Consider the following 72,089-nt stretch of genomic DNA (forward strand, 5'->3'; position numbering starts at 1 on the left):
GTGTGTGTAAATGTGTGTGGGTGAGAGAGGTGGAGTTGTTTTAAAAAGGAGGACAAGAGCATCAGCGGAATAATTTGTACACCAATGAGGGGTGTCGGCCTGGAGGGGGTGAGGCGGGGGCCGTAACTTATTAATGGCCATGGGGGCGTGATGCTGGGATGCTATGCTACTATGACGCAGCATGGGATACTATGATGCTGTGCTTGGGCCAACCTGATCACACAATTATCCATGTACAGTGCCTAGTGAAAGTCTGCACACCCCATTCAGTCTTTAAATTTTGCCTTAAATGTCAATCTGAAAATGATTCATGTTTTTCCTACAGATCGACAAAGCATAGTCAATATTTTCAAAGTGAAAGAAAATTATGGAAAACTTTCAAAATGAAAGAATAAAAAAATAAAAAGCTGTACGTCTTCACACCCCAGAGTAAATAATTGGTGGCAGCACCTGAATAAGATTCTACCAACTTTGCACAACTCTTAGGGCAACATACACTGTGTGTACAAAGCATTAGGAAAATCATCCTAATATTGAGTTGCACCTCCTTTTGTCCTCAGAACAGCCTCATCAGGGCATGGACTCTACAAGGTGTCAAAAGCGTTCCACAGTGACCATGTTGACTCCAATGCTTCCCACAGTTGTGTCAAGTTGGCTGGATGACCTTTGGGTGGTGGACCAATCTTGATAAACACAGGAAAATGTTGAGTGGGAAAATGCAGTTCTTGACACACTCAAACCGGTGTGCCTGGCACCTAGTACCATTCCCCGTTCAAATGCAATGAAATATTTTGTCTTGCCCATTTACCCTCTGAATGGCACACATACTCAATCCATGTCTCAATTGTCTCAAGGCTTAAAAATCCTTCTTTAACCTGTCTCCTCCCCTACACTGATTGAAGTGGATTTAACAGGTGACATCAATAAGGGATCATAGCTTTCACCTGGATAGTCTATCTCACGGAAAGAGCAGGTGTTCCTAGTGTTTTGTACACTCACTTTTTGTCAAAATTGCTCATGCTCTGTAAATATGGTTGGGAATCATTGATAGACAGCAATATTCAAACCTTATCTCTGATGTTCAAGTAAATTTATGTCAGAATTGAGACTAGACCACTCAATAACCCCTCTTAGAAAGCCATTCTGGTGTGTCGTTGGCATTAACATTTCTGTAACATTGTGTTAACATTGTGTTTTGGGTGTGTATACTTCTACTAGGCACTGTACAAGAAGGACTTCGCTCAGTTATCAACTCTCTGGGTACTAAAGGTACTGTATTGCCTGGCTGTCTGAACAGGTGAGACTACTCCAAAATGTGTCAAAACCCAGAGATGAAACCCTTCAAATAAAGTGATAACACTCTTCAAAGGTCCCTGGAACATTAGTTTCCAGCACAAATACATGGAATTCCCCATCAGCAATACAGTACCTCCTATCCACAAACACCTGAATCTCCATCATTTGAAAACATGAAGGGCTAAAAGTACTAGAATTATTCACCCATTCTGCTCTGCTTTGTGTACTCTGTTCAGACCTGTTTGCCTGATCCAGTATAAACCCCATCTTCTACCTGTGTGGGAAAACTATAGTAGCTACGCATTTGATTCTTTCCTGCACACAGCCCCTAGCTACAACATCTGAACTGCCACTTAATTATATATGTTAATTTATCCTGCTCATACATAATCATAACTCCTGAGGAAGCTGGTGCGATATTGCAGTTTTTTTTTTTTTTTTTTTTACAGCATGGTCGTGGGTCCAACTGGCCTGCTTTTTATCATCTAGAATGAAAAGGACTGGAATGCACTGAACAGCTCTACGGGAATACCCATGGTGCAATGCAACTGGACTCCCGGGGGGGGGGGGGGGGGGGCATGCTTCTGGCTGCCCCAGAGATGCAAATAAGATAACTTATACAATCACACATTCCATTTAGCGGGAAGTTAGCCAACATAGTCACTTAGACAGCCATCTCTTGATTTAACTTAGCACAAAGTCCCATAGCTTTACCCCAGTCTTTTCTTAGCACATGCCCTCATTCTGTTTTGAATGGACTTCAAAATGTTGAATTCTAATGCTATTTATGACAGACTTTTAGTGTTTACAGACTGAAGATTCATCCTTGTTGGCACGTTTTCAAAACTGGATCACTGCTACTACATTAAGACCATTGATTGTTAAAAACCATCAACTATTTAACAAGAGGAGCAAGAGCATCTCTCTCTCATAGTTTGTGACCCATTAATGACCGTAACTAAATGAAGCACTATGCTATGCTTTGTCAAAGCAAAGCATTCATATTCTGAATAGGAAAACCTGAAATCCTAGGGAACTGTAACCAGTGTCTGGGTCTGTGGCTGGAGGTAGATATGTAACCAGTTATCCTCTGAGAATGAAAGAAACAAGACCACTGACTGAAGGTGGAAGTGTGTGATGTGAGAGATTCCCTATGGCACTACAATACTGTCATCTCATTCAACTGCCATGCAAACCATGGCCCAGCTCCTTAGCTCCAACAAACAATTTAGCTCAGAATGAATAGTAACATAAGAAACGTCAGGTCCTTATTGCTAGTTTTACAGTTCATTACTACTGTAGCTACGCCTCCCTGAGTGTACTTTACTACCTATTAATGGTACCTAATCCATAATAGTGGTAGAATAGAAACCCATATATCAGCCAGATAAGGTGCAAACACTTGCCCTCTGCTGGTGAGATTAGCCGACATAGACACTGATGGCACACGGCTCCTCTCCATCCATCCACCAGAGAGCCTGTTGCTGTGAAGGTCCATCCACAAGCCCAGCCTTGTCAACAGGTCTCACCTGAGGGCAAGGACCTTTCATTGTGACATAACTCATTCAATAACACCTGTTGACTATGAGCTTGAACAACACCTAATGGAAATCTATACCTACTCCTTTGGGAGATCTGTGTTCAGCAAGTGTTCTGTTTATGGTTTTGGTTGGATTTAGTTCAATCTCATTGATTGTGCAAGTCCTCTCTCAGCTGGTCTTATAAGACATACCCCTTTGTTTGCTCATCACAGGCAACATAATGAACACTATCCTTTGTGGAATCTGGAAGCCACTGCATGATCATGTAGTTGCTAAATTATTGAGATGTAATAACAATGTAATAAACATTGTTGCCATTGTACGCAACACTGTTTACTAATTTGTTACCATAACACATTCATTCAAGTATTGCATGTATGATCCATGTATGATCATGTACCTGCCACGAGCTGGATGGAATCTCAGCGAATTTCCCGAGTCCTCCGAAGGTGTAGCATCTGTACATATGGTCCAGGGACTCCGAGCAGTGCCAAAGTAAGCCGAAGCTCACCGAGTCCTTGTTTTTCAGATGGTCCTTGACAATCCACGCAGATGATATAAAGCTGAAACTACAAATAGCGACCAGAGCGGAGGACAGGAAGACCCAAAAGCAGCCCACACAGCTGAACATCCTCGCAGCTTGGGGCAACGAGTAGCTCAGAGACAGATCGATCCCAACCCCGGCTTCTTTCTTCTTCCGATCCAGCAATGAATGCATTTGGAGCACACACCCAGAAGAGAGATCAACTGAAGCTCTCCCCAACAAATGTTACACCAGCAGCCTCCTGCAGCAAAAGAACTAGTTAACAATTTGTTATCCGTGATGATTTAAAGGGATATTCCAGTGACCCAAACATCGGCTCGTGATTTCATAAAAGAGTCAAACATGAGCACTTCTAGGTAAACAAGCTGCCACCTCAACAAGAAGTAATGTCTCCTTTAAATAGGCTATCCGCGACTATACTTGAGAATCTAGAAATATGAGTCACGGCAGGACACAAATGCTGTTTGTCACACCCGAAACGGATGGAAATATGGAACTATCAAATGATCGTAATCGAATTTATTTTACTCACGAGACGCAAAATAAAACATATGTTAGTGTTGCAGTTGCTGTCTATAGGTCCGGGGATTTGAGTCGCCGCGCTTTGTTCAGCAGGAGAAGCCGTGGTTTTGGTTACGCGGGGTAACCAGTGGGCAACACAACAAAGGTGTCCACGTTGGCGCGCGCGTCATTGCGCGCAGGGAATACTCAAGTGGGCGTATCCCCATCAAGAGAAATGTTGAACACCTTCACTTGTGTCCTCATGTTACTTACGGTAGGTAAATACATGTTTAGAGCAAAGTGATACTAAACCACAAAGATTGCCCATTTGTCTAAACATTTGCTAAAGTGCCCATGTTTTACTACAATTGTCTGTGGGAAACAAGATGAACTAATATTTACAGTGAAATAACCTAGTCCTAATTATTACTATTGGACAAAACACTATTTTTGTCATTTAAACGAACATCCAAATCACTGAATATTATATACTTATTGCTAATCATTTGTAGTTAGACATTTATCTCTCATGTATGTTTCAATACAGTCCACATTGCCCCCCACTGGTTAAATGGCATTGCAACAAGAAAAATCAGATTTTGCTATTTGATAACGTTGCCTACTTTAGCTACTATACAGGCAGAAAAGTTTTATTACATGAATGCCATAAAATACTTACAATAATGTATATCATACTGTACAACATAAAATGAGGATAAAACTAATTGGATGAGCAAAACTGCAGCAACAACACCAATAGAGTTTATGCAAAAGCTAACCACACACTTGAAACTGCACTGGGATGAGCATTCATTTGCTGAATTACAGGTTGCATTACCATCTGGCAATACTAGAGGTTAAATACCCAAGTGCAATTAACAACGTGATGGCCACAAACTATGACCAGCCAACAAGCTAATGACGACTGAAATAGATCCAAATCCATCCCTGTTTGGCAGCAGACAAGATTTCATACATAATCAGTGCAAAGAGAAAGAAGTCTGTCATTTTCCATCATTGGTAGCATTTCTGTCCCTTCTGTATAAAAAAACAAAATAGACAAACACAAGGCAAACATTTCAATAATATATATATATATATTTAAATCAAACACAATTTAAATATATTATAGATTAAGAACACATAGGTCAGAGAAACAATATTAGCGGTACATAGTACCAAAATAGTATTTTCTGGTTCTTTTCCACACATCTCAATGAGGTTCAAGCAAAGTCATAATAATATTAACATTACATTCACTGAGTACCTTTCAATGAGATTTGCTTAAACATTGCTTCGACAGTACATACAAAAAACAATCACCATAAAAAATAACTAACATTAATATATGCGGGTAAACCAGAAATGTACATATTTATAACAATACATGGAGTAGCCTGGAGTTCTTCTTTCATTGCAACTGTAGCACATCTTCTTCAGGCCATAATACCACGTATCTATTCATTAGCCTATGCTCTCTAATGATATGGACAAGGTGCCAGGGGTCGCCAGAGCTACAGGTAGATGGCAAGACCAGGAAATCAAGAAGGTCCATTCCAGTTTGACTGTAACTTGTCTGACCTGCTCTAGAAAGTACATTTGGGCACAGTCAGGAGGGTAGGAAAGGAAAACTCTGACTCACCATCTCATCATAGTAACCCACCCCACTGACAAAATACACCAGGACTGCCAAGGAATATAAGCAGGATACGCATCTGCCGCAAAATAAAACTGCACAAAGCCCCTACTTCCAGATGGAATTTTTGGGGGGCATTGGTCTGACCACTTTCAAATGGATTTAATCTAAAAACAAAGAATGAGGAATGGGCAAAGGCTGTAGTGGTGGTTGGGTTACGGAGAGAAGATGGCGAGCACAACCTAGTCTTCTTAGTGATTGATAAGTGAAGGATGCTTCAGGCCCCTGCAGGCTCCCTCTTAGATGGCATGGTAACAGAAGTAACCACGGCAGCACCATTGCTTTCTGAAGTGCTGCTCTTTCTGACAGCTCCCGTTCAGCACCATTTTGCGTCCTTGTTTGTCATCCCTCCTTTTTGTTCTGGAAGGAAGGAAGTCGGGTGCTCTTTGTGCAACCGCCTTGTTGGCTTTTCTTTTCTTTTCCCACTTCATTTGTTCAGAGATACCTTCATAGTGTTACGACGATATACTTCAAGTCTTTCGCTCACGCACATATATTCACACACAAACCAGTACAAGTTGATGCAGGAGATGATGGAATGCTTTTGTTCTTCTACCTTCATTGATGTGTTTCACCATAAGGTGAATCCAGTGTGCAGTTCATCACTGGACCAGGTGACATCTGTCTGTCACGGTCTGTCTCTATAGGATGAAGGGAGTGACAATCTTTTGGTTCTCCACTGGAGGGTCATAACTAGGGAGAGAGATGGACAATGAAACATGGACAATCATCATACAACAGTAAACTTGTCATGACTGAAGTCATTTTATTTGATATAGTTGACTACTGTATTAGACAAATGCATTAGCTTGGGGCATACAGATATCCGGAACAATTTGACATACTTTGGTGGATTTGTCAGGACTGTTGTGGTGCGCCTGGTGTACTACGTCATTGACGATCATCTTAGCGATCTTCCAGGCCATTTCCTCCTGGGCCTAAACACACATAGACAAGTTACAATTTAATATGTTCATCATTCCTATTATTCATTAGTTCAAACAGATTGAACACAAGAGGAGCTTGTTCTGTTGGTGTACACACCTCATCTGAGTTGCCTTGAACAAGTTTCTTCATGGCTAGAGAAAGCATGGAACCTGTGAGGAAAGAGAGAACAGTGAGTGAAGAAGATGTAAATATTCAGAGGACAAGCCTTTCATCTATTGTTCCTCTGAAACAGGTATTCCCAAACTGGGGTAAGCAATGCCATTGGGGGTACAGCAAATAAAAATGTGATTCACATAAAAAGTTAATAATAACATTATCAAACAGTCCATTTATATTTTCCAACGAGGCTATACATTTGGGTGAGATTTTTTTCTCACCCGAGTAGCCTCGTTTCACTGCCAAAAATAAAATTAAACCATCTAGTGTTTAACGAAACAACAACACAATGTCAAATACAGGTAGCCTAGTCAAATAATTAATATCCAATCACATTAACCGTTACTCTCTCGTGGGTATTCCAGTATGTAGCCAAACGTAGCTGCTGCTCATTCCGTTTGCTCGAAAATCTGTTGCAGCTGAAGCGCTACTGCCCCCTTACCCAGGAAAGCACCGAACAACAAACAGGGACATTGGACCATCGAAGAGGCGCAAATATGATGAGATCTACATTGACTTGGGGTTCACTTAGATTGGGAGTAGTGCCTTTCCTCAGCCACAGTGTGTTATATGTGCAAAAGTACTATCTCACAACTTGATGAATCCTTCACTCTTGTGCAGACATTTAGAAACAAAACATGCCAATATGAAAAATAAGCCACAAGTGTTTGGAGCGAGAATTAAGACGACTTTAGAGTCGTAAGACATGTATAAAAGCAACAGATATCATTAATAAGAAGGGGCTAGAAGCATCTTATATGGTGAGCTTCCGATTGGCTAGGACAGGCTAGCCCCATACTGACTTAATTCTTCCTGCTGCCGCAGATATGGCTGGGGCAATGCTGGGGGTAAAGGCCCAAAACAACTATACAGAAAACGCCTTCATCAAACAACACTGTTTCACGACAAATCGGTGACATGGCAGGAGATGTTTTGAAACAATTACTGCTTTGCATACAAGCCAGTAAATTCTATGCATTACAGCTGGATGAGTCAACAGACGTGGCAGGCCTGGCACAGCTCCTGGTATATGTCCGTTACCTTTATGGGGGGGGTCAATTAAGGAAGACATCCTCTTCTGCAAACCACTGGAAACCAGGACAACCGGAAATTAAATGTTTAAAGTTCGGGACAGCTTTGTGACATCAAATGGGCTTTGGTGGTCAAGATGTGTTGGTATCTGTACTGATGGCGCAAAAGCCATGACAGGGAGACATAGTGGAATGCAGTTGTCCCCGACGCCACTTGGGTACACTGCAGCATCCACCGAGAGGCTCAAGCTGCCAAGGGAATGCCTGACAGTTTGAAATACACACATGTATTTTCTGCACTATGCAATGATATGGGCAGCCACCATGTACAGCTTTTACAACATACAGAAATGACTTGATTATCAAAGGGGCAAAGTATTAACACGTTTTTCATTTTTTTTATTATTGGGAGACGAGCTTAAAGTTCTTTACTGACCATCATTTTCACTTGTCTGACCACGTGCATGATTTCTCACACGACTGGCCTATCTGGGTGATGTTTTTTCCTCACCTGAATAATCTGAATCTAGGATTACAGGGACTCTCCTCAACTACATTCAATGTGCAGGACAAAACTGAGGCTATGATTAAGAAGTTGGAGCTCTTCTCTGTCTGCATTAACAAGGACAACACACAGGTCTTTCCATCATTGTATAATTTTTGTGTGTACAAATTAACTCAGGCTTATGGACAATGTAAAATGTGACATAGCGAAGCACCTGAGTGGGTTGGGTGCACAATTACGCAGGTACTTTGCCTAAAACGGATGACACTAACAACTGGATTCGTTATCCCTTTCATTCCCTGCCTCCAGTCCACTTGAACAAGAGAGCCTCATCAAAATTGCAACAAGCGGTTCTGTGAAAATCTTATTTAAAATCGGAAGCCACTGCCAGATTTCTGGATTGGGCTGCGCTCAGAGTATCCTGCCTTGGCAAATCACACTGTTAAGACACTGATGCCCTATGCATCCACATACAGTGGGGCAAAAAAGTATTTAGTCAGCCACCAATTGTGCAAGATCTCCCACTTAAAAAGATGAGAGAGGCCTGTAATTTTCAAGTGGGAGAACTTGCAAAATTGGTGCCTATGTGAGAGTGGATTATCAGCCCTCACTAGCATGAAAATGATGGAAAATGATTTGACTGAGACTCTCTCCAATACAACCCAACATTGCAGAGTTATGTGCATCCTTTCAAGCACACCCTTCTCAACCTGTGGTGAGTTATTCACAATTTTCAATGAACAAATACAGTTTTATATGTAAGATGGCTAAATAAAAGGGCTAAATGATTGATTATTATTATATTATTATTTGTTCCCTGGTCCTATAAGAGCTCTTTGTCACTTCCCACGAGCCAGGTTGGGACAAAAACTCACACTCATTCTTGTTATTATTATAATTTTTTAAAATTACCCCTTTTTCTCCCCAATTTCGTGGTATCCAATTAGTAGTTACAGTCTTGTGCCATCACTGCAACTACCGTACAGACTCAAGAGAGGCAAAGGTCGAGAGCCGTGCGTCCTCCGAAACACAACCCAACCAAGCCGCACTGCTTCTTGACACAATGCCCACTTAACCCGGAAGCCAGCCGCACCAATGTGTCGGAGGAAACACCGTACACCTGGCAACCGTGTCAGCGTGCACTGGGCCCGGCCCGCCACAAGAGCCGCTAGACCGTGATGGGACAAGGACATCCCTGCCGGCCAAACCCTCCCCTAACCAATATGATTCTGGGAAAATTGTGCGCCGCCCCATGGGTCTCCCGGTCGCGGCCGGCTGCGACAGAGCCTGGACTCAAACCCAGAAACTCTAGTGGCACAGCTAGCACTGCGATGCAATGCCTTAGATCACTGCGCCACTCAGGACGCTCCACTCATTCTTATGTTTAAGAAATGTATCGTATAGTGTGTGTGTGTGTGTGTGTGTGTGGCAGGCTTACGATTGCAAAAAAACAAACATTTGAGAGTGCGCTGACCCTGGTGCTAGAGGGGGTACGCAGCTGGAGGTTGAATGTTTGAAGGGGTACGGGACTATAAAAGTTTGGGAACCACTGCTCTGAAAGATACTAGGCATACGAGGTACATTTATCACAGCACAGAATTCTCTTGGAATGCGATCGATGCATTTGGAAGAAACTGAGGGCTGGAAAAGTTGGTTTATGATTAGAGCCATGAAATCTACTACGAAAATGCATTCAACATATACAGGTTTAGTCCAGGACTTTTATATGGATTTCTTCTGTTCTCAGAGAACATTCTCTTCTAAGAAGTCCTAAATATTATATTCATGTTATACTGTATAGTCTTTTATAAGAACTAAAAGCGCCTTGCGTTGTATTTGGGGTGCCCCACATATTTAAACCTACTTTCTGTTTGCGGTTAGGATTAGAATAGAAGACAATACCCACACCATGCATGCTTGAGAGACATGACACAAATTATACAGGCAACAATGAACAGTAGAGAGAGAAAAAAAGGAGAGAGAAGAGAGAGGGAAAAGAGAGAAAATAAGAGAAAAGAGAAGTAGAGAAAGAAAGGTATAGATTGTCAGTGTAAATTACCTTTGGATTTCTTCACATCAGGCTCTGGTTCGGCCTCCCTGATGAACTGGCCCAGCTCGTTCACTTTCCCAAACGTCATTCTTCTGAATAGAGAGGGGACATAGCCAATGATGTCATAGATACCAGATATCTATGGAGACAGCACCCTGTTACTAGACTGGTCCCACATTAGTTTGTGCTGTACAGCCAACTCCTATCGTCGTTGTCATTTGGTCCCAGCACAAACAGATCTGGGACCAGGCTAATCTCTTACTGCAACTAGGACACTGCTGGGGCTGCACTATATCAGCCTGTGTGTTTGGCCTATTAGACTGCTATAAGGTAAATGGGGATAACCTACAAATCTGCGGTCACACTGAGGACCGCATGGTGGAGTCTTTGAAAATATGCTTTTTAACATCATATATTAATTCATAACATGTTTGTATTTAGAGTGGTTTAGGTCACACATCAGTGGCCATTACACTGGCTTACTTAGCTTGCATCAAAAGAACCCTTTTGGGAATATTACATTAGTAAAATCAGGCTAGTTCAGGGGTAGAAATGGGGGAAATTTAGCACCATTATTTGACTATTTTCTAAAATATCATCCAGTAGAGAAACATATGGGGGAAAAAACACCAGATCAAATAGTTGAAATAATAAATGTTGTTTACAGACGACAGTACTTAGAGAATGCTGAAAATGTATATCTGAGAAGGCCAGAGGAGGTTATGCAGATTTACCCAGCGTAGGGGCGCTGGTACAGGGACTCTGGATCCAAACTGGCTATGTCCACCGTTATCGCCTCGTCAAAATTTTTCAGGATTTTCACTGCTGCCACCTTTTTGGTAGCTTGCTGTAATGAGAAGAAATATAATACTTTGCACAGTTAGAGAAGAACTAGAGGGAATAATATTCCACGTACGAAGCTATTTACTCAAAGTTCATTATCTCCTAAACGGTTCAGGAGGGAAAATGACTAACAGACAAAGGTACGAGTGCTACTGCTGTTGAACATTCATTCATTCGAGTGCACCTAGACAAACTTTTCAAAATGTCTCATGAAATTAGGAAAATGTCAGGGTGTGAGCAGGTCAAGTGTGGGGTTATCTACCTGGGTTTGAGAACCCTCGGTAGCATTGGTGCTGCGGTCACCATCTGGGGCCACGCCTTGACCGGGAGCGCTGGCCAGGACAAACTCATCCGCTCGGACAGAGTTGATAAGGTCACTCAGATACTTGTAGTAAAGGTTACTCGACAGGAAGCCTGGCATGTAGACCTGAGGGAAGAAAAATTACATGAACTTCAAATTAGCAAAGTTGAACTTGAAAATGCAAGAGGGACATGCCTTTCAGTCATAAAGGTCTTCCATTTTCTTCAGAGAATGGCAAAGTGTTTCAGCATCATCCCTAGCCTTTGGCAACAACATAGTAACTCAAAGCCAAATCTTTGTACAGTTGAAGTCGGAAGTTTACATACACGTAGTTTGGAGTCATTAAAACTCGTTTTTCAACCCCTCCACAAATTTCTTGTTGACTATAGTTTTGGCAAGTTGGTTAGAACATCTACTTTGTGCAAGACACAAGTCATTTTTCCAACAATTGTTTACAGACAGATGATTTCACTTATAATTCACTGTTTCACAATTCCAGTGGGTCAGAAGTTACCATACACTAAGTTGACTGTGCCTTTAAAACAGCTTGGAAAATTCCAGAAAATGACGTCATGCCTTTAGAAGCTTCTGATTGACTCAAATTATGTCAATCGGAGGTGGACCTGTGGATGTATTTCAAGGCCTACCTTCAAACTCAGTGCCTCTTTGCTTGACATCATGGGAAAATCAAAAGAAATCAGCCAAGACCTCAGAAAAAAATAGACCTCGACAAGTCTGGTTATCCTTGGGAGCAATTTCCAAATGCCTGAAGGTACCACGTTCATCTGTTCAAACAATAGTACGCAAGTATAAACACCATAGGACCACGCAGCCGTCATACCGCTCAGGAAGGAGACGCGTTCTGTTTCCTAGAGATGAACAAACTTTGGTGCGAAAAGTGAAATCAATCCCAGAACAGCAGCAAAGGACCTTGTGAAGATGCTGGAGGACACAGGTACAAAAGTATCTATATCCACAGTAAAACAAGTCCTATATCATCATAACCTGAAAGGCCGCTCAGCAAGGAAGAAGCCACTGCTCCAAAACTGCCATAAAAAAGCCAGACTACGGTTTGCAACTGCACATGGGGACAAAGATCGTACTTTTTGTAGAAATGTCCTCTGGTCTGATGAAACGAAAATTGAACTGTTTGGCTATAATGACAATTGGGGGAGGCTTGCAAGCCGAAAAACACCATCCCAACCGTGAAGCACGGGGGTGGCAGCATCATGTCGTGTGGGTGCTTTGTTGCAGGAGGGACTGGTGTACTTCACAAAATAGATTGTATCATGAGAAAGGAAAATGGTGTGGATATATTTAAGCAACATCTCAAGACATCATCAGGAAGTTCAAGCTTGGTCACAAATGGTTCTTCCAAATGGACAATGACCCCAAGCATGCTTCCAAAGTTGTGGCAAAATGGCTTAAAGACAACAAAGTCAAGGCATACAAACCTGACGCACTTACACCAGCTCTGTCAGGAGGAATGGGCCAAAATTCACCCAACTCATTGTGGGAAGCTTGTGGAAGGCTACACAAAACGTTTGACCCAAGTTAAACAATTTAAAGGCAATGCTAACAAATACTAATTGAGTGCATGTAAACTTCTGACCCACTGGGAATGTGATAAAAGAAATAAAAGCTGAAATAAATCATTCTCTCTACTATTATTGTGACATTTCACATTCTTAAAATAAAGTGGTGATCCTAACTGGCCTAAGACAGAATTTTTACTAGGATTAAATGTCAGGAATTGTGAAAATCTGAGTTTAAATGTATTTGGCTAAGGTCTATGTAAACTTCCGACTTCAACTGTATATTTATTGCTCTGGTACCACTACCTTCAATAACCCCAAAGGCCAATAACCCCATAACCCCTGGTAATCTCAACCTTATGGTTCAATCTAATAATGTTGTTTTTTAATCTAATTTCCTAGTGATTTTACAGTTGAGAGTTTGCAGAGTGACCCCTGTGTGTCCCGTATCAACAAATGTATTTGACCCAGGTTAAGAGAGTTGGGCCAGTAACCGGAAGGTCGCTGGTTTGAATCCCCGAGCCAACTAGGTGAAACATCTGTCTGTGCCCTTGAGCAAGGCACTTACCTCTAATTGCTCCTGTAAGTCACTCTGAATATGAGTGTCTGCTAAATGACAATTCATTTTTGTTTTTAAGTCAAATGTTACTGTGTGACTTTCAACCCCTCACCTTTTCCATGGTGGTCCAGGCCTGTCTGAGAGGAGTGGTGAAGCAGTCTGGTAGAGGCCCTCCTTCCCGGCATATATTAGACTCTATCTCCATCCGCACAGAGTCATCGAAACCCAGCGGTTTGGTGGCTTGGAGTGAGAAATACCTGGGGAGGGAACAGATCCCACCACTATTAAACTGGTGTCCTAATAAACAAGCCAGACTGAGTAATGCTGTGGTGTTTAGGCAACAATATAGTGATGGCAAATATATAGTAAAGGCAAATATATAGTAAAGACAAATACAGTGTAAAGACAAATACAGTGTAAAGACAAATACAGTGTAAAGACAATGGTGGTGTGAAACCAAAGATATTAAGCAAATACACTCAGTGGCTAGTTTATTAGGTACACCCATCTAGTACCGGCTCGGACCCACTTTTCCTCCAAAACAGCCCGAATTCTCTGGGGAATGGATTCTACAAGGTGTCGGAAATGTTCCACAGGGATGTTTGTCCATGCTGACGCAATGGCATCATGCAGTTGCTGCAGATTGGAAGGCAGTACATTCATGTTGTGAACAGCCCCGTTCCATCTCATCCCAAAGATGCTCTATTGCAGTGGTCACCAACCTTTTGAGTCAAGATCACTTTGAGTCAAAATGCAAGCCAAGATTTACTACTCAGATTTTTTTTTCCAAACAGGACTTAAAAAATATATAAACCCATGCAACATTAACCAATTAAAAACAGTTCTGTAGCAATAAGGTTTGTGCAGTAGGCTATAGGCCCAATAAATTATCACTGTATTTTGGCTCTGCTTCAATTGCCCTGCCCAATGTTGTTCTTCTCAGACCATTTTGAAATTATATTTTAACATTTTAGGTATATGATCACACTGGTAATAGATCCACAGCTGAGTAAGCTCAATCTTTTTATTTTTTACAGGACTTTCTCCGCTGAGAAAAGGGGACAGTCTTCCAGCTGATGGCAAAACTTAAGTCGCACTGCATTATTTCTGCCTTATGCACCAATTCATGTTGTTACTCCTATGATCAGAGAAAGTTAAATATTCTTTGATATTCGAAAAGACAAGCCGCTAATAATAACAATGTTAGCTTATCGGAAAACGTTGCTATATTCATTCATTGCAGCTGTTGCAGTGCTGTTTGCAGCGTGAATGGAAGTAGGGAAAACACACATTTTATGGCTTATAAGTGTTACTCATAAAAACAGCAGCTCTTTGCTGTATTCGTTGAGTCTCTCTAGTCATGGTTTTAAACTAAATCTCACAGTATGACATTTGCTATGCGTTCGAGGCTTCTTTTTACAGTCTACGGCTCGAGGAAACTTTGCAGTCACAGTGATCTGACCTCTCAATGGCCAGTGATAGTCCTATAGTTGCACTTGATTTGCTCTCTGAGCCTGCTGGGTAGGCAGAGTTCTACCTTCAGACACATGAAATGATTCAAAATGGGAACACTTTGCCTTCCTGGCGATAGGGCTACTAAATCAAATGCACCTACCAACAAAAGTGCAAAATATATAAAAATAGGAACACAAGGCTTTATTATTTTTTTTTTAACCAAAATGTTTGGTGATTGACTAGGAATGCCTTGGAGACCACTGCTCCAATGGGTTTGGTCAGCAGCAATGTTCAGATACACTGTGGTGTTCAATCATTGCTCAATTGGTCTCAAGGGACCTAACATGTGCCAGGAAAACATTCCTCACACCATTACACCCCCGCCACCAGCCTGTACCATTGACACCAGGCAGGATGGGGCCATGGACTCATGCTGCTTCTGCCAAATTCTGACTGACTCATCAGACTAGGGAATGTTTTTCTCAATTGTTAAGTGTTGGTGATTGCGTGACCACTGAAGCCGCTTCTTCTTGTTTTTAGCTGATAGAAGTGGAACACGATGTGATCGTCTGCTGCAATAGCCCATCCGTGACAGGGAGTTGTGCGTTCTGAGATTCCGTTCTGCACACCGTTGTACTGTGCCGTAATTGGTCTGTTTGTGGCCCGCCTGTTAGCTTGCAAGATTCTTGCCATTCTTCTTCGACCTCTCTCATCAACGAGTTGTTTTCACCCACAACACTGCCACTGACTGGATGTTTTTGCTTATCACACCATTCTCAGTAAACCCTAGACAGTGTCGTGCGTGAAAAGCCCAGGAGGACGGACGTTTCTGAGATACTGAATCCGGCACGCCTGGCACCGACAACCATACCACACTCAAAGTCGCTTAGTTTTGCCAATTCTAATGTTCAATCGAACAGTAACTGAATGCATCGATGCCTGTCTGCCTTCTTTATATAGCAAGCCATTGCCACGTGACTCACTGTCTGTAGGAGCAAACCATTTTCATGAACGGGGTGGTATAACCTAATAAACTGGCCACAGTTTATATATAAAGAAACGGATGGCTTACTTGTCATAGAGGATCATGGCGTCATTCTGGGCCTCCTGGCCGTCGTATTGGCCCGCCATTGCAGCCAGCTGGTCCTGGAAGTTATCTGCTGCCAGCCAGAACTGCAGGATATTCACAGCGTCCTCCTTCTCCATGTACTGGGGAGACACACAGACAGACACCATGTTAGCTTCATTACCAATGACTCTCCTATTAACACCTACCATATGACACTAATGTCAAATAGAATAGAGAAGAATAGAAACAAATAGATTAGAAACACCAGTAGCACTAACAGCAATAACACCAATGAATAAAACAGCAATTAATATGAATGAATTTGATAACATACTGTGCTTGTGTTTAAACAACATCAATTGTGGGGTCCAGTTGTTGTGCTCACCTCAGAGAAGTAGAATAGGGCCGACTCACAGAACAAGATGTCTGCCAGAAACACTGAGCCACTGGTCAACACTTCCATCTGGTACTTACAGAAATGATGGCTGCGCAAGAATTCACTAAAGTGCCTGGGAAATATAAATGATATGTGATCACATTTACGATATAAGAGTGGATATACGAGTGGTTATACGAGTGGATAGGTGTATAAGAGAACATTGGTTACACTTTAATCATACGAGACAAATCATCAACCATACAGAAAAACACTGGCATTCAACATGAACTCATATGAGAAATTGTCAATCTTTCAATGGATACTAGAACATGAAGACTGGAGAATCTAAAACGTACTGTTGCTCCATGATGGAGAAGACGACTGACTGTGCAATGACAAAGCAGTTTGGGTCCACCATTCCATCCTCGCCACAGATTTTACCTGGCAAAGTGGAGAAAGGGACTAAAACAGTCACAATCACACAACGGATTATCAATTCCTCCACAAAATAGTTATCCTGAAACTTTGTTAAATGTACTTCACAGACGAGAGAGGATTAGGGCAGATTTGATCTTTAACTAGGTCTAACCTTCATAGGAATGCATACAGTACTCATACAGTTCTGATAAAATACTCATACAGTACACACACACACAGACTGCACTGTCTTACAGTCAAAGTCAATACTAATGGCAAACAGGTGGCGGTACTAATTTCTTACCGACTATGTCGTTTCTAATCTGTTCTGTGATGGGGATGGGCCTAGCAGCGTCTGGAGAGATGTACTTGGTGAAGATGTTCACTGCATCGCTCTCTATACCTACAACACAAAGGTGAAAATGGTTAACAGTCTGTCACAGGTGTCAAAATGTGTACAACTCAGATATTGTTACCTTCAACGTGCAATTAAAATAAATGAAACTTATTCTCACAGCCAGTTGTTTCACATGGTGGAGATTAGAACAAATATAGCTAATACACTACCCTTACCTAGTCAGAGTGTTATGCAGTCATAACAGTAAGGTAGGAATATAGAGAAATTATGGTACAGACATTATGGCCCAACACAAACATGAATAAAAACACAAATTATAGCCCAACTCATAAAAAAGGATTGTGAGAACAGCCATAGCGTCTCTCTGTAACATTCACCACCAGCCGGCTCAGACAGACTCCAGGCTACTTACTTAATCATTATTTGTACAGGTAAATTAAGAACAGATTTTGATTTACATATTTATTTATGAAGACCAGTCAAACATACTCTTCATGAGCTTGTCTGAGAGCTCCTTGAGGGCGTGGGTGGACTGCAGCTTGAAGGGGGTCCCTGTCCTGGAATTCTGCCTGGGGGGTATCTTCCCTGCTGGGGGTGCCTGGCCTCTGGTCCACTAAGGAGCTAAAGGAATCCCTGTGGACGAGCTGCGCAGTGGGGCATTCACTACTGTTACTGTTTATCTCCTGGGGGCTGGGGGTAAAGGGGTGAGATGAGGGGGGCCTGGGGACGGAGGGTAGGTCCATGTCTGGGGGGGAGGAGGGGTCGGGGGAGACAGGGGTGGAGGCAGGCTCGGCAAGGGAGCTGTGTTTGATGGAGTTGAGACTGTTGGCCCGGACCCGGCACCAGCTGGTTGAGCGGAAGCTCTCTGCCTCCAGCCAAAAGCGGACCAAGTGGTCGGACCCACGGGCCTCCTGGAACTGGATGTAGTAGGGCATGGCCACATTGTCCCGCAGGATCTGGTCCACTGTCTTAGACAGGCGTGAACGCGTCTCAGAGGCCAGGTAGTTCACACTAGAGTGCCCTGAAAAGACACCATAATACTGAATAAAACCACTGTACAGTATGATCACACTGGACCGTTCTGAAACACACAATGAACCAATCAAAACATCAATCAAACGTCTTTATAAAGCCCTTTCTACATAATCCATTCTTACAAAGTCTAATCCAGTCTAAACAGACACAGCGGACCACAGCATACTGAATGAAACCACACACGATCATCCATAATAAAATTAAAAAAACATATCTAAAACCTATTCAACTATGGCACAGTTCCCAGGTCATATGATCAGGGAGGCCATGTGAATGTATGACTGAAGCCTGGCTGGAGGCCTCCATTACATAATGGACTAGAGTAGAAGCACTAAACAGTGATCTGGTGTTTTGTGATGAGTGTTGTGTGCTCCTAGTATCAGCTCCAGAGAGTGGGCAGGCTGCCACGTATGACTGATAACCGGCAGCTCAGCCCCCTTTCCCACCCCTTCACTCCTCTCTCCCTCCACCCCTCCCTTTCTCTCTCTCTCTCGCTCCTGTACAAGAGTTCACACCCTCAGAGCACTGTCTGGGGTCTAGTCACTGTAGCACAGTATAGTCACGCTACCCTACTGCATTTCAAGGCACCCCCCAACACCGGTAAGTAAAGACCTGTCCCAGCACTATCATAAACATTACTGGTGTAGCTGGCTGCTGTGGCACTATAAATCTAGTGCCTGATATCTACCTATTTATGAAATGGTTAATTTAAATAGCCTACATCAGAGAAAATAAGATTTAGGGAGTTCTTATGTATCATAATCAAATAAAGTATTTGTCACATGCGCTGAATACAACAAGTGTTGTAGTAACTTTACCATGAAATGCTTACTTACAAGCCCTTTCCCAACAATGCAGTTAAAAGTTAAGAAAATTTGACAAATGGATAAAAATAAAATAGTAACACAATATAATAACACAAAATAACAATGATGAGGCTATACAAAGGCTATATACAAGAAGTACCGGTAACGAGTCAGTTTACTGGGATACGAGGTAGTTGGGGTGATCGATTGAGGTAATATGTACATGTATGTTTTGTTAGGTTAGTTGATTGATTCAAGTACTATGTACAGGTCGCCATTTAATTAACCCAGAAAACTTCAGTACAGGTTTTTTTCTGGATAAAAAAGGGGCTTAGGTGGTGGGCATGGCAGAGGACATGGCAATGAGCACGGTCAGTCCGTCAGGGTGGATACATTTTAGAAAAAATATTTGAGGCCCCCATCTTGGCGGTGTTGAGAAATATTAGCATTTTTAAACAATACTTTGAGATTTTGGCAATGAGGCCCTTCATCTACTTCCCAAAATTCAGATGAACTAGTGGATACCATTTGTAGGTCTCTGTGTCCAGTATGAAGAAAGTTAGATGTAGTTTTGCGAGCCAATGGTAACTAGCATTAGCACAATGACTGGAAATCTATGGGTATTTGCTAGAATAGACTTCCAGTCATTGCACTAATTTTAAAAATGTGTAGTGGATCATTTATTTTTCAGTTTTAAATAGTTTCCTGCAATTCTATGCATTTCCCATGGCTTATTTTGCTCTAAAATAAAATAAAAAAATACACAAAACAATGAATTTAGTAGTATTCATTTGATAAGTTATCCCTGACTGTCTAGCTTTTATTTTGGTTATTGTTAGTTCTTAAAGATTATATTATTTAAAAAAATATATAGGTCCATTACATTTTCTACATACTTAAAATTTGGTCTTAGTTGTTTAAGTTTACACTTAGGGTTTTTACAATGTATTATTTACACTGTTTGGAAAAATGCTTAGGCGGCCAACCCAATGATTACAACGGCAGCAGAAAAATACCTGCAGTATGATGCATGAGATATAAGGAGTTTTCCTGATCAGGTCCCTCAGGAAAAACTCTGGGCCCTAGTTATGAGTCATACTAAAAATATTTGCTGGTAGTGTGCTGGTTGGTCAAAAGGCTAACTCATGCAGGAGTGCGTTGCAGGATTAGCCTTGAACCAATCGCTTGTGGAAAGGCCAGGCCCGTTGGTATTTAAACCAATTCCACCAGCACCATATCCACCACCTACTATTATCACATTGTATCAACTCGCTGAAGCATTGGCACACACGGTCCAGTCAGAAGGAAAAAAAGAGAAAAGAGAAAGATCATCCATTAAAATCACTCTAAATAAAAAATAAAAAATTCTAGATCTAGGATGAGTTTAGCCTTTTATTTATTTTAATTAAAAATGTACCCCCTTTTCTCCCCAATTTCGTGGTATCCAATTGTTAGTAGTTACTATCTTGTCTCATCGCTACAACTCCCGTACGGGCTCGGGAGAGACAAAGGTCGAAAGCCATGCGTCCTCCGAAACACAACCAAACCAAGCCCCACTGCTTCTTAACACAGCGCGCATCCAATCCGGAAGCCAGCTGCACCAATGTGTCAGAGGAAACACAGTGCACCTGGCGACCTGGTTAGCGCGCACTGCGCCCGGCCCGCCACGGGAGTCACTAGTGCGCGATGAGACAAGTATATCCCTACCGGCCAAACCCTCCCTAACCCGGACGACGCTAGGCCAATTGTGCGTCACCCCATGGACCTCCCGTTCGCAGCTGGCTGCGACAGAGCCTGAGCTCGAACCCGGAGTCTCTGGTGGCACAGCTAGCACTACGGTGCAGTGCCCTAGAGAGTATAGCCTTTTAAATTATAATAAATAAGAGTGGTCACTTAATCCTAGATCAGCACTTCTTCTCTGAAACGCTTGTGAATACGTTTCCTGAAAACTATGAGACAAATCAGAAGAATACTGGAGGCACATACCCAGATCCCCAAAGTGTGCAGCCTCCATGTGGCTGGGCTGTTTCTTGAGGATGGCCGTGCGTCCGTGGGCAAAGGAGTCCATGTTTGCAGAGATGGCGTTGATGGCCACGTGGCTGGGCCCCGCCACCTCCAGGATGGCATGGTGGTTACGGAGGCTATGGGAGGGGGAGTGGGGGCTTGCTGGAGCTACCAGGGCTGGGGTTACAGGGGAGGAGGAGGGTGGAAACATAGGTATCTTATATCCTTTGATCAATACAGAATGTAGGCTTAGCATTCTAGAGAGAAACCCAAAACACCAACAAAGTATGTTATATGTACGAGGTTATGGGTTCTGAAAAAGGCCTACTTCTTTAACTGAATGGTGTAGTGATCTAGTACATAACTATGCCCAGTTAGAGCTCAGTGGGTGCTGGGACACTTTTCCTCTTTAACTGAATGGTGTAGTGATCTAGTACATAAATGTGGCCAGTTAGAGCTCAGTGGGTGCTGGGACACTTTTCTTCTTTAACTGAATGGTGTAGTGATCTAGTATATAACTGTGCCCAGTTAGAGCTCAGTGGGTGCTGGGACACTTTTCTTCTTTAACTGAATGGTGTAGTGATCTAGTACATAACTGTGCCCAGTTAGAGCTCAGTGGGTGCTGGGACACTTTTCTTCTTTAACTGAATGGTGTAGTGATCTAGTACATAACTGTGCCCAGTTAGAGCTCAGTGGGTGCTGGGACACTTTTCTTCTTTAACTGAATGGTGTAGTGATCTAGTACATAACTATGCCCGGTTAGAGCTCAGTGGGTGCTGGGACACTTTTCTTCTTTAACTGAATGGTGTAGTGATCTAGTACATAACTGTGCCCAGTTAGAGCTCAGTGGGTGCTGGGACACTTTTCTTCTTTAACGCTGGGGTGTGGGGATTGCGAGACAGTGTGCTCTGTGTAAATGTTAACTTCGCCCTTTGAGCCTGTCTAAGAATATAAAATACTTCACTGGCATCTCTCTAAAAACTCTTAAACCCAATCATTTAAAGTCTGAACTTTGGACATAAATTGGGCCTAGTAGCTGATATATGTGTGTTATTACCTAAATCAATACATTCTCTCTCAGTACATTTACAAAGACAAATATAAACACCTACAAAAAGAGAAAGCTCAGAGGGAAATACCGCTACCTTCAAAAAAATGAGTGAACATAACACTTCAACTAAAGAGACACTTGACTGCTTTCAAAGAACTTCACACAAGGACCTTATTTCCTCTCTATTTTCAGGGCTGCTAAAAAATGAAACATCAGATGGCAGCAGCACAGTATTATAATTCATCATTTCAAAGAAGTAGTAGTTCGGTACCCACCTCTATTGACTTTTGCATCAACTGGTTGCTCGGGTTCCTTGCCTTTTGCTATGGGTCAAAAAGGAATTACATAGCATTGTAATTAGAGCAGGCTCTAACATTTGATTCACAATGCAGGGTGAGATCAGTGACCGGAATACTGTGCCTGAGTTTCATTGTAGGGTAAAGCCATATGGATGATGATGATGCAGTGTCACTGAAAACTTAAAGGGATCATTTGGGATTTTGGCAACACGGTCCTGAACTCGTAGATGTCATTTTTATGTCTCTGCGTGCTGTTTGAAGGAAGATGCTAACTAGCAGATACCCATAGACCTCCAGTCATTGTAGCAGATACCCATAGACCTCCAGTCATTGTGCTAATGCTAGTTAGCATTGGCTTGCCAAATTAACTTTAACTTCCTTCATACCGGGCAGAGACCTAAACATGGTATCCACAAGTTTGTCTGACTCTGTGGAAATAGATAAAGGGCCTCAGTCAAAATCCCGAAGTACCTTTAACTATACAGTTACATAATGGCCTAGGCCTGGTCGGGAAACAGATATGCCTGTGACAGTGGGATAACCTTGACTGTTAAGCAAACAAATAATTATAACTATTTCCCTCACTGTCATGCACAGATAAGACAAGGAGAGAGGATCAAACTACTTGTGTGAGGCTCCTAATTGGAATAGAACAGAGTTATTCTTCACATTGAAGCATGGCTGCTATCTTACAAGGTGTGTTTATTGACTAGAGTGGCCTTGGTCTATCAGCTCGATGTCACTTCATTGTCATGTTGTTACTGCAAAGAACCCTCATCATCACCATAAAGAACAGTCTGGAACCAAAGTCCTGTTTTTCTACACATTTCAGTCCTCCTCCATTACATAAAGTAACAGAATATGCCTGGTTACAATTGTGTGGTGAAAGTGAACCTTTTGCGCATGACATAGTTTTCCTGAGGCGCTTTCAGTGTTCAGTAGAGAAGTGGGGGAAAGATGGAAGGCTCTTTTTCATTTAGAGGCATCAGATGGTTAGCTCATGGTTATGTCTACCCACCTCAAAGAGCTTTATCATTTCAATCTGTATATAAATAGGTCTCTGCATATGACTGATTGTTATCACCATCATTTCATATTATCCATGGTTTGCACTGTTGGCCAAATACTTTACAGTAGCTGTCAAGACAAATGTGTGTTGTGTGTGTGTGTGTGTGTTTTACTAGCCCCAGGAATGGAGGTCTATAGTTTGGGCTAGTGATTTACATGCAATCATTTTTGCTTTTATGTCTTCGGACCACAATTCCAAGGTAAATACTGAGATAGCCTGGAGCAGTGGTCAGCAACCTTTTCTGAGTCAAAATCATTTTCTGAGTCAAAATCCCTTTCTGAATCAAAATGTCAAAATGCAAGACGAGATCTACCGCTCAGATTGAAAAATCATGACTTAAAAGCACAAGCCTATGCAACACTAACCAATCAAAAACAGTTATGTAACAATGAGGTTTGTGCAGTAGGCTATTGGCCTAATACATTATCACTGCATATTGGCTATGCTTGAATTTCCCAGCCAATGTTGTTCTTCTCAAACCATTTTGAAGTTGTATTTCAACATTTTTGGTATATGATCACTGGTAAAATACTATTTATTTTATTACTTGTGAGGCACAGCTGAATTTTCTATTTTTTTTACTGGACTGACAGCCTGCATCTTATGGTCAGTCTGAGGGGAGGGAGGGAGCAGAGGTTCTATGATCTCCTTACTCCTATGATCAGAGAAAGTGCATTATTCCTCGATATTAAAAAAGATAAAAGCGCAAATAATAACAAAGATAGATTATCATAACATGCGCATTGTATGGCTTATAGACAGTGCTGCATAACAACTTAAACATGAATTTAATCATAAAAACTGCAGTTCTTTGCTGTATTCGTTGGTTTTAAAAGTTTTTAAATCTCACATTATCAACTTTGGTGTGCGTTTGAGGTTTCTTTTTACAGTCCTAGTGTGCGAAGAAACTGTGCAGACACCGTGATCTGAGCTATCTGATTGGCCAGCGGTGGAAATACAGTTGCACTTAATTTGCTCCTCAAGGCCTGCCGGGTAGGCGGAGTTCTACCTCCAGACACATGAAACGGTTAAAAAAAAGGAACACTTTGACTTGCCGGCGCTAGGGCAGCTGAATCAAGTGCACCTACACTCAACAGCGCGAAACGAATAAAAATAAGAATGCGAAGGCTTGATTTGTATCGTTGTTTTTTTACATACATGTTTGATGATCGACTAGGAATGTCTTGGAGATCGACCGGTTGGTGACAACTAACCAAGAGCCATTAAACTAAACGCCACCAGAATTTCCAACATGCCAATGAAGAATGCCTAGCCCTAAACCTACTTATAACGTTACTTGCATGGGAGGCTATCATCCAACCACCATGGCATAGTTGACTGGCATGGAAGACAGCCAGTGACCTAAACTAAAGAAACATTACCGTGCAATTATTAGGAAATCACCAAATGTATGGCTTTTAGGTTAATTAGTATATAGGTAATAACCAACATAATCTACATTCTCCCAATAATTAATTGCTATCGATCATGGTCAGGCATACTAGTAGCTAGCTGAGTATTAGCACCACAGCATCAGCTAGCTAACGTTAGCTACTTAACGTTAGCAGTAGCAAAAACTATTGAGAAGGAAAGCTGCATTAGCTAGGTCGTGTGGCTGCCAGTTTTAGCTCTTCAGATTTGAAACACATAACTACAGAAACAAATTGGTATTTGCTATATTATCCAGCGGATATTTTGTCGGCGTGGACTTGACACAGACCTGTCAAGCGCATTCTCATCTGTCATTACTAGCCATCGCGCATTCCTCAACCTCTCCCGCGAGCCTCTTTACGCCCTTTGGCTCGCGCTAGCCGGCTATCACACTTCCTTACCTTTCCTTCTGAAAAACGACATGACGATTTTCACGCTGTGAATGTATCCTCAGCTCAATGACAACATCCCGTGGATTCCCGAGTCCCTTCATTCATATACGTCGATTCTTGACGATGGTAATGGGTTTATTTGCGATCGAGGAGAATGGGCTGTCAAATCCAAAACTTCCCCCTTCTGCGACCAGTGGCCATATTGTCAATATTGTCTCACTTCCGGACATGATGATGCGGCAGCGTTGTGGGAAACTTGCATTATTTGTTAGTTGACAGTAGAGGGCAGGATCCACAGTGGGGCTATTTTACTGTATAACACTATACTAGGGGTGTAATCATTAGTCCAAACCCTAGTCATGGTCCCAAAACGAGAGTTTCTATTGGACAAATTCAGGTATGTCCCGCTCAGTTTCGTTTGTTTTGCGCCCCATGGGTGTAATCGTTACTCTAAACAGTTAACAAAAACTAGCGTTTCAATTGGACAGGTTCAGCAACAGGACGGGTGCTTATTGTGCTTGGTTAAAGGGGCAATCAGCAGTTGCTACATTAATTTTTGGAATTATAATATGTAGGCTACCCATTGCTTCTTGAAGAATCTAACCTAAAAATGCATCATGAGTTTAGTTCAACTGTAGTACCCCATCAGAACCAAAAAAAAGAGATCAAATCACATTTTATTTGTCACATGTTTTGTAAGTAACAGGTGAAGACTAACAGTGAAATGATACTTACAGGCCCTTCCCAACAAGGCAGAGAGAAAAAATACAAATAATAGAAACAATAACACAATGAGTCGCAATAACTTGGCTATATACCCGGGGTACCAGTACAGAGTCCATGTGCATGGGTACAAGGTAATTTCGATAGATTATGTACATGTATGCAAGGGTAAAGTGACTAGGCAACAGTATAGATAATAAACAGTAGCAGCAGTGTATGTGATGAGTCAAGAGTTAGTGCAGACGGGCACCTTGCAGTCGGATGCCAAGCAGTTGCCATACCAAGCAGGGATGCAGCCGGTCAAGATGCTCTCAATGGTACAGTTGTAGAACTTTCTGAGGATCTGGGGACCCATGCCAAATATTTTCAACCTCCTGAGAGGGAAGAGGTATTGTCGTGCCTTCTTCACGGCTGTGTTGGTGTGTGTGGACCATGATAATTCCTTAGGGATGGGGTCACAGAGGAACTTCAAGCTCTCGACCCGCTCCACTACACCTTGTTTTACTGCAATGTTTGTAAACAAACTGAAACATGGTTAAAACTACAGTGCATTCGGAAAGTATTCAGACCTCTTGACTTTTTCCACAGTGTTGCATTACAGTCTTAGTCTAAAATTGATTAAATAAAACATGTTCCTGATCAATCTACACACAATACCCGATAATAACAAAGTGAAAACAGGTTTTTAGATTTTTTTTGCAAATGTATTAAAACTCAAAAACAGAAATACTTTATTTACGTAAGAATTCAGACCCTTTGCTATGAGACTCGAAATTGAGCTCAGGTGGATCCTGTTTCCATTGATCATCCTTGAGATGTTTTTACAACTTGATTGGAGTCCACCTGTGGTAAATTCAATTGATTGGACATGATTTGGAAAGGCACACATCTGTCTATATAAGGTGCCACAGTTGACAGTGCCTGTCAGATGCGTTGGGAAGAAAGCCGAGGAAGATGGCGGAAGTGGATGCTGAGTTTGAATTAAGCAGCGCGTTGAGTAAATTTGGTGAAGACGAATGTTCTGAATGGATAACAGTAATATCAAAAACTGGAACAAAAAGGAAATTGTCTAAAATTGGAGTGAAGGATACGTGTGTAAATGATAATAAATCGCTTCTTGTTGGGATGCATTTGTTGAGTAAGGATGCGTATGTGGGAAACCTGTTTGAGGTGTCAAAAATGGTAAAGTATGCGCTTGGAAAAGTGGAGTCTATCAAAGTGACCAGGAGTGGTCTTATTCTGATTGTCAAAGGAGTCATCTCAGGGGTGACGACGGATGTTCCGGTTGAATAACTGAAGATAATTCCTGGTGTGGTTGGTTCCCGGTGTCTGACACGTTGGGTGAATGGAGAGAAAGAAGAAAGTCTGTCGGTCCTGTTGTTTTTTGATAAAGAGCAAATACCTATGCATGTAAAGCTTGATTATGTAAGATATGCCATAAGAGCTTTTGTACCCAAACCACTGCAGTGTAAGAATTGTAAAGGATTTGGCCATGTTTCAAGTGAGTGCAGACAAACAGAGTATACTGAAGAAAGTTGTGTAGAAAGACGACGGTGTTGCAATTGTGGTGGGGATCATGATCCTGAGTTTCTGGAGTGCCCTGTAAGGGTGAAGGAAATTGAGGTGGAAAAAGTTAGGGCAGTCAATCGAATCTCATATGCTGAGGTGATATAAAGAATTGAGAAAACAGTGATGCTTGTGAAGAGATGGAAGTGGACGCACCACAGCCTGTAGTAAATGTTTTCTGCCAGACAAAAGATACCCTGTGTGTTAAAAAGGTGGATTTTGTTGTGTTCATTGCCAAAGTTATAAACTGTACAGTACAAGTCTAAAAAAAAGTAGAAGAAACTAGACTAGATTATTGTGGCTGCAGCAGAAACGTTTTTGGGACTCAAGGATTTTACATTGAAAGACTTGCAAGGGGTACTGGTGCCGTAAGACCCGCCCTCCCAGGCTCCCCTTGAGCCTGTGTAGGGATCAGATCTGTTAAGGAATTGTTTTAATAGAAGTTGTTTGATTTATTTTTTGGCAGTATTTTGGTAGTTCAGGTTTTGGGGAATCCTCTTTCCATCCCGCATAGCAGATGGCGGGTGCACATTAAATTGTGTGATCGCCAATATACCATAAAAGAAGAAGAAGTGCCTGCCAGAGAAAAAACCCCAAGACTGGAATCCCCAAGACTTACAGAATAAGGCTGTAACTTAATAAAATATGGAAAAAGTCAATGGGGTCTGAATACTTTCTGAATGCACTGAACAAAAATATAAACAACAATTTCAAAGAATTTACTGAGTTACAGTTCATATAAGGAAATCATTACATTTAAATAAATTAGGCCCTAATCTATGAATTTCACATGTCTGGGCAGGGTGTGATCATAACAACATACAGGAACTCAAGTCCTTCTGTTCACCTGACTTAGAATTCCTCACAATCAAATGTCGACCGCATTATCTACCAAGAGAATTCTCCGATTATAATCACAGCCGCATATATTCCCCCCCAAGCAGACACATCGATGGCCCTGAACAAACTTTATTTAACTCTATGTAAACTCTAAACCACATATCCTGAGGCTGCATTCATTGTGGCTGGGGATTTTAACAAGGCTAATCTGAAAACAAGACTCCCTAAATTCTATCAGCATATTGATTGTGCTACCAGGGCTGGTAAAACCCTGGATCATTGTTATTCTAACTTCCGCGACGCATATAAGGCCCTCCCCCGCCCTCCTTTTGGAAAAGCTGACCACGACTACCTTTTGTTGCTTCCAGCCTACAGACAGAGACTAAAACAGGAAGCACCCGCACTCAGGTCTGTTCAACGCTGGTCCGACCATTCTGATTCCACGCTTCAAGATTGCTTCAATCGCGTGGATTGGGATATGTTCCGCACTGCGTCAAACAACAACATTGACGAATACGCTGATTCGGTGAGCGAGTTTATTAGCAAGTGCATCAGCGATGTAGTACCCACAGCAACTATTAAAACATTCCCAAACCAGAAACCGTGGATTCGCAGCTTTCGCGCGAAACTGAAAGTGCGAACCACTGCTTTTAACCAGGGCAAGGTGACCGGAAACATAACTAAATACAAACTGTGTAGCTATTCCCTCCGCAAGGCAATCAAACAAGCTAAGCGTCAGTATAGAGACAAAGTAGAGTTGCAATTCAGCAGCTCAGACACAAGAGGTATGTGGCAGGGTCTACAGTCAATCACAGATTACAAAAGGAAAACCAGCCCCGTCGCGGACCAGGATGTCTTGCTCCCAGACAGACTAAACAACTTCTTTGCTCGCTTTGAGGACAATACAGTGCCACTGACACGGCCCGCTACCAAAACCTGTGGACTCTCCTTCAGTGCAGCCGACGTGAGTAAAACAATTAAACATGTTAACCCTCGTAAGGCTGCATGCCCAGACAGCATCCCCAGCCTCGTCCTCAGAGCATGGCAGACCAGCTGGCTGGTGTGTTTACAGACATATTCAATCAATCCTTATCCCAGTCTGCTGTTCCCATATGCTTCAAGAGGGCCACCATTGTTCCTGTTTCCAAGAAAGCTAAGGTAACTGAGCTAAACGACTACCGCCCCGTAGCACTCACTTCCGTCATCATGAAGTGCTTTGAGAGACTAGTCAAGGACCATATCACCTCCACCCTACCTGACACCCTAGACCCACTCCAATTTGCTTACCGCCCCAATAGGTCCACAGATGACGCAATCGCAACCACACTGCCCTAACCCATCTTGACAAGAGGAATACCTATGTGAGAATGCTGTTCATCGACTACAGCTCAGCATTTAACGCCATAGTACCCTCCAAACTCATCATCAAGAGACCCTGGGTCTCGACCCCACCCTGTGCAACTGGGTACTGGACTTCCTGACGGGCTGCCCCCAGGTGGTGAGGGTAGGTAATGTAGTGGCCAATCAGTTCAAAAAAATGACACGACCAGAGAACTTTTGAATTCAATGATAGACTTTTAATACACCCTCGTATCAGAAAGCCGGAGAGCTCCGCAGGACCCAAAGGGACCCACAGAACACACCCTTTTCCAGAGCCCTCGCACCAGTATTTATCCACATTGTATATGAGCCCATCCCACATGTCAAATAAGTTTACATTCCAATCCGTGCATCGTGCTTGTTCAGCTCAATAATGCTCATACCTGCTTTCCGTCAGATTATAAATGATGACAAGACCTTTGCTTTGTTCCTGCACTTAACTAAATGCATTATTTTGTTTGTGTATTATCTAAGATCAGCAGACTATGTGTCTCCTCAGTTTCTAGCGTGTCCAGCTATACTAAAAATACTATACATTCCTCTTATTTTACAACCCTATGCTTTGGCTCTGTAATTAACTCTATGTGTCCCTCTGCATGTGTGTCTTTACCTCAGAGCAACAGACTATGTGTCTTCTCTGTCATTCCTTCTGCATCTCTACGTCCTAAAAATATGCAAACTATGTCTATTGGTCATCAGTTAGTCATTTGACTGACCCCCTCCTTTGTTATATCCCTCTGGCCTTGGTATGTCCAGCTATCCTGGCAGCTATGTCACCTCTCCTTCATGTAGTCTGTTTTTAGTGTTCAACTATTCCATATATCTTATGCATTTGTCTATGTGTTACATCTGCAACCACAGTAACAACTCCACCCCGCTGATCCTCAACACTGGGGCCCCACAAGGGTGCGTTCTGAGCCCTCTCCTGTACTCCCTGTTCACCCACGACTGCGTGGCCATGCAAGCCTTCAACTCAATCATCAAGTTTGCGACACTACAGTGGTAGGCTTGATTACCAACAACGAGACGGCCTACAGGGAGGTGGTGAGGGCCCTTGGAGTGTGGTGTCAGGAAAATAACCTCACACTCAACGTCAACAAAATAAAGGAGATGAACATGGACTTCAGGAAACAGCAGAGGGAGCACCCCCCTATCTACATCGACGGGACAGTAGTGGAGAGGGTAGTAAGTTTTAAGTTCTTCAGCGTACACATCACGGACAAACTGAATTGGTCCACCCACACAGACAGCATGGTGAAAAAGGCGCAGGAGCGCCTCTTCAACCACAGGAGGCTGAAGAAATTCGGCTTGTCACCAAAAGCACTCAAACTTTTACAGATGCACAATCGAGAGCATCCTGTTGGGCTGTATCACCGCCTGGTACGGCAACTGCTCCGCCCACAACCGTAAAGCTCTCCAGATGATAGTGAGGTCTGCACTACGCATCACCGGGGGCAAACTACCTGCCCTCCAGGACACCTACACCACCCGATGTCACAGAAAGGCCATAAAGATCATCAAGGACAACAACCACCCGAGCCACTGCCTGTTCACCCCGCTATCATCCAGAAGGCGAGGTCAGTACAGGTGCATCAAAGCAGGGACCGAGAGACTGAAAAACAGCTTCTATCTCAAGGCCATCAGACTGTTAAACAGCCACCACTCCAGCCACTTTAATAATGTAAAAATTGATGTAAAAATGTATCACTAGCCACTTTAAACCATGCCACTTAATATAATGTTTACATACCCTACATTACTTATCTCATATGTATATACTGTACCCTATACCATCTACTGCATCTTGCCATCTTTATGTAATACATGTATCACTAGCCATTTTAAACAATGCCACTTTATATAATGTTTACATACCCTACATTACTCATCTCATATGTATATACTGTACTCTATACCATCTACTGCATATGCCATTCTGTACCATCCCTCATTCATATATTTTTATGTACATATTCTTCATCCCTTTGCACTTGTGTGTATAAGGTAGTTGTTGTGGAATTGTTAGGTTAGATTACTCGTTGGTTATTACTGCATTGTAGGAACTCGGAAGCACAAGCATTTCGCTACACTCACATTAACATCTGCTAACCATGTGTGACAAATAAAAATGTATTTGATTTTTGCAGCCATGGGTGGGCCTTGGAGGGCACAGGCCTACCCACTTGGTAGCCAGGTCCAGCCAATCAGAATGAGTTTTTCCCCACAAAAGTGCTTTATTACAGACAGAAATGCACCTCAGCTCATGAAACATGTGACCAACACTTTAAATGTTGCTTTTATATTTTTGTTCAGTATATCATTTTGGTATCTTGGATGGTCAGTCCTGGCTTGCACCCATAGCCCTGTCTATTAATTTTAGAATGGTTGCGTTTCCCCAGCCCTATCCCTCAGCTTTTTGCTGAAACAATGGCGGGGAGGACGCTTTCTTATGTTTTCAACTGCTGATTGGACCTTTAAATCAGTTGCAGAAATCTGACCATTTCTTTTTGGCATAGACTAATCAATTGATTGTGATTGGACCCTGAGACCATTTTTAAATGTATTAAAGCCTCATTATTTTGCGGGCTCTCAATGTCATTAGCTAGCACCTGTAGAGGCTCTCCATGCTGCCTGCGTCTATTACGCAGTTCGGAGCGCAGTAGCCCGGGCTGTACACACTGTCCATAGCGCCTCCTCAGTGCTCCCACTAAAGCACCATAATCATGTCTGTCCTCGGGGCTAATCAATATCAAACAGGCCAGAGCTTCATCCGTGAGGCATAAAGCCAACTGCAGTGCCCGTTCTTCATCCGACCGCCCCCTAAAATGAGCTAACAGTTCAAACTGAGCATGAAAAGCTTCCCAATTCGCCTTACCGGAATACTTCGGGTTCTTAACAGATACGGACGCAGCCGGGAACTGGGCGCTGCCACGTTTTTACTTCTGACACCAATGTAATGAGCTGACTAGATCATAAAGGAACAATTGTCCAGACAGAGGATTGAGTTTACGAATTGACTGTTTATTAACCCAACTTTACACAGGCTACTGTTTGGCCGTAGCCCAATAAACGAAAGATACCCGGGGGCGGCAGGGTAGCCTAGTGGTTAGAGCGTTGGACTAGTAACCGAAAGGTTGCAAGTTCGAATCTCCGAGCTGACAAGGTACAAATCTGTCGTTCTGCCCCTGAACAGGCAGTTAACCCACTGTTCCTAGGCCGTCATTGAAAATAAGAATTTGTTCTTAACTGACTTGCCTAGTAAAATAAAGGTAAAAAAAAAAAAAAATACCCCACAAGCCAACCATGACCTTCTCTTGTGAAGCCCAGACGTAAGAGTGAGAACAAATGCTAAACCTGGTCTTATAAACTTCCAATGCTCCATCCCCCTGCCCAACCCCCCTCAACACCAGTATGCCCGGCATCAGAACGTTCCAGGCATTTCCGTGATTGGCAGATAGCAGGTTGATTGGCATACGGGTAAGTACAACACAACCACCTACTAGCCTAACACATAACACACAGCTGTCTGTGCGGGTCGCTACAATATTAGTGGCTAATATGTGTACCTTAAAATAAAGTGTTTACTGAAATGCAAAACGATACAATTGTGCAAGAAGTTGCAACCTGTTACCCTTGATGGGAACTTAAAACAGGTCTTGAGTGAGGTCTGTCAGCAAAATTGTTCATCAGCCCTCGCTGCAACACTGCAGTGGCAAGAGGAGGAAATTAAGATTTGAATCAGACAGACAGTTCAATATCATTTAAAACCAAGTGTTCGGCAAATCCATGCATACACTAAATCGCAATTTCCTAAATATGTTTTTACCGTCACACAATTCCTTCAATTTCGGGACATGTAACAGTAACTGTTCAGTCTTGCTGAGTCTGCTATTCTGTATCATGTATCATCTTCAAGCCTCGAGCGACTGAAGATCACAGATTGGTCATCGCGTTTGTGATCTGCATAAAACATTTGGAAATGCTGATTTTTTTTACCGCCTACCACGCCTAGTTCGCGCCGGCCAACGGACCCCCGCCCACTCTCTTTTTCTCACCGCTTTCACAAGCCTCGATAATGAATGTGAAGTGGTGTTTCGCCGCGCGGCACCGCGTGCTAGAGTACACGAGCCGAGCACCGCGAGTCAATGAAGAACTCATAGAAAAACCTTGGTTGGCCCACACATTTTCTCTGACGTTATATAACGACGTCTGCTCGCCTCACTTCCTGGTTGACTGTGTGAATTTGTCCAAACATGACCGCGTGTGCTGTGTACAGGTAGAATATATAAAAGGTATACCATTTTTTTGTACCTCATGGCTTCTGTCAGTGACCTGCAAGCTCGACGAGTTGAAAATAATAATACACGCACTCTGTTGAACTCAGAAGGCGTTTATGAAGCAGCAGAAGATGATTCATCCCAGATCATTCTGGAGAACCCCGATCCTGATATCGTTAAAACAATCTCACATTATTTCGATGTTGCTCTCAGTGGGCAGAAATATGTGTTATCCCATCCCGTCACAGACCATGGCGCTGAGTCTTCAGCAGACAGGTAAGCACACATGGAAAGATGAACCAGGTACATTGGTTAAAAGTCAGTGCTGTGCCCTCAGCACTGCTTCTCCATAAATGTGTGAAGCATTCAGAATAGATTACTATAGCTAGCTTATTACAACAATGTCAAGAAAAATGTATTTGAATTAACATTACAATTAACACAACCAAAAGTGTGAACATTGCAATGCTTGTCTTTCCCTTTTCTCACACATATATCAGTAGGGATTCAGGGGACAGCCTGTTCATAACTCAAGTGCCAGTGTCTGAGGTGGTGAGGTCTGTGAGAAGATGCCACTCAAAGGAGAGGTCAGAGTTCACATGTACCATAGAGTCAGAGGAGGAGAGTGGGGACGAAGATGGACATGCCATTCCCCAAAGGAAGCAGCAGGTCTCACAGGCAATGAAACATCACAAGAGGAAAGCAGAGAAGCATGGCCTGAAAAAGTACTCCTTTCCCTTTCTGGGGAGCATTTACAGAAGTAAACCCCTATCTAGTCGAGAGTGGGCTTACAGAAACACACACCTACCACTATTAAATAGTGTGACCTTCTCGGTAAGTAGGCAGCACTTCTTGTGTCAAATTGGTATTGTAAAAAAAAGATCCTTCATAAAATAAAACAAAGTGCAGCTTCTGATACTTATCATTTGGATCATATATAGGCCTAATGTATTTGTGGGTAACTAATGTGTCATATGCTTCTAAATGTCTTCTCAGTCTCACTGACATTAAATCCCTTTTGTTTCCAATAGAGTAAGGCAATTGGAGGCTTTTTTAGATGTGTCAAAACACTGAAGAAGTTCTCGAAAGGAAAAGCGACTTTAGCTTCAGCTTTACCAAACAGATATCTGGATAAGGAAGGTGAACTGTCTCCACTGTCAGAGTAAGGTTTCTACAGCTCTACATTTTGAAATAAGAAAAGGTTGTAATTGCTGGAGATGGTCAGTGCTCTTAAGGTAGATTTGAGCTATGAAACGGGGCAGAACACATTTCTTCCTTTGAGCTTCTTTATAATGATTGTATATTTCTGAGGTGTATAATGCTGTATTTTGTTCTATGGACCTACAGACAGGAGGTGGAATCTGAAGGTAGTGATGATGACATCAGAGTGGTGGTGAGTATGATCAAATAATCTTACATTTTATCTAGGCTCTTTTTCTCATTGCATCATGAGTCAAATGATTTGCTATTTCATTTGATCAACATTTCTTTGTTACAGGAAAATACACTTTTAATGCCATTCCTGAAAAAGAAAAATAGTCAAACTTGGTGTAATCCATCATCTGAAGCTGAAAAGCAATGCAGAAAGTTTTCATCTGTAAGAAAAGACTCCACCGCCAAGACAAAGAAACGGAGCACAAAGAAAACACGACACCTCCCTCAGGTTAAACAAACTCTTTCCTTGGTTTCCAAAATGATTGAAGACACACCATCAAAGCAGAGTTTTGCTGGGTCACGGCGAATCGTACCTGAGAAATGTAACATGGCAGAAGAAGAGACTAACCCAGAGTCAGTCAGTTGCGTTAGGAGATGTTCATCTGGTAGGAGTTTAGTCCGCAATAAAACAGAAGAACCTGGTATACATTTAGCTGACGATACAGACGGACAGGAAGAGAACGACAACATGGACATTTCATTGACAGAATGGAAGACAATGCTGAATATCGGATTTGTCAGTGAGGAAGTAGAGGGGAGTAGAATAGACCAGGCAGTGGACATAACGAGTTCACCAATTAATGAAGTGCAGGAAAGTGAAGGAAGCTGTTTGGAGAGGACCCAAGGCAGAGCCATGACCCCCAGTGTGACTGGGCAGCGCCCTGATCGTGACCATCAGAACCAGACAAGAGAAACAGAGGCTGATCCTGGAATTAAAGGTCACAACCCCCCTTCAACAGATCCAGCGCTCACGAATGACTGTACAAATGTTGATGCTGGGGGAGACTATGAACAGAAGGGAAAGAAGAGGAAGAAAAATAACAGGAAAAGAGAGGGAGGAGATGATGAAAGTATAGAGGACCGAGTTGGGCAGCCTCCATGCCAAGAAGCTCCAGATTATCAGGAACTAGTCACCTGTGTGAGTACAAGCATCATACAGGGAGGAGAGGCTACTGAGATAACCCAGGATAACAAGGCAGAGCATTCTGTGTCCGTGTCTGTTGAAATGATTATGCCACAGAAAAATAAGAGAAAAAAGGAGAGGAGGAGGGATTCACCATGCCATGTTGATACAGATATATGCCTAAGACAGGAAGAGAACCCCAAGCTATCATCCCATGCTGGAGGTGGTGCTATAGTTCAGACCGAAGAAATAGAACTGAAGAAAATGAAGAAAAAGTATAAGAATTCCACAGCACATGCCATCCTGGAGGAAGGACCAGAAAAAGGAAATTTTCTGAATTTGAGTTTGGAAACACAGTTAGATGAGGTAATAGGACCCCAAAAGGGAACAAACATTTCAACCCTCCCTGAAGATACTGTCATAAACCTACATGTAAATGCTACTGATATAAGACCGAAAACAATTGAGTGCTCTATAGTCCAACATACTAAATTGGTAGCCCAGAGAAAGAAGCATAAAACCATGGCACCAATAGACAATTCTTTGGCACAGAGTGACGGCACAATTTATTTTAGGAAAAAGAAAAAGGCAAAGAAAGATGGGGATTCCTGCAGCAATGAAATGGTGGGAAATTATACTGAAATTCCTCTGACTACAAGTACTTCATCTCAATCTGGTGAAATCGATACACCGGAGAAGAAAAAACGCAAACGAGATAAGAAACAGAATTCTGACATTCATGAAGATTCTTTGGCCAGACCCAAAGAGAATGTTGTGACCCATGAGAGGTCTGAAGACAAGGTTACGGAGAAGAAGCGGAAGAAGAGGAGGAAATCTTCAACTGAAGATGGCGCCGTTGTTCAACAACAACACGATAATATTCAAAAATTCCATATCACCCTCAAGAGTTCTGTTTCTGAATCCATTGACACTGCGCCACCAAAAAAAAGGGGAAGAAAGATGGGGATGTAGTAACTCCTTTGAGCACAGAGGAGAGACGTCAAAAGGACAGCATACCACCTGAAACAGATGAGATCACTAGCCCAAGAAAGAAGAAGAAAAAGCGAGATGGGTCTAAAGACACTTGTTCTGTCATACACCAGGATACAGCAGCTCCACTGGAAAAAGAGAGTATTGGCATATCTTTGGAGGGGTGTGAGAGTTCTGCTTTGACTCCAGATGACACAGTTTCTCAGGGAAAAAATAAGAAAAATAAGAATTCCCTCACCAAACATGATCCTGGGGGAAGACTGAACAATTATGCAACTAAAATATCTCAGAGGATGAACGCAACTGTAAAAAATTCTAGACCAGAAGAGAAAAAAGAGATAGATACAGCTGAAGTGAGACTTGAAGCTGAAAGTGCCTTTATATCCTCAGAGAGAAAGAGGAAAAAGACAAAGAGGAGGAAATCCACTGATTACGAAGTACCAGCGGTAGGACATCAAGATAATGATAACACTGCAATACTAATTGAAACGACCCAGAGTTCTATGACCCACTACACAGAAACAGAGTCGAAGAAGAAGAAGAAGAAGAAGAAAATAAATGATAACACTGCAATGCTAATTGAAATGACCCAGAGTTCTATGACCCACTACACAGAAACCGAGTCACAGAAGAAGAAGAAGAAGAAGAAGAAGAAAATAAATGATAACACTGCAATGCTAATTGAAACGACCCAGAGTTCTATGACCCAATACACAGAAACAGAGTCACAGAAGAGGAAGAAGAAGAAGTAGAAAAACGAACAAGGAATCAGTTGCCCCGAAGCGCACAGATGGAAGACAGACCGGGGAGATGTCAGAGGCGACGTCAGGCTGTCTGCCTTTACCACAGATTAATCCTGATCCTGTATCAATCTCCCATGAACTGGTTTCATCAGCAGAGAAGAAAAAGAAGCATGGAAAAGACAAGAGGATGATGTATGTATGATGCATATCAGGATTACCTCGCAACCGAACACATTGACACAGTGGTGATGTCATGAAGCATTTCATCTGAATAAAACAACCCATAGCTTGGAGAGGATTTTTGATGGGTGACCTTTGGTTATAAGTGAACAGATTTTTAAATGAGTAGATTCATTGTACACCACCTCTATGATGGTTGTTCTTGTATGCGCATTCAGATGATCAATGAACATATTCAGATGATAAATGTGCATGCATAGGCTAGTCAGATAAACAGTGAACGTTTTCAGTGTTAAGTTACCACTAAATGGTGTTTTGTGAAGAATATTTTTTATCCTACCCTGTCACCTAGTGGACAACTTAAGACAACACACTGGTTTTACTCAAACTGGTTTTATTGCAGTATAAGTGACATGTTTATAACTTGGATTCTACTGTCATGATGTTTCATTAGTCCTCCATATAATGTATGCCAGTGACGCATGAGAAAGTGGTTGTGTACATTTGATAAGATTTGTTTCTTGTTCAGTTTTGAAATAGATTACATTTCTAATGTAATTCCCTTCAGTAAGGGACATTGATGCAATATCCTTTGTGTGCAGTGCATCATATGAAAGTCTAAACATTGTCTCCACAACCATTATAGTTATAGTAATAATTTTTATATTGGCTCCATACAAGTGTAGTTGTAAGTATGACTGTCTATTGAAGGATGCACAATAAATGTACAGTTTATCAATGTTTTATTGTAAGACTAATGTGTTCGTGATTAGCAGCACTGTATTCATAGAATTAGATCAGTTCAGGCAAATATTGTCTAGAAAGATATATAGACCTATAAAACATAACGTTCATATATAATTATGTAATATTAATTGATAATCTGGTTGCAACAGAATAATTAATAATGTGGTTGCAACTTTAAGATTAACTGTGAAAATCATATTTATAAAATTGTAAAACCATATCACAACCAATCCATAATGGGGATAGCCTAGTATGTGTAGGCTCTTGTGGGAGGATCTTAACCCAACCTTCTCAAGTAATGTACAACACGACGGAGTTATGTTCGGTGGTGAGTGGTCACAGTAGTCCAGCGGCGATATTATGTAAGTGTACTACCCGAACAGCATTCATATCACAATTGGTTAAGAAACGTCAACCGTGGTTTTTATTGCCTGGCAACTTTCAGCGGCTGCTCTCCGAGTCCTCAAGCTCGTGCTTTCATCTGAGGGCTTGTAATCAACTGTTCAATATTCCAGCCTTCACTACCGCTATGACTTCAAGTACCAATGTCTCTTGTTTTCACGAGGCTCGAAGAGTTGCTATTTTTGGAGGCACGCACGGAAATGAAATGTCAGGCGTAACGCTTGTAAATCTGTGGATACAGAATGGAAAAGAAATCCATAGAAAGGGAGTTGAGACGAAACCCTTCATAACGAACCCAAGAGCCGTGGAGAAATGCACTAGATATGTGGACACAGATCTTAACAGAGCGTTCACGACCGAGAATCTCAGGTAAACAGCGGGGACCTTTGACGTTGAGTCATGTTTATCTGTCTGTCCAGTGTTATTTAGTTCACACTACCCAAATACACTTAAAGTCTATATTGTCTGGAGACAACTCTGGAATTGCCATATTATAGATGTTCTTATTTTATATATATATATATATTGTGGACCCATGGTGCTAAGGATGTATGTTTATTATGGCTTATTATAAGCAATTGCCGAACAGCTTATTATGGAAATCCTGAAGTTTGTGATTTTCTGAGAAAAAAAAAGAAAAAAAAGTTGAACTGCCCCAATTACAGCAAAGTTACTGTATTCATGTTCACACAGACTCACAGCAAAGTTACTGTATTCATGCTCACACAGACTCACAGCAAAGTTACTGTATTCATGCTCACACAGACTCACAGCAAAGTTACTGTATTCATGCTCACACAGACTCACAGCAAAGTTACTGTATTCATGCTCACACAGACTCACAGCAAAGTTACTGTATTCATGCTCACACAGACTCACAGCAAAGTTACTGTATTCATGCTCACACAGACTCACAGCAAAGTTACTGTATTCATGCTCACACAGACTCACAGCAAAGTTACTGTATTCATGCTCACACAGACTCACAGCAAAGTTACTGTATTCATGCTCACACAGACTCACAGCTGATTTTCAGCCAGCCTCTGGGCAAAACCTGAGCAGAATGTGACTGAGTTACAAATGAGCTTGGAGTTGGTCCAAGTGCATGACAGCAGAAGGATTGGACTGACAGAAGTTCATGTTTTATAATACAGTAGCCTATTCATTAAATGACATGTGTAATGATTTATTTAGCTTCTAACTTGGCATTATGCCCCAATGGCCAAATAGGCCTAGTTTGAAAACTTCAGTGTGTATGCTTGGGAAGCAAGCACCTTCCATCTCCTTGCTAATCATGATATAGGTAGGCTTGAATCCACGTTTTGAACATTCAACATATAGTCTAAATGTAGAAATAATGCTTCTCTTCAGTGTCTGTAGATGTAGTCAAATAGATTATAAACTCATTTTTCACTTGAGTATTGCATCTACTCAGCAGACTCCTCTCTAGTCACACTACCATGTTGTTGACACATCATTTAGGCAGGCTAAGCTGATTACCTCCTTGAAGACATATTCTAATTATAGCATTTCTATTTATATCAGGCCGATGGACTGCACTCTTGATTCCAAGATACATTCCTGTAATGTTTTTGTGGTTTCATACTGGCATTTTGGTGTTTGGTGTAAGCTGGTTGGTAGGCCTATAGTTGTCTTTTAACCAATCAACCACACATTTTTCATAATCTATCTGGCATAGTTTTTCTTTTATAGCCTACTGAGGGTGGAGAATAACTGCATTTGACAGACCTACCTGTCTCTATTGTGCTACATGATAGTCCTAACTATCCGGACATTGCTAGATATGCAGTCAAAAGGGAGAGAAAGAGACAAAAAATGGGTAGCACAGGTGCCATTATGCTATTGGGGCAGCTTGGAGAACATGCTGGTTCAGCATTAGAGCATTTGTTGTTTTAGAATTGTTAAAAAAAGGCATAGGAGAGGAAGGAAACATTTCAGCTATCCAATGGTATTGTGAATCAATTTTGTGAGCATAGGTTGCAGCATGATACGAATCACTGAAGATTAGCTTAGTCATTAGTTCATAAGAGGGTTAGGGTTAGAAATGTTGTAATAATTGCTCAGAAATGCTTGCCAGTTGAGACTTCCTCTGCTCTATGTTCGCTACATACTTCAGTCTGAGACTGTCATCATTGAAGGAGTTTGGTGACAACAAAATGAGGTATGTTGTACAAAACAACGTCATCAGCGATTGGATCATCGATAACCAATCAGAGTATCAATGCCAATGATACATTTTCCAAATGCCACTTTACCCACATGTGTTCCTGGCTCTGACCCAACACATCAGTTTCTGGGACCAATCAGAACAGTTAGAATGTGTTTGCGTTCTAGACATCGTTGGGGGGTAATCAGATCCAGACTCACTGCGGAGAAGAAACTAACGTCCATGGCTGTGGTGTAGTGTTTGGCTGGAGCAAGGAGTTTGGGTAGCCAGGCAACAGAACTGCAAGGCTGTGAGAATATGGTCCAAATAAATGTGCTGCTTTTGAGGGTCAGAAAAAGAACATGCTTTGTGATATTGTTGTTCTCCAAAATGTTAGCTTTTTCCGACTCCCCAACAACAGGATGTTCCGGTTTTCAGGGGAAATAGAAAGAGAGCCTGTGACACTACTGCTTTTGGACGTTAACAAGGCGACACTCCATCTTATCTCTTCCCCCACATTTACTGGATTGGTTCAACAGTGCAGAAGAGAACTTCCCCCCCCAATTTTTTTTTTCTTCTCGTCAAGACCAGTATGTAGGGGATCTAGTTTCAGGCGTTTTACGCCTGCTACATTAGTTAACCAACATGTAGAAACTTACCCTTTGAATGTGAGCGTGAATATGCATGAGCCTGATCATATTTCTGTACTCTTAAAGGGATAGCGCAGTTAAAAACGTGATTTTTCTGTCAAATAAAAAAATATATTTCCACATTATGAGGTCGAAATAACACTCTGAAATTGTGAAAATTATTATAATGCCCTTATGTATGTAACAAATGCTTTCCCATCCTGCCTGTAGCAGAGTAGGCGTTTTCAATATTTGTGGGCTACAATTTACCGCTGTCTGGTGAAAGTTTTGTTGGTCTTCTTACATTAGGGTTAAAGTGTAAGTCTTATATCACCATTTGTTTATTGTAACGGACTCCACTGTCAATCATTAACAGCCTCATTTATTGTAAGGCATGTGCTGTGTTCTGAATCACATATTTACTAGGGATAATCGGTAGCTTATAAATGGCTGTTTAGTATAATGGCCTAGTATGTGGGGTATATAAGACCACTGTTTACTAGACAGAAGTTGAACAGTACTGTACACTGAACAAAAATATAAACGCAAGATGTAAACTGTTGGTCCCATGTTTCATGAGCTGAAATAAAAAATCTCAGACATTTTCCACACGCACAAAAAGCTTATTCATCTCAAATTTTGTGCACAAATTTGTTTACGTCCCTGTTACTGAGTATTTCTCCTTTGCCAAGATAATCCATCCACCTGACAGGTGTGGCATATCAAGAAGCTGATTAAATGATCATTACACATGTGTACCTTGTGCTGGGACAATAAAAGGCCTCTTTAAAATGTGCAGTTTTGTCACACAACACAATGCCACAGATTGATCAAGTTTTAAGGGAGCTTGCAATTGGCATGCTGACTGCAGGAATGACCACCAGAGCTGTTGCCAGAGAACTGAATGTTCATGACTACCATAAGTTGACTCCAACCGGCCTTACAACCGCAGACCACGTGTAGCCACGCCAGCCCAGGACCTCCACATCCGGCTTCTTTACCTGTGGGATTGTCTGAGGGGGCCTTTTATTGTCCCCAGCACCTGTCAGGTGGATGAGGAGAATTTCTGTCTGTAATAAAGCCCCTTTCTGGGGAAAAACTAATTATGATTGGCTGGCTCCCCAGTGATGCACTCCTACCCAGTCATGTGAAATCCTAGGGGCCTAATGAATTTATTTCAATTGACTGATTTCCTTATATGAACTGTAACTCAGTAAACTCTTTGAAATTGTTGCATGTTGCATTTATATTTTTGTTCAGTATAGTTTATCAGTGTAGGGGCGGCAGGGTAGCCTAGTGGTTAGAGCGTTGGACTAGTAACCGCAAGGTTGTAAGTTCAAACCCCTGAGCTGACAAGGTACAAATCTGTCGTTCTGCCCCTGAACAGGCAGTTAACCCACTGTTCCTAGGCCGTCATTGAAAATAAGAATTTGTTCTTAACTGACTTGCCTAGTTAAATAAAGGTAAAAATAAAAATAAAAGTTATTACACATTTCACATTGTTAATACAATGTTGCTCCTATAGTAATTACACTGTTACTACACAGGTGTTAGAACTACTAAAAGTAAAGTGCTCCTGAACTACCTGGTAATTACCAGGCCTAGCGGTTAGCGCGTTAGGCCAGTAACCGAAAGGTCGCTGGTTCAAATATCCGAGTAGACAATCTGTCGATGTGCCCTTGAACAAGGTGCTAAACCCTCATTTTCTCCAGGGGCACCATACTATGCCTGACCCTGTAAAACAACACATTTCACTGCACCTATCTGGTGTGTGTGACAATAAAACAAGTGGTTAACCTGTCAGTGGTGTATCCACAGCGCCCCTAATGGAGATGACCTGCCCTACGAGGTCCAGAGGGCCCAGCAGATCAATGGGATATTTGGACCTAAAGGAAGCCCTGAGGCCTACGATGTCATCTTCGACCTCCACAACACTACCTCCAACATGGGTTGTACGCTCATACTGGAGAGCTCCAAGGATCACTTCAACCTCCAGATGATGCATTACATCAAGGTGAACTTAGAAAGTGTTTTCTCCCTCTCACTTTCTCAAATAAAACATACTTTTTGGGCTCAGTTAGAATTTCAGGCAGTCAATTCAGGAAATAAACAAAAATTACAATTCAGTAACTGAAAAAATTGCATTTATTTTCTATAACTTCTCAATAAACTGAAAAGTAGAAGCTATTTATTTCAGAAGTTTTAACATGTCTGAAGTTTAAATTCAAATCACTTCTTGAATTGATAGCCGTCAATTCGAATTGAGCCCAACCCTGGTCCAGGAAACCACCGTTCTGTGTTTCCTCTTAGTTCACTTTGCATAACCTTTCTCACTCACTAACCCATTATGGGTTAGTTGTATGAATAATTAATAATTTCATTGATTGAATCACAAGGTTACCTATTTGTGCTCTTTAATGGTACATGTCAGTTAACTATAGGGAACCTATAGGAAGTTAGCTATTGTATAAAGAGGAGGGTTAAAACCACTTATTAAACACTGGTTTGACTATGGTCTTTTAAGTGAAAATTGGTCTTTTATTGTTATATTTCTGACTAATGTGTTATTAGCGACCATATTGTCATGGAAATAATGTTTTCTGTGTTGAGGTTGTGTGTTTGTTCACATGCTGAGACATCTTTAATTATGTCATGCAGAAAGCCATAGCTCCTGACAGTTGTCCAGTTCTGCTGACCGAACACCCGCTACTCAAGTATTCAACTTCACGCTCTGTGGCCAAGCACCCCATCGGTGAGTGCAAATTCCAGCCTTACAGCCTATGATGAATTTGAGATGTTGTAGTACGTTGGGGGCATTTATTCACTTTTTAAAAACTTTATAATGTAATAGTAATTATTAAACAAGTCAAAAATAAGCCAAGTTTAAATAGATTCAAATTGAATTTGTCCCTAAAGAAGACATATTTAAAGGATATATTTAAAGGTTTTGAATGTGTTTATTTCAGGTCTAGAGGTTGGCCCACAACCTCAGGGGGTTTTGAGGAGCAACATCTTTGAGTCTATGAGGGTGGTACTGAAACATGCCCTGGACTTCATTGAGCTCTTCAACGAAGGTGTGTAACATTTGTGTAAAATGTATAAAAGATAAGCATTCCATAGATTTTGTACAGCACACATCAGCTGGCGGTAAATTATTATGGTTATAAGGTATTAAAAACAAAATACCTACACGGTAGTTTGAATGTCCCACTGTCACGTTGTATAAAGGATTGGAGACAGGCGCAGGAATACACAATAGGGGGTTTAATACTCCACCCAAAAATACAACATGCCATGAAAGGCACGGGGACGAAGCCCAAAACACGTAAACAAAAACACAGGGATGTACCCCAAACAAAAGAGTGAGGTTGAACGTCTAATAAATACAAGGGACGAGACCTGTAGTAGCAATACAGTGAGGGAAAAAAGCATTTGATCCCCTGCTGATTTTGTACGTTTACCCACTGACAAAGAAATTATCAGTCTATAATTTTAATGGTAGGTTTATTTGAACAGTGAGAGACAGAATAACAACAAAAAATTCAGAAAAACGCATGTCAAAAATGTTATAAATTGATTTGCATTTTAATAAGGGAAAATACTATTTGACCCCCTCTCAATCAGAAAGATTTCTGGCTCCCATGTGTCTTTTATACAGGTAACGAGCTGAGATTAGGAACACACTCAAAGGGAGTGCTCCTAATCTCAGCTTGTTACCTGTATAAAAGACACCTGTCCACAGAAGCAATCAATCAATCTGATTCCAAACTCTCCACCATGGCCAAGACCAAAGAGCTCTCCAAGGATGTCAGGGACAAGATTGTAGACCTACACAAGGATGATATGGGCTACAAGACCATCGCCAAGCAGCTTGGTGAGTAGTTGACAACAGTTGGTGCGATTATTCGCAAATGGAAGAAACACAAAAGAACTGTCAATCTCCCTCGGCCTGGGGCTCCATGCAAGATCTCACCTCGTGGAGTTGCAAGGATCATGAGGAATCAGCGCAGAACTACACGGGAGGATCTTGTCAATGATCTCAAGGCAGCTGGGACCATAGTCACCAAGAAAACAATTGGTAACACACTACGCCGTGAAGGACTGATCCTGCAGCGCCCGCAAGGTCCCCCTGCTAAAGAAAGCACATATACATGCCCGTCTGAAGTTTGCCAATGAACATCTGAATGATTCAGAGGACAACTGGGTGATGTTGTGGTCAGATGAGACCAAAATGGAGCTCTTTGGCATCAACTCAACTCGCTGTGTTTGGAGGGGGAGGAATGCTGCCCATGACTCCAAGAACCTCATCCCCACCGTCAACCATGGAGGTGGAAACATTATGTTTTTGGGGGTGTTTTTCTGCTAAGGGGACAGGACAACTTCACCGCATCAAAGGGATGATGGACGGGGCCATGTACCGTTAAATCTTGGGTGAGAACATTAACCCACAAGACAATGGTAAACAAAGGGCACATATATACAATTACTAATCAGGGGAAATGGGAACCAGGTGTGCGTAATGAAACAGTTCAATAACGCCTAGAGGCCGGTGACGTAGACCTCCGGAACTCGTGCACGGAATGAGCAGCAGTACCAGGGGAATCCGTGACACCAAGAAAACAATTGTTGTAAGAGAAAGCTTTTTGCAGAACATATTGTGGTTTCTACTCTACCAACACTTCAATAATAAAACAGAAATACAAATCTAACATTAACAAAACTTTTATCTTCGAGAGATGTCTAATAGGCTAAGTCGTTTTGTATCTCTTTTAGTTTTGTATAAAAGCCTTCTCTGCTCCCCCTTCAGCCTATCTGACATTATCAGCATCACTGTAATGACTCAGTTTTTGTGAAATTGCTCATGGGTAAGCAAGTCGTGTTCTCCTTACATGAAAACCTTTTTTAAGTAATCCTTCCACTTCAACTATTTCATAAGATCCCCTTCCAGTTCCTTCAGACAGACAGTGTTTGTCTCTTTGAGGTATCATGTAACTTGTACAAATGTAGGATCTTAATTTGACCAGTTTTTCAAAGCAAAAAATAATTCTGTAGCAACAGGAAATTTGAATTATTTTTAGTTAGGGCAAATGTCCTGCAACAACAGTGATCAAATTAAGATCATACATCTGTATATAGCTGTAAAATATGTAAAAGTATGCTTGACAACTATTGGAAATATGAATGGGGAAAAAAGCTGCATGATACCTCAACTGCAACCACTGCAACAAGCTTTCCTCAAAATGTTCTGTAAACAAGCAGTAGTTCTCAAGAGTGAATTGAAGTTTGAAGTCTGCATGTTCATTCCCCTCACTAGCCCGCTAGGCTGCTGAATGGCATACTTGTTGGAAGTTGGTTAGTTTCCATGTGATTAGGAGCCAGCAGGGTTTTGTAATCTGGTGTCCAGGAGCCTGGCTCCAGGGTCCACAGTGGGGGCCTGATGAATGCTGTGTGCCTTGGTACTGAGTTGTGTTTTCTGCTCTGAGAAATTAAACTGCGTGTGAGGTCCTCCAAAACAACAGTTGGAACTACGGGATATTTTGTACATGATTGGCGATTAATCAATGAGGGAAGAAAAAGTCATGCACACAATCATAGTCAAACTTATTTACAAAATAACACATACATACTGTACATAGGCTACATTATTATTGATATTTCTCATAACTGTTGAGGATTATTTTATTTGTGTGCAAGGAAACTACTTCAGTGCTATTTGTTTTGTCCTTTACTTTATTTTGCATGCACAGTAACAAGTGAGGACGATGTGGTGTGTTGTTTATATTGTGTAGGCTTGGAGTTTCCCCCCTGTACAGTGGATGTGTTCAGAGTTTCAGAGAAGATGGACTATCCCAGAGACACCAATGGCAACATCATTGCCATGGTGCACCCCAATCTACAGGTACACAACCGGGCGATTAAATGCTATGATACTTTTAAATGTCTATTGTTATTTGCTTATTGTAACTTTTTGTTCCTTTCAGTTACGTCTGTTTTTGGCCTAATGTCTTGGGTAACAAATATTGAATTAGTAGTGAATTTCAATAGCCTGTGATGGTGTATCCAATGACAGTCAGAATCCCAGGCTGTTTTCTTTAACTGTGGGGATGCAGTAGTTTGTTACTTTTCTTCAAAAAAGCAGAACTCTAACTCTTGAGCTTAGAATTTCCTTGTTGTTGTTCATTCCTCCTTTAGGACTGTGACTGGGAGCCGTTGAACCCTGGTGACCCTATGTTCCAAACGTTTGACGGGACAACCCTCTGCTACGAAGGTGCTGGCACCGTCTATCCCACTTTTATTAACGAAGCTGCTTATTATGAGAAGCAACAGGCGTTCGTAACTACCAGACGAGAGACCTTAGCAGCTGGTGCTATCAAAAAAAACATAGGACAAAGTTACAGTGTATAGTTTACTTCAGTTTGTTGTAAGCCCCAGCAATATTCTATATTCTTTACAGTTCATCTTTATTATATTAGATCTATATACAATATTCTTTATAGTTTTCCCAATGACACCACTTAAAAAGAACATCATATCTTTCACATTGATAATTAGAGAGTAATGTTTTATACTCTCTGTACTTTTTTAGATGTCTTATTGATATGTTGTTCTAAGATCAACTAACTATGCAAAGTACAGTCACTGTGACTCGAGGCACTGCTAGGTTTTTAATGAAGCTTTGAACTTTTTCTATCCTAAGAATTGTTGTGATGAATACATTTTCTGTTATTTTTAAATAGATTTTATTAAGCAAACTTATAAAGTTTTGTGAAGTGAAAGTAAGCATATCTATGACAAATACAAAGTACCGCAATCCCAAGAAGAACCACAACACTTAAGCACTGTTCTTAATACTGTATTCCTTATAACCGCTCAGGAAGTTGGGCAATTTTATATTATATCAAAAGAATAGCCTATAACCTGAGAATCTTTATGTTGTATCTATTATACTTATAATCAAGTTGTTACAATCAATAAGCTAGTGAGCTTGGCCTTAAAATACAATAACAGAACCTCTTGATGCTACCTAACCTCTCTACAGATGTCGGATCTTAATTTGAGGACTCTTTTGTTGCTGAGAATGTTCCTGCAGAGCAGAAAATGCAAACTTGTAGTGTATTTGAGTTATTAAAAGGCTTCTAAAGTTTGTAATTTCCATTGAAAAATGTCAGACGTGGTTTGCCCTAATGAAAAATGTATCAACTCCTACAAAAATGTCCATTAGTTATAATCCACATAATAATTCACATTTCTTGTTGCTGCAGGATTAAATTAAGATCCTACATATGTATACAATCAATGCCACCTAACCTTTCTACAATGGTCACTATTATGGTGCTGCTACTATTGTCCTACTATTGCCTTAAAATAAGTGATTTCTATGATAATTGCATGACATTTGTGAGGGAAAGTTTCATTTGTAATCCCAGATGTGGAATAAATACAGATGCTATTTTGATACGAAGTTGGATATGTAAAGGGGATTTATTTTCATGTGACGAGGTGTGATGTGTTTCGAAAGGTAATTTACATGTGTTTGGTGTCAGAAGGTAGAACATAGTTGATGGTGGTATTATTGTTATTTTGATGTACTGTAAGTGGGTTTTAATGTGTGATGTAAATTTCGAAAAAAAACATATGTGGACATATGAAATCTGTTCAAAATATACTGTATGTATATTGTGCAATAATTTCCATTCCAATAATGTCCTACGCATTTTTTGTTTGTTGAAATGTTATAGCAATAGTGATCTGATTTAAAGATTTCATTCCAATCCCTCAGAACAGTTCAATTGTGGTATATGCCATGCCTTTTTTGTAAAAGTGACATAATCAATAAATGTCATTTGCATTATACCATCAGTAAATTGATCATAGTGGCTTTTATCATACAATTTTGTAAAATTAAGAAGAAAGTTGTACATGCACTCTTATCTTCTGATAATTGGAATCAAAAACAGAGATAGATATACAGTATATATCTATGTACAGTATTTGTTTTCAGAATGTGCCATCTCTGCAATGTCATTATGCTATACGAACACAAGAGAGCAGCGCAGCTCTATGTTTTTATTTGTAATTTTATTTCACCTTTATGTAACCAGTTGGCCAGTTGAGAACAAGTTCTCATTTACAACTGCGACCTGGCCAAGATAAAGCAAAGCAGTGCGACACAAACAACACAGAGTTACACATGAAATAAACAAACATACAGTCAATAACACAATAGAAAAGTTGAAATACAGTGTGTGCAAATGAGGTAAGATAAGGGAGGTAAGGCAATAAATAGGCCATAGCGGAAAAATAATTACAATTTAGCAATTAAATGAATGTGCAAGTAGAGATACTGGGGTGCAAAGGAGCAAAAAATAAATAACATTATGGGAATGAGGTGCTATTTACAGATGGGCTATGAACAGGTGCAGTGATCTGTGAGCTGCTCTCACAGCTGGTGTTTAAAGTTAGAGAGGGAGATATGAGTCTCCAGCTTCAGTGATTTTTGAAATTTGTTCCAATCATTGGCAGCAGAGAACTGGAAGGAAAGGCGGCCAAAGGGGGAATTGGCTTTGGGGGTGACCAGTGAACTATACCTGCTGGAGCGCGTGCTACGGGTGAGTGCTGCTATGTTGACCAGTGAGCTGAGATAAGGGGGGACTTTACCTAGCAAAGACTTATAGATGACCTGGAGCCAGTGGATTTGGCGATGAATATGAAGCGAGGGCCAGCCAACGAGAACATACAGGTCGCAGTGGTGGGTAGTATATGGGGCTTTGTTGACAAAATGGATGGCAATGTGATAGACTGCATCCAATATGCTGAGTATAGTGTTAGAGGCTATTTTGTAAATGACATCGCCGAAGTCAAGGATCGGTAGGATAGTCAGATTTACGAGGGTATGTTTGGGGATGCTTTGTTGCGAAATAGGAAGCCGATTCTAGATTTAATTTTGGATTGGAGATGCTTAATGTGAGTCTGGAAGGAGAGTTTACAATCTAACCAGACACCTAGGTATTTGTAGTTGTCCACATATTGTAAGAACTGTCCTGAATAGTGATGCTGGATGGGCGGGCAGGTGCAGTCGGCGATCGTTTGAAGAGCATGCATTTAGTTTTACTTGCATTTAAGAGCAGTGTGAGGCCACGGAAGGAGAGTTGTAATGGCATTGAAGCTCGTCTGGAGGTTAGTTAACACAGTGTCCAAAGAAGGGCCATATGTATACAGAATGGTGTTGTCTGCGTAGAGCTGGATCAGAGAATCACCAGCAGCAAGAGCGACATCACTACTGTATACCGAGAATTGAACTCTGTGGCACCCCCATAGAGACTGCCAGAGGTCCGGACAACAGGCCCTCCAATTTGACACACTGAACTCTGTCTGAGAAGTAGTTGGTGAACCAGGTGAGGCAGTCATTTGAGAAGCCAAGGCTGTTGTGTCTGCCGATAATGTGGTGATTGACAGAGTCAAAAGCCTTGGCCAGGCCGAAGAATACAGCTGCACAGTATTGTCTCTTATCGATGGCGGTTATGATATCATTTCGGACCTTGAGCGTGGCTGAGGTGCACCCATGACCAGCTCGGAAATCAGAAGGTACGGTGGGATTCGAAAATAGTTGGTGATCTGTTTGTTAACTTGGCTTTCGAAGACCTTAGAAAAGCAGGGCAGGATAGATATAGGTCTGTAACAGTTTGGGTCTAGAGTGTCTCCCCCTCTGAAGAGGGGGATGACCACGGCAGCTTTCCAATCTTTGGGGATCACAGACAATACGAAAGAGAGGTTGAAAAGGCTAGTAATAGGGGTTGCAACAATTGCGGCAGATCATTTTAGAAAGAGAGTGTCCAGATTATCTAGCCCGGCTGATTTATAAGGGTCCAGATTTTGCAGCTCTTTCAGAACATCGGCTATCTGGATTTGGGTGAAGGAGAAATGGGGGAGGCTTGGGCAAGTTGCTGTGGGGGTGCAGGGCTGCTGGCCTGGGGTAGGGGTAGCCAGGTGGACAGAATGGCCAGCCGTAGAAAAATGCTTGTTGAAATTCTCAATTATAGTGGATTTATCGGTGGTGACAGTGTTTCTTAGCCTCAGTACAGTGGGCAGATGGGAAGAGGTGCTCTTATTCTCCATGGACTTTACAGTGTCTCAGAACTTTTTGAAGTTTGTGCTACATGATGCAAATTTCTGTTTGAAAAAGCTAGCCTTTGCTTTCCTAACTGTCTGTGTATATTGGTTCCTATCTTCCCTGAAAAGTTGCATATCGCGGAGGCTATTCGATGCTAGTGCAGTACGCCCACAGGATGTTTTTGTGCTGGTCAAGGGCAGTCTGGTCTGGAGTGAACCAAGGACTATATCTTTTCCTGGTTCTACAGTTTTTGAATGGGGCATGCTTATTTAAGATGGTGAGGAAAGCACTTTTAAAGAATAACCAGGCATCCTGGACTGATGGAATGAGGTCAATATCCTTCCAGGATACCCAGGCCAGGTCGATTAGCAAGGCCTGCTCGCTGAAGTGTTTTAGGGAGCGTTTGGCAGTGATGAGGGGTGGTCGTTTGACCTCGGACCCATTACGGACGCAGGCAATGAGGCAGTGATCACTAAGATCCTGGTTGAAGACAGCAGAGGTGTATTTGGAGGGAAGATTGGTTATGATGATATCTATGAGGGTGCCCGTGTTTACGGATTTGGTGTTGGACCTGGTAGGTTCATTGATAATTTGTGTGAGATTGAGGGCATCTAGCTTCGACTGTAGGATGGTGTTAAGCATGGCCGAGATGTTAAGCATGTCCCAGTACGAGCTATGATGATAGATGGAAGGCAATCAAGCAGACGGTGGTCTATAGAAAGCGGCAACAGTGAGAGACCTGTTTCTGGAAAGTTGGATTTTTAAAAGTAGAAGCTCAAATTGTTTGAGTACAGACTAGTAGATTGGAACTCCGCTCCCTTTGGCAGTTCTATCTTGTCGGAAAATTGTGTGTGTGCTAAAGCAGTGAATAAAACAAACTTAGGGAGGAGGCTTCTAATGTTAACATGCATGAAACCAAGGCTTTTACGGTTACAGAAGTCAACAAATGAGAGCGCCTGGGGAATGGGAGTGGAGCTAGACACTGCAGGGCCTGGATTAACCTCTACATCTCCAGAGGAACAGAGGAGGAGTAGGATAAGGGTATGGCTAAAGGCTATAAGAACTGGTCGTCTAGTGCGTTCAGAGAGTAAAAGGAGCGGGTTTCTGGGCACGGAATAATAGATTCAAGGCATAATGTACAGACAAGGGTATGGTAGGATGTGAATACAGTGGCGGTAGACCTAGGCATTGAGTGACGATGAGAGAGGTATTGTCTCTAGGTTAACAAACCACTGTTACGTTGACATCATTGCAATAATAAAGGCCTCTTGGTTTTGTGGCCAATAGATAATCTAATTAATTGTGCCTTTTTCAACCACTGATTAGTCTAATACTAAATTATTTTCATAAGTTAGAACTATAGCCTTCAATGTGTCACTTTAACTGAGCTCAACAAGCAGGAAGTCTCTCCAGTTCATAGATAAGAGTTTTAACTTCCCTGCATATCTGATTGCTGTATTTCTACATACCAGCAGTAGTAACACATTAGCAGAAAGTTCCCATATTTCCTGTAAGGTTACCTCACCCGGCACCAGGCAGCACTCTGATTTGTCTAATTGTCTCCCTATTTAAAGTATATCAGCCAGTTACGGTCACTTCTACCCTTTTTATTATTATGGTAATCCAACAAAACTCTCAAACTATTGATTGGTGATCTATGATTCCCACAGGCAAAATAAAGCTTTTAGGATCATTATTTTTCAGTTCTGGGCAAGGACACTCAAATCCACCAGCTGGTTATGTATCCCCCCTTCTCTCTCATGAGTGATATAATTGTTCTGTTTTTATTGAATAGCATTACAGCTCAGATTTGCTGGAAATGTATATCTTGGCTGGTGTTCAAGTGTTTAGTTGGGTGGATGCAGCCATGTGTATCAGATTTGAGATAATCTAATCAAGTTTTGGGTTTCTCTTCTTGAAAGAAGACATTTTTCATATCGCAAGATCAACATTCTTGGACTGTGTAAGTCTGTGATATGTCTTTGTGATACATTTATTTTCATAAATAATATGATTTGATAAACCAGTAAGCAATGGAAAAACATTGCACATTCAGCAATGTGCCAGGATTTCTCATTTGCATAAAATGTCATAAGATAAACAAAGCACAATTGCATAACATTTGCATGTTGGGAACCAACACTCATATATAGTAGAAAAACTGGTTGATATGTGTTCAGTGCATGCGCTGTCCTGTTCCTATGTGTGTGTGCTTGCAAGCGCACGTGTGTATGTGTGAGAGTAATGTCTGCTGTTGTGCTGGCTGTTTCCTTCTAGTCCTGATACTGACTTGTCTAATAAACATCTCGCACTCAGAGCCTCTTCCTCTGTATAATGACAAACATCTCCATCCACCAATCAGACAAAAAGGCCTGGATTGTCATAAAAATACAGCAAAAAACAGCTTCCAGTTCCTCCATGTTTTACAGTAGACTATAACTATATTTTCATTAAACTCATTTCTATCATATGATAATAATAAACGGTATACTAGCCAGAGGGCCGCAGACCTGCGGAAAGTCGGCCGACCCGCTGCCGATCACCCAGGTAGATGGAGACCAAATGAGGAGTTTTGAGTGTGGCGCCTGGAGGCACCTTGCATGGAATTGCCCGGCTCGAGAGGAGCCAATGCCAACAGCGAGCCCCATAGGCGAGGTGGGCCACGCAGTGAACTACGTCACCTCCTGTTGGGCGCACCACGAACTACTGGCACCCATGGTCCCGGTGAAAGTCGACGGACACGACACTGAAGCTCTATTGGACTCTGGGAGTGTGGTTACACCTGCTGGCCCAGGGGACTGAACGTGGCGGGGAGATGTCCGTTTCCTGTGTCTACAGTGACACCAAGCGGTATCCGACCGTACATGCCATACACGCCACAAGGGAGCTGCCAGGTGATGGAGTTGCCGGTACACCTCCTCGTGGGACGAGATTGTCCACTGTTCGCAGCACTGTGGAGGCACGAGCTGAGGAAAAAGGTACGAGCCGGGGGGACCCATTACCTGCGCGACCCGGAAGCAAGTGGTTGACAAACCCGTATCTACAGGTCCGGAGTCGAGAGTCCGAGGGGGCGCCAGAACCCGAACCCCCTGGTGAACAACTGGAGGAGGAGCCCATCCTACCCCTATCAGTTCCGAGGGACCAGCAGAGATACCCACCATGGGCTAACTGAGGGGACAGTTCGGGACTGCCAAGTGGGAGGATCCAAAATTGAAAGCCGCCGCAGCCCAAGTTATTGCAGTGGATGGCCAGTTACTTCCGAGGGTGAGTGACTGGCGATACCCCCATTTCCCAGTCAAGAATAACCTTTTGTATCAAGTGTCGCACCAACAGGATAACTTTGAGAGGTACTGTTGCTGTCCCAACAGTAAGTGGGAACTGTTCTTCAGCTGGCTCACACCCATCTGTTGGGGGTGCACCTGGAATAAAATGCTCAAACAAATGCTGCGGAAGGTCATTGAACAGGACTGAAGGAACTGGGCCAGCTACTACCCCACTTAATGTTCTCGGTCCGAGAAGTGCCCTAGTCATCCACCGGGTTTTCCCCTTTCAAACTCCTCTACGGTAGGAGGCCATGTGGCCTATTGGACCTCACAAAGAAGGTGTGGGAAGCCCAGCCGACCCCCTTATGCAGCATGGTAGGGCACATGGAGACAATGACGGAGTGGATGACAGCCATATGGCCAGTGGTAAGGGAATGCCCAAAGCACCCAAGCCCAGGTCTACAATCGGGGAACCGAATCCAGAGAATTCCAAGTGGGAGACAAGGTGCTGGTCTTAATCCCCGTGGCATAAAGTAAATTCCTGGCAACATGGCATGGGCGATTCGAGGTGATAGAGAAGCTGGGACCTGTCAATTACCGCGTACAGTAGCCGGGGAGACGGAAACCCCAACAGATTTACTATGTGAATCCATTGAAGAGGTGGCACGAGAGGACAGCCTTGGCTGTGTTGTGGTCAAAATCTGGAATGTCAATGGTACCTGTGGTGGTCCCAAGCAATGAGGACTTCGACCCGGCCCAGAAGCAAACGCTCCGGGAGCTCGTCGATCGGAACACGGCGGTGTTCTCCGAGAAGCTGGGCTGCATGACCCTCATTGAACACCACGTCTGCACCCTGCCCGGGGAAACGGTACGAAAGAGGCCATACTGGATCCCTGAGGTCCAAAGGAAGGCTGTGAAGCAGGAAGTGGAGGCTATGCTGAGGATGGGGGTCATCGAAGAGTCCCACAGCGCATGGTGCAGCCCCATCGTGTCGGTTCCCAAACCAGACGGTAGCCTGCGCTTCCCACAGGATACAGCAAGACTCCGGAGCCCACAAGATGGTATCCCGGAGTGGAGACCTATTATTTATTTTTTATGATTTAAATCAACACCCTTAAACTAATACAAGTCTGTCTGTTTTGTGTAAACGTCTTGACCAAACATAGTTCTTAACCATTCTGTCATAGCTGTCCCTGCAGCCAATACAGCTCAGCCTGGACAGCATGATACACATGTAAAATGTGTACTGGGCCTCCTAATGGTGTTGACAGCAGGATAGCAATGGAATGTGTCTTAAAACAGAAAAAGACATGCCTCTATTATATGGACTGGCGACATGTATGATTAACACAAGAACCAATGTAAATGTTAACATAAGATAATATAAAACACTCTCTGAAGCAGACACATGAGGACATTATTCATTAATATAATCTAACAAATCATAGATCCTATTCTAAAATATTATAATTATGTAAGATTATATATTCACATCAACAGGGGTTTTCCTATTGTCAGAATAGGTCATTCATGCTTGAATGTTCAACGCTTGAACAATCATGTCATTCCATGAGGGAGTTATATTAACCTGAGCCGCGGTGCATCATTCTATGACCGGTGACGTGAACGGGAAGGAAGGAGCCCATCCTAAAAAAAAACAACAAGTAATCTTCTGCTCTGCTCGGTGATGTTGTCAACAAGGCAGCATGGTGCAACATCCAGAAACATAACATATATTTCCCATAAAATAAATGTTCGAATTTTCTAAAATGTTTTAATTGGGAAGACAGTTAACGCGTTTTTATCAAAAGCAATCACTTTTGCATGTGACAACACCATACATAGCTGGAAAACTTCCCTATTTAAATAAAGGTTAAATAACAAAAATAAAAACACCGAATCCGACTCATTACTCCACGTGCTTAAACTAGCTTCGGCTGCGTCACTTTTGTTTTGATCCGACTTCGCTGTGGGCTTTGAACCGGGCTCCTGGATCACGCCCGGGAGGAAGCCCGGTTCCAAAACGAATGCAATCACATTTTATCCGGGTTAAAACTCTTTCCAGCGGGTTAACTCGGGCCAGATCGAATCCCCTCATTCGAAAAAGGAACGCCCCAACAAAATCACTTTGACTGTTGCATTTAATTGGTTTTACGTCACCACCTATCTGAATACCGGAAGCCGAAAGTTTTTTTTTTATCTGGGTAAAGGAACACTGTATCATATGCCTGCGTGGGAGATGTAACAAGTGTGTGTAGTGCACCAGTACGACGAAGTGTCAAGTTTGGAATGAGTTTGTAGGATTATTTTGCAGAGGAAAAGGTTCCACCTGCGACAGAAACAACAATATAAACAGTATAATTTCCTCAAGGGTGGTTACATCGAATCGCTGATCTTCGCGGGGGAGATAATGTGGGAGCAAGATGAATTCGAAAAACATTGGAAGAATGAATTTCCTGACGGAGAAGCACCTAAAATGGATTTAACCTCGGTGGAAGATGTCGAGTCAGAGCTGGAGAAATGTAAATCGAATCTCAAAACGCTGCAGCAGGCGCTGTTGGAGGAGAAATTCAAGGTGATATATTTCCAGACCACCATCGCTCGACATAAGAAAAGTTATGACAAGGTGATGTGGGAAGACGGTAAAGACGAAAACTTGAATATTGAACATTTATTATCAAGGACAGAAACGGAAAGAAAATCGCTGATGACAAATGAAAAGCTAGACAGGGAATGTATGAAAGTTCTTGGTAATGGAAGCATGAAACTGCAGACGCCAGGCAGCAGAGGTACCAAACCAGAGCCGCCGATCAGGATCAGTAGCAGGACAAGTAAACCTATACCCCCCGCGCCCCCGCGCAAGTCCAGCTTCCAGAAACAAGTGAATACGATCTCATCCGAGCTCTCTCAAGCGGATGGAAACTGCATCGGCCGCATAGGGAAATTGAATTCCGTGAGCGAAAGCAACAGCAGAGAGGCCAGTGACCACGAATACGAGGATGCGGAGCTCAATGAGAATTTCGTAAAGGGCAACATGGTAACCCCCAAAACGACCGTCAGAGACAGCCAGAGGTCGAACACCCACCGGGACACCCTGCGCCCGTTGCGCCACAGCAGGGACTTTGACTCCAGTGATGATGGGAGGTTGTCTCCTTCCTGCATTCCTGCGCACTTCAGGGCATCCCGTACCGGTGGGTCCGGGCGCAGCACTCCAGACAGACGCAGTGATGGCAACTTGAGTTCCGACCATGAAGACTCCTCTTCAGGTAAGATATCTATTTGTTTGGTCACATCAGTTGAGGTTTACACAGCCCTTTATCATGCATGTAAACCGGAAAGAGCTATTTGTATAGTAATTGTTTAATGGCATGGGCACCAATAAGACAATGATGAGATAATGCTATCGATGTATTGCACTGCATGGCAGCAACATTGAAAGATATAGTGGCTGTGTAGTGTTGGAAAAATGTGTTAAATACTTTCCATCAGGTTCCACAATGGCAGGTAAAACCATATTCCACATCGAAATAGTTTTAAAGTAGTTAATAACTTGACAGTTCACACATGACTAGGTGAGAGGATGGAAAAGGTCTTGGAAACATTTGTTACTCATTTTGTGACACATCCCTCTGCCCTCATCTGTGTTAAAAGTATCTGTATAGTTCTGTGATGCACATGTATTTGGGGAAATATGTAGGAGTGGGACTTGAAATGGATGAGTGGTTCATTAGGGACAGTGGAGAGAGCAGAGCTTCCTCGTCACGCTAATGACCTAGTGCCATAGCGATGACGATCTAAATGCCTGTGACACAATCCAGTCTGGCACTCGGACAACATCAGCCTCTGGAAGTCGGGGTGCTGAGGGAATTGTTATAACCAATGCCTAGCGCGGGTAAAAACATATTTGTTAGAACATTTACTTATTTCATAAAGAAGTGCACTGGGCCATTATTAGTCCTGTGTTATCTGTAGAGAGGGCTACATTGTTAGAGAGAAGAGACATGTATCTTGTCAGTATATCCATAATCTTTGCTCCAGCTAAACTTGAAGAGGACAGTAGGTCTAACTACTTACAAAAAGAATGTTTAAAAAAAATGGAAATGTTAGTTGCAGTGAAATGTGGTGGTCTGATGATGGTCCACTAAAGTAAGTAAATGACAGTATGACATGGAACCCAAACCGACTGCGCGCGCGTGCGCCACGTGCATTGTATTTTATCCCCCCACACCAAACGCGATCATGACACGCAGGTTAAAATATCAAAACTAACTCTGAACCAATTATATTAATTTGGGGACAGGTTGAAAAGCATTAAACATTTATGGCAATTTAGCTAACTCACTTGCACTTGCTAGCTAATTTGTCCTGGGATATAAACATTGAGTTGTTATTTGACCTGAACTGCACAAGGTCCTCTACTCCATCAATTAATCCACACACAAAATGGTCAACCTAATCATTTCTAGTAATTTCTCCTCCTTCCAGGCCTTTTTCTTCTGACTTTATATTGCGATTGGCAACTTTCATAAATTAGGTGCATTACCGCCACTGAGCTCGTTTGTCTTTCAGTCACCCATGTGTGTATAACCAATGAGGAGATGGCACGTGAGTACCTGCTTCTATAAACCAATGAGGAGATGGGAGAGGCAGGACTTGCAGCGCGATCTGCGTCACAAATAGAACCGACTTCTATTTATCCCTTGGCAACGCAGACGCTCGCTGACGTGCGGGAGCAGTGTGGGTGCAATTATTGAATAATATAGATTTCTACATTTATTTTGCAACGCTCGACGCGAGCGGTGTAGTCAGCCTGTTAGACTGAAAGATATATAAGGTAATTTCGAAACTTGAGGCTCTCCATGCTTATTAGTTGCTCATTCAACATATTTGCTTCTACTTCACACAATCCTGTTTTTAACAGTTTCCTTAACTGTTTTACATTCCCAGAAATATTTTCTTGGCCAAATATGACCAGATTTTTATAAAAAGGCTGCACGTGGTCTCTCGTTTGTGCACAGTCAAATTTTGCAGAGGCAAGAAGAAATGGGTAGGTCCTCTTTGGTTCAGTCCGGAGTGCACAGAGCTTAACTCCGCCACTTCTTACAATGTTGCTCATTTAGTGAAGTTAGATCATAGCTGAATCAATGTCTTGGAAGGTCAGAATGATTAATTAGTATTTTACATAACATAACCAAAATGTAATGGCATAGTATTACATTACTCTTACACCAAAAACAGAGATTTTAGGACATTTATCTCATGTGGCCAAAACTCAACGGGGGGTTCTGACAAATGTTTTTATTCATGTATGCTACAATGTCCCACAGAGTAAGTCATCATTATGTGTGTGTCCCCCCCCCCCCCCATATTCTATGTGTTATGTCAGTTGGTGGTAAACGTCTCTGAATGTGTCAGATGCAGACCATTTCCTTCAATGAGCTGTTGGAGTCAGTTGTGTTGTTGAGAGTGCTCAGCAGGAAACGGTTCTAAAAGAAACTTGCAAATGAGTCATTCTGAGAGCAGGTTACCTCACAAGGCCTGTCTTTGTGTACACTGAGTGAAAGACTGAGTGTGCTCCCAAAAGAAGGCATAAATGTTAGCCAGTTAGAGATGAGTGTTTGCAAATTTGTACTGCATCTTGGGTGTACAAAACATTAGGAACACTTTCAGAACAGCCTCAATTCTTCGGGGCATGGACTCTACAACTCTACTGTGTTCCACAGAGTTGCTGGCCCATGTTGACTTCAATGTTTCCACAGTTGTCAAGTTGGCTGGATATCCTTTGGGTGATTGACCATTCTTGATACGCACAGGAATCTGTTGAGCGTGAAAAACCCAGCATTTCTTGACACTCAAACTGGTGTGCCTGGCACTTACAGTGCATTTGGAAAGTTTTCAGACCCCTGGACCTTTTCCACATTTTGTTACAGCATTATTCTAAAATTGATTAAGATTTTCCCCTCATTAATCTACACACTACCCCATAACGACAAGGCAAAAACAGGTTTTTATAAAAACATGCAAAATTATTATTTTTTAAAATCACATTTACATACAGTACCAGGCAAAAGTTTGGATGCCTACTTATTCAAGGATTTTTCATTATTTTGACTATACATTTTAGAAGACATCAAAAACTATGAAATAACATACGTAGAATCATGTAGTACCAAAAAAGATTTGGGCTGCAATCTGAGGTGCAGTTGATTGCAAATTCCTGAGGCTGGTAACTCGAATGAACTTCTCCTCTGCGGCAGAGGTAACTCTGGGTCTTCCTTTCCTGTGGCGGTCCTCATGAGAGCCTGTTTCATCATAGTGCTTGATAGTTTTTGCGACTGCACTTGAAGAAACATTCAAAGTTCTTGAAATGTTCCGGATGGACTGTTGTTTCTCTTTGCTTATTTGCGCTGTTCTTGCATAATACGGACTTGGTCTTTTACCAAATAGGGTTATCTTCTGTATACCACCCCTACCTTGTCACAACTGATTGTCTCAAATGCATTAAGAAGGAAAGGAATTTCACAAATGCATTTTTAACAGGGCACACCTGTTAATTGAAATGCATTCCAGGTGACTACATCATGAAGGTGCTTGAGAGAATGCCAAGAGTGTGCAAAGCTGTCATCAAGACAAAGGGTGGCTACTTTGAAAAATCTAAAATTGATTATGATTTGTTTAACACTTTTTTGGTTACTATATGATTCCATGTTATATTTCATAGTTTTGATGTCTTCACTATTATTCTACAATGTAGAAAATAGTAAAAATAAACTCCCTTGAATGAGTGGGCGTGTCCAAACGTTTGACTGCTACTGTAAGTAGTCAGACTTTTTACTTGGTAATTTGATGAAGCACCTTTGGCAGTGATTACAGTCTTCTTGGGTATGACGCTACAAGCTTGGCACACCTGTATTTGGAGTTACTTCCATCCTTCTCTGCAGATCCTCTCAAGCTCTGTCAGGTTGGATGGGGAGTGTCGCTGCACAGCTTTTTTCAGGTCTCTCCAGAGATGTTCGATTGGGTTTAAAGTCCGGGCTCAGGCTGGGCCACTCAAGGACATTCAGAGACTTGTCCCGAAGCCTCTCCTGCTTTGTCTTGCCTGTGTGTGTTTAGGGTTGTTGTCCTTTTGGAAGGTTCTCATCTCCACAGTGGAACTCTGGCGCTCTGTCAGAGTGACCATTGTGTTCTTGGTCACCTCCCTGTCCAAGGCACTTCTCCCCTGATTGTTTAGTTTGGCCGAGTGGCCAGCTTTAGGAAGTGTCTGTGGTTCCAAACTTCTTCACATTTTAAGAATGATGGAGGCCACTGTGTTCTTGGGGACCTTCAATGCTGCAGAAATGTTTTGGTACCCTTCCCCAGATCTGTGCCTCGACACAATCCTCTCCCGGAGCTCTACAGACAATTCCTTCGACCTCATGGCTTGGTTTTTGCTCTGACATGCGTTGTCAACTGTGGGACCTTTATATAGACCGGTGTGTGCCTTTCCAAATGTCCAATCATGTCCAAGAATTTACCACAGGTGGACTCCAATCAAATTGTAGAAACATCTCAAGGATGATCAATGGAAACAGGATGCACCTGAGCTCAGTTTCGAGTCTTATAGCAAAGGGTCTGAATACTTGTAAATAAGCTATTTCAGTTTATTTTTAATACATTTGCAAACATTTCTAAAAAACTGTTTTAGCTTATTATGGGGTATTGTGTGAATTGAGGAACAATATGTATATAATCAATTTTATAATAAGGCTGTAACATAACAAAATGTGGAAAAAGTGAAGGGGTCTGAATGCTTTCTGAATGCACTGTATGTCATGGTGCAATACTGTTTTGTATTTGTATCTATTATGGCTCCCCATTAGCTGCTGCAAAGGCAATTTTTAGGACTAACTTATTCCTTGCTTCCCATTCCGAAACTAACTGCAGCTCTTTAAGTGTTTTAGTCATTTGTCGCTGTAGTAGCTGAAGTTTATAGTGTTGAGTCATCCGCATACATAGACACACTGGCCTTACTCAAAGCCAGTGGCATGTTGTTAGTAAAGATAGAAAAAATCAAGGAGCCTGAACAGATACCCTGGGGAATTCCTGAGTCTACCTGGATTGTTTGAGTTGAGTGTCCTTGCGTATAAGTGTGCGGAAAGTCTGTTTTGTTTACTGTGAAAATAGCATTGTATCTGGTCAAACACAATTTTTCCCAGAAGTTTACTAAGGGTTGGTAACAGGCTGTTTGGTTGGCTATTTGAGCCAGTAAAGGGGGCTTTACTATTCTTGGGTAGTGGAATGACTTTAGCTTCCCTCCAGGCCTGAGGGCCCACACTTTCTAGTAAGCTGAAATTGAAGATCTGGCAAATAGGAGTGGCAACATCGTCCACTATTATCCTCAGTAATTTTCCATCCAGAATGTCAGACCCCGGTGTCTTGACATTGTTGATAGACAACAATAATTTCTTCACCTCTTCCACACGGACTTTACGGAATTCAAAAGATTGGTCAGATATACTTGGATGTGTAGTGTCAATGTTTGTTGCTGGCATGTCATCCCTAAGTTTGCTCATCTTGCCAATGGAAAAAGTAATTAAAGTAGTTGACGATATCAGTCGGTTTTGTGATAACTGATCCATCTGATTCAATTAATGATGGAGCTGTATTTTAAGGTGTTCTAAAGCTTTTTACTATCATTCTTTATATAATTTCTTTGTTTCATAGTATAGTTGATTTTATATATTGTATATAGCTTAGTCACATGATTTGTTAATTTGCAGTACATTTGCCAATCAGTTGGGCTGCCAATCTTTGCCATACCTTTTTCCTCATCCCTCTCAACCATAACATTTTTCAATTCCTCATCAATCCAAGGGGATTTAACAGTTTTTACAGTCATTTTCTTAATGGGTGTGTGCTTATTAGTAACTGGAATAAGAAATGTCATAAATGTCAAGTGTAGAATTGGGTTGCTCCTCATTTACACACCACAGACCAGCAAATATTCTTTACAGCAACATATGAATCACTGCAAAACTTGTTGTATGACCTCTTATACACTATATTAGGCCCAGCCTTTGGAACTGATATGGCTATTCTATTGTGATCACTACATCCTATGGATTTGGATACTGCTTTAAAGCACATTTCTGCAGCATTAGTAAAGATGTGATCAATACATGTTGATGATTTCATTCCTGTGCTGTTTGTAACTTCACTGGTAGGTTGACTGACGTCCTGAATAGAGGTCGACCAATTATGATTTTTCAACGCCGATACCGATTATCAAAAAAAAGCCTATACCGATTAATCGGACGATTATTTATTTGTAATAATGACAATTACAACAATACTGAATGAACACTTATTTTAACTTAATATAATATATCAATAAAATCAATTTAGCCTCAAATAAATAATGAAATGTATTCAATTTGGTTTAAATAATGCAAAAACAAAGTGTTGGAGAAGAAAGTAAAAGTGCAATATGTGCCATGTGAAAAAGCTAACGTTTAAGTTCCTTGCTCAGAGCATGAGAACATTTGAAAACTGGTGGTTCCTTTTAACACGAGTCTTCAATATTCCACCTTCGAAGCAGCGTTACCCATGCAGAGCAAGGGGAACAACTACTCCAAGTCTCAGAGCGAGTGACGTTTGAAACGCTATTAGCGTGCACCCCGCTAATTAGCTAGCCATTTCACATCGGTTACACCAGCCTAATCTCGGGAGTTGATAGGCTTGAAGTCATAAACAGTGCAATGCTTGACGCACAACGAAGAGCTGCTGGCAAAACGCACTAAAGTGCTGTTTGAATGAATGCTTACGAGCCTGCTGCGGCCTACCACTGCTCAGTCAGACTGCTCTATCAAATCAGACTTAATTATAACAATTATAATAACACACATAAATACGAGCCTTAGGTCATTAATATGGTCGAATCCGGAAACTATCATCTTGAAAACAAGACGTTTATTCTTTCAGTAAAATACGGAACCGTTCCGTATTTGATCTAAGCGGTGGCATCCATTAGTCTAAATATTCCTGTTACATTGCACAACCTTCAATGTTATGTCATAATTACGTAAAATTCTGGCAAATTAGGCGGCCCAAACTGTTGCATATACACTGACTCTGCATGCAATGAACGCAAGAGAAGTGACACAATTTCACCTGTTTAATATTGCCTGCCAACCTGGATTTCTTTTAGCTAAATATGCAGGTTTAAAAATATATACTTCTGTGTATTGATTTTAAGAAAGGCATTGATCTTCATGGTTAGGTACACATTGCACTGCATCGATTAAATGCAACATAGGACACGCTAGATAAACTAGTAATATGTGTAGTTAACTAGTGATTATGATTGATTGTTTTTTATAAGATAAGTTAAATGCTAGCTAGCAACTTACCTTGGCTTACTGCATTTGCGTAACAGGCAGTCTCCTTGTGGAGTGCAACGAGAGAGAGGCAGGTCGTTATTGCGTTGGACTAGTTAACTGTAAGGTTGCAAGATTGAATCCCCCGAGCTGACAAGGTGAAAATCTGTCTTTCTGCCCCTGAACGAGGCAGTTAACCCACAGTTCCTAGGCCGTCATTGAAAATAAGAATGTGTTCTTAACTGACTTGCCCAGTTAAATAAAGATGAAATTTAAAAAAAGAAAAGGCAACATCGGTGTCCAAAAATACAGATTTCTGATTGTTATGAAAACCTTAAATCGGCCCCAATTAATCGACCATTCCGATTAATCGGTCGACCTCTAGCCCTGAACCAGGTTGCAGGCACTGGTTACAGTTTGAAGCTTTTTCTTGAGTGGGCAGCTTGATGAGAGCCAGTCAATATTTAAATCACCCAGAAAATATACTTCTCTTTTGATATCACATGCATTTCACACATTATCGAGATACTGACTTTTAGCACTTGGTGGTCTATAGCAGCTTCCCACCAGAATGGGCATTAGGTGAGGCAGATGAACCTGGGAATCTGAATCTGCCTTCTAGGCAGAGTTGCAAAGAAAAAGCCATATCTCAGACTGGCCAATGAAAAGAATAAGTTTGGCAAAGGAACACAGACACTGGACAAAGGAACTCTTCGCCTCTTCACTGTTGATGTTGAGATTTGTGATTTTCAGGTTCGATTTAATGATGCTGCCAGTTGCAGACTTGTGAGGTGTCTGTTTCTCAAACTAGACACTCTAATGTACTTACTTGTCCTCTTGCTCAGTTGTGCACTGGGGCCTCCCACTCCTCTTTCTATTCTGGTTAGAGCAAGTTTGCGCTGTTCTGTGAAGGGAGCAGTACACAGCGTTGTACAAGATCAACAGTTTCTTGGCAATTTCTCGCATGGAATAACCCACAAATGCTGATGAAGGCCAGTTTTATTGCTTCTTTAATCAGAACAACAGTTTTCAGCTGTGCTAAAGTAATTGGAAAATGGTTTTCTAATGATCAATTAGCCTTTTAAAATGATCAACTTGGATTAGCTAACACAATGTGCCTTTGGAACACAGGAGTGATGGTTGCTAATAATGGGCCTATGGCAGATTGTTTTTATGGAATATCTAAGTTTCCAGCTACAATAGTAATTTACAACATTAACAATGTCTACATTTGTATTTCTGATCAATTTGATGTTATTTTAATGGACAACAAGGACATTTCTAAGTGAACCCAAACGTTTGAACGGTAGTGTATATTTCTACTCTATCCACCAAACAACTGACAAGGCATTCTGTTTTGGTTAGCCTAATGCTATTAGAACTGGGTTAAACTGAACAACATGGCTGCTGTACTTTTCACAAATGTTCCTTTGGAAGAGTGAACAAACCTGTGTTTGTTGCGTTGCTGGAGATTCCTTTTATATCTTGTTCATAAGACAAACTGTATTTATTTCCTCCTTTTCCACGTCTCCCTCTCAGAAATGCAGGGCCTGTCGAGGCCCATCCTGCTCTGCCTGTCTGCTCACAAAACAGCCAGCTCTAACTCCGTTGTGTGCGTGCCTGCCCACCCATGGAATATTTTAGTATACTTAGGGGCAATTCCTCGGTAACAGTGATGCTAAGACTTTTTTGTACATTTTTTTTTCATTTTCCAATTCAGAATATTCAAAACAAAAGTGAAAAGATATTAGACAGCAATAGGACAAAGTGACAGACAAGCGTAAATAAATAAATAATAATAATTGTACATACAAACATACAATAAGTCATAATAGAGTAAAATTAATAATAATGATGAGACATTGGACCTGCCATAAGCTACATATATTATACATTAATTGTGAAACATTATATAAGGGTTATATAGAGATTCAATCAATGTGATGTGGGGGGAGATTCTCTATATAGTCAAAAGGTTGCCAAATTCTGTAAAATGTTTCAAACGTATTCCTCAAGCATTTCCTCAAGCATAAGTGATTTTCTCCAGTGGGATACAACTATTAACTTCCGATAGCCACATTGCAACTGGCAGGGGGGAATCTCAAGGCAATATATTGGCAATCGCTAGCAATATTTCTGTTAGCTTTATAGTATGGCTTTGCCTAAGATTGGTGTTAGTAAAGTTACCCAGTAGACAGACCTCTGGGTCTAAAGGGAATGCAACCCCGTGAATTGAGGATATGGTATCGCAGACCCCCTGCCAGAAACCGTGTAGTTTTGAACACTGCCAAGTGGAATGGAGGAATGTTCCTTCATCTGAGCCACATCTAAAACATAGGGAGGAGATATTAGGGTGATGGATGAAATTAAACTGGATCAGTCTGTATCTGGAGTTCAATGTGGATGTAACACCATCCCTGCATAGGTCACTCCATAGACCCTCATCAAGATCAATACCCAGATCTTTTCTAAATCGGGGTTGATCTAGCTCAGGCGGTGTTTGTCCTGAAATAAGAGCATTGTAAACCCTGGAAATGGTCTTGAATAGTGGTTGGTCTGCGTGGCAAAGTTGTTCAATAGGTGACATCTTAGGTAGGTTCCATTGTCCCTTGAGAGTCACCCTAATAAAGTTTCGTAGTTGTAGGTAGCTAAAGAAGTCCCTGTTTGGCAAGTGGTATTTCTGTTTCAGCTGATCAAAAGACATAAGAACTCCCTCCTCGTAACAATGTTCCAGAAGAGTGATCCCCTTTATCAGACCATGGTCTAAAGTTACTACATAGGAAAAACATAGGAATCAATCTATTGTTCCATGAAGGGGTTTTAGGAGAAAGGAATCCCTCTCGTCCGAACAGCTTGTGCAGTTTGCACCATGCCAGGACAGAATGTATGATTAAACGGTTGTCTGTGATGGTTTTTATAGATTTTCTGTCCCATTTGTAAAATAATTCTGCCCTAGTGTCATCATTTACCTCAAACTATTCAATGTTCAACCTTGAGGGAGAGGGACCATTGTCAAACCTCTGAGCCAGAAACCTAGACTGTGCAGCCCAGTAGTACATTCTAAAATTGGAGGATTAAGCCCCCTTGACCGTAATCAAGGGTCAGTTTTTCCAGGCCAACACTAGGGGTTTTTCCATGCCATATAAACCGTCTGGTCAGCTTGTCGAGAGAGGAAAAGAATGCTGCGGGCACAGGGATAGGGAGAGAGAGAAACAAATAGAAATCTGGGCAGGACATTCATTTTAATTACATTGATTCTATCCAGTAGAGTGAGGTAAATCCATCCATTTACAAAGGTCACCCTCGCCCTTTTGCAACAAGCTGGCCAGATTGAGTTTAGATTGGTTGTTCAGGTTACCATCCACCATTATGCCCAAATATGTGAAGCCCATAGGCAACCATCTAAAAGGAAACTTATGTTTGATGCTATGGTGGTCAAAGACAGACAACGGTAAGATTTCGCTTTTATCAAAATTGACCTTATATCTATAGAAAGAACTATAACACTGTTGTAGGATCTGCAAGTGAGAGAGGGAGTGTTCTGGGTTTGTTAGAAATAAGGTAAGGTTGTCTGCAAAGAGTGATAATTTATGGGTATGGGGGCCCACCTCAAAGCCATGTATGTTTGGGCACGTTCTAATAGCCTCAGCCAACGGTTCGATGGCAAAGAGGTGGGCACTAATTGGGCAACCTTGTTTGTTCCCCCAATAGAGGGAAAGAGAAGGAAGTAATCCCATTGGTAGCAATCCTAGCTTTAGGAGATTTGTAGAGTGATTTTATCAAATTTACAAACACGATACCTAAACCAACTTTTCCAAGACTGGAAAGAGGTATGGCCATTCAACCCTATCAAAGGCCCTTTCAGCGTCGAGGGAGACTGCGACACTAGGTATTTTGTTTTTGTTAGCAAGATGAATTATATCAAAGAACCTTCTGAGATTATTGCAGGACAGTCTATTAATTATGAAGCCAGTCTGATCTGGGTTGACCAACAGGGGAAGACATGACTCCAGTCTCTTAGATAGCATCTTGGTGACCAGTATACAATCTGTGTTAAGGAGAGAGATTGGTCTATAGGAGGTGCACTTTAGTGGGTTTTTCCCTTTCTTGTGGATTACAGTAATCACTGCTTGAGAGAAAGACTCTGGAAAGCAGTTGTCTTCCCTGGCTTTTTTAAGTACCTCCATAAGGTAGGGGACCAACAGCTCCCTAAATTCTTTATAGAACTCTGGAGGGAAGCCATCCTCCCCAGGAGATTTATTAGAAGGTAAAGATTTAATGGCCTCCAACAATTCAGGAACTGAGAAGTGTTCACTCAGGCGCTCGCTGTCTTCCCCTGACAGGCTTTGGAGGTTGAGATTGGAGAGAAAGGAGTCTATCTCTGATAGATCATCGCTTGATTGGGAAGTGTAGAGGTCTTCGTAGTATTTCTTAAAAGTATCATTAATTTCAGTTGGGTCGAAAGATATCTCATTAGTAAGAGTTTCTATAGCATTAATTGTCCTCTTACTTTCCTCTGCTTTCAGTTGCCATGCCAATACTTGGTGTGCTTTCTCTCCAAGCTCGTAATAACGCTGTTTTGATTTATTGATGGCCTTCTCAGCTTGATATGTGTTCAGAATATTATATTTCAGTTTTTTATTTACCAAATGCCTGTATAGATCTTTAGTCGGGCCTCTTTGGTAGGTTTTCTCTCGCTCAGAGATTTCAGATTCAAGGACATTCAGTTCCACACCGTGTTTTCTCTTCAGACCTTTAGTATAGGAAATGATCTGTCCCCCCAGATAGACTTTCAATGTGTCCCAAAGAATGAAACTGTCAGGAGCGGAGGGTTTGTTTGTCAAAGTAAAAATATAGATCTGCTCTTTGATGAATGCACAAAATTCAGGTTGCTTTAGGAGTGTAGAATTTAGTCTCCATCTATATGCTCCATTTACCTTAGTAGGAATGGAGATTGATAATACCAGAGGAGAATGGTCACTAAGCAATCTGGGGAGATACTCGATATCTAACACTCTATGAAACAGTTGGGTCGATAGTAAAAAGTTATCTATGCGTGTGTGTGTCTTGTGTGGGTGTGAAATAAAAGAGTAGTCCCTATCCTGTGGGTGAAACTGTCTCCAGATGTCTAACAAATTAAGATCTTTCATGAATGACATGGTGAGCTTGCCGGGTTTGGTAAGAAGTGAGGGTTTATCAGAGGACCTATCAAGAACTGTATCTAAACAAAAATTTAAATCTCCTCCAACCAGTAGCCATCCTGGTGGTGTTTGAGCGACCTGAAGGAAGACATTCTGAATAAACATATGGTCATCGAAGTTAGGTGCATAAATGGGGGCCAAGACTCTGAAAACATATGCCCCTGCACCAAAACAAACCTGCCCGAGGGATCAGGGATGGTGTTGTTGATGCAGAAGGGGATGTGTCTACTTAGCAACATTTCAGTTCCTCTTGCTTTGGAGTTAAAAGAGGACGCAAAAACCTGTCCTACCCATTCCCTCTTCAATTTCTTGTGTTCACTGGCTTGGCTGTAAGATGTGTTTCTTGTAAAAAACACAAGTCGGCCTTTCATTTCTTAAGGTATGTATACTCTCTTCCTCTTAATCGGGCTGTTAAGACCTTTTACGTTGAATGTGACGTATTTTAGTGGATTAAACAGGTTGGGTTTCAAATGTGTAACCGAATGGAAATCTCTCATATGTAAATAGTCAGGAAATGTTTCAACTTCGGTTTGAACACTAAAGTGACCAATGTGTCTCTTTAGGGAGGAAACAACAATAAACATAGAAAATAAATCATTTGAAATCCCACCCCGATTGTCGGACTGAAACAATAATCCCAACAATCAAACATGAATACACTTGTAGAGATAAGTTGATGCTGGCTTTCCATCTTGCTCTTACTAGCTAAACCTTGGCGTAAACTAAAACCAGCGACCCCTCTAAGTTGAAAACAAACGTTGTGAATAGACATTTATGGCTGAATATTTACTGCCCACACTAAGGGCTGCTTGAGTCTCTTTTCAGGAGAGGAGAAACATAAATGGGGGGGGAGCAGTGGGCCTAAGCCCACTAATTTGCTTTGCCCAGTGGATATTGACTATACCA

At 41.8% G+C, this 72,089-nt stretch overlaps 3 protein-coding genes and 1 long non-coding RNA gene across 7 annotated transcripts in view; 3 read left to right on the top strand and 1 right to left on the bottom strand.

The window, feature by feature from the left end:
• Positions 1 to 4,511: 4,511 nt before the first annotated feature.
• On the bottom strand, positions 4,512 to 25,503 carry LOC115135914 (A-kinase anchor protein 10, mitochondrial-like). The gene is given in 16 exon segments (XM_029671116.2): positions 4,512 to 6,271; positions 6,424 to 6,516; positions 6,623 to 6,675; positions 10,278 to 10,360; positions 11,003 to 11,115; positions 11,374 to 11,538; positions 13,619 to 13,763; positions 16,034 to 16,170; positions 16,416 to 16,539; positions 16,766 to 16,850; positions 17,131 to 17,229; positions 17,674 to 17,747; positions 17,749 to 18,205; positions 21,012 to 21,206; positions 22,356 to 22,403; positions 25,281 to 25,503. Coding segments are annotated over 16 exon segments (1,899 nt in total). The 5' UTR covers positions 25,303 to 25,503; the 3' UTR covers positions 4,512 to 6,265.
• An 8,311-nt stretch (positions 25,504 to 33,814) lies between these two features.
• LOC115135915 (uncharacterized) lies at positions 33,815 to 39,049 on the top strand. The gene is made up of 4 exons (XR_010464912.1): positions 33,815 to 34,333; positions 34,558 to 34,891; positions 35,089 to 35,450; positions 35,556 to 39,049. It is a non-coding gene; the product is annotated as an uncharacterized LOC115135915 (long non-coding RNA).
• Positions 39,050 to 39,342: 293 nt separating this feature from the next.
• On the top strand, positions 39,343 to 50,107 carry aspa (aspartoacylase). Its single transcript, XM_029671121.2, has 6 exons — positions 39,343 to 39,826; positions 44,072 to 44,267; positions 44,912 to 45,005; positions 45,220 to 45,327; positions 48,043 to 48,152; positions 48,446 to 50,107. The coding sequence occupies exons 1-6, from the start codon at positions 39,354 to 39,356 to the stop codon at positions 48,656 to 48,658; spliced, it is 1,194 nt and encodes a 397-aa protein (XP_029526981.2). The 5' UTR covers positions 39,343 to 39,353; the 3' UTR covers positions 48,659 to 50,107.
• A 7,728-nt stretch (positions 50,108 to 57,835) lies between these two features.
• The window catches only part of LOC115135917 (active breakpoint cluster region-related protein), a 259,552-nt gene continuing 245,298 nt past the window's right edge, over positions 57,836 to 72,089 (top strand). For all 4 annotated transcript variants that reach the window (XM_029671122.2, XM_029671123.2, XM_029671124.2 and 1 more), the window contains exon 1: positions 57,836 to 58,893. In XM_029671122.2, the coding sequence (XP_029526982.2) occupies positions 58,038 to 58,893 (856 nt within the window). In that variant the 5' untranslated portion in view covers positions 57,836 to 58,037. The remainder of the gene's footprint in view (positions 58,894 to 72,089) is intronic.

Source organism: Oncorhynchus nerka, linkage group LG10, assembly GCF_034236695.1.
Source record: "Oncorhynchus nerka isolate Pitt River linkage group LG10, Oner_Uvic_2.0, whole genome shotgun sequence".
Lineage (NCBI taxonomy): Eukaryota > Metazoa > Chordata > Actinopteri > Salmoniformes > Salmonidae > Oncorhynchus > Oncorhynchus nerka.

Excerpts from the sequence above, each read along its gene's own strand:
- aspa (XM_029671121.2), top strand. The coding sequence starts at position 39,354 with ATGTACAACACGACGGAGTTATGTTCGGTGGTGAGTGGTCACAGTAGT. Across the intron at positions 44,268-44,911 it reads AGATGATGCATTACATCAAG|AAAGCCATAGCTCCTGACAG; the intron begins GTGAACTTAGAA and ends TATGTCATGCAG. Across the intron at positions 48,153-48,445 it reads TGGTGCACCCCAATCTACAG|GACTGTGACTGGGAGCCGTT; the intron begins GTACACAACCGG and ends TTCCTCCTTTAG.